General features: G+C 48.7%; 1 protein-coding gene across 1 annotated transcript; it reads right to left on the bottom strand.

The window, feature by feature from the left end:
- Positions 1-2176: 2176 nt before the first annotated feature.
- Positions 2177-43024, bottom strand: LOC144480337 (S-adenosylmethionine synthase-like). The gene is made up of 9 exons (XM_078199709.1): positions 42762-43024; positions 35694-35771; positions 31470-31592; positions 28363-28475; positions 23120-23263; positions 22506-22724; positions 18066-18248; positions 9615-9748; positions 2177-5348 (listed from the first exon to the last, which is right to left on the bottom strand). Exons 1-9 carry the CDS (start codon positions 42853-42855, stop codon positions 5246-5248), a joined length of 1191 nt encoding a protein of 396 aa, XP_078055835.1. The 5' UTR covers positions 42856-43024; the 3' UTR covers positions 2177-5245.
- Positions 43025-72089: the final 29065 nt, after the last annotated feature.

Genomic DNA, 72089 nt, shown 5'->3' on the forward strand with positions numbered 1-72089 from the left:
GGAATCTCATAGAGACTTATAAAATTCTAACAGGACTACACAGGGTAGATGCAGGGAGGATGTTCCCGATGGTGGGGGGAGTCCAGAACCAGTGGTCACAGTCTGAGGATTCGGGGTAGACCATTTAGGACGGAGGTGAGGAGACATTTCTTCACCCAAAGAGTGGTGAGTCTGTGGAATTCATTACCACAGGAAGTAGTTGATGCCAAAACATTGAATGCATTCAAGAGGTGGCTGGATATAGCACTTGGGGCGAATGGGATCAAAGATTATGGAGAAAAAGGTTATGGTGGATTTGAGGAAAAACCTTTTACCCAGAGGGTGGTGAGGGTCTGGAATGCACTGCCTGGGAGGGTGGTGGAGGCAGGATACCTCACATCCTTTAAAAAGGACCTGGATGAGTACTTGGCACTTTATAACATTCAAGGCTATGGGCCAAGTTCTGGTAAGTGGGATTAGGTAGGCAGGTCAGGGCATTTCATGCATTGGTGCAGACTCGATGGGCCGAAAGGCCTCTTCTGCATTGTAGTGACTCTGTGATTCTGAGAAAGCAGGATTAGGCTAATGAGTTGGATGATTAGCAATGATCGTGATGAATGGCGGAGCAGGCTCGAAGGGTCGAATGGCCTCCTCCTGCTCCTATCTTCTATGTTTTTATGTTTCTGTGATGCCCTACGCAGTGGAATTTCTGATTCCATGCTCTTGATGTGGAATCGGGGCAAGGTTTCCTTTCCGGGGAATTTGAAGTTAGATAACTGCCTCTAGACCATCTCAAAAGAAAAACTGGCCCATGTTTCGAAGGAAGCATTCTGAAATTTGTTTGATTCCCAGAATCCTATAATGGCTCATTTTGATGCCCGTGTTCTGTGCCAGGGTGCTGGTGGTCTTGCCCAATGATGTGCTGCTTCAGTTGTCCCCTTCCTTGAGCTAGAGTAGCAAGTGCCAGGGGTCTCCAAGATTCCCACGCTTATGTGGGACAAGGCCATTCCCTGGGGTGACAGGAGACAGGGTTCGCACATACAGGAGATGGAGATAAAGTTTAAAGTTTTAAAAGTTCATTTATGAGTGCCACAAGTAAGCTTACATTAACACTGCAACGAAGTTACTGTGAAAATCCCCTAGTCGCCGAACTCCGGCACCTGTTCGGGTACACTGAGGGAGAAGTTAGCACCTAACCAGCACATCTTTTGGACTGTGGGAGGAAATCGGAGCACCCCTGGAGGAAACCCATGCAGACACGGGGAGGACGTGTAAACTCCACACAGACAGTGGCCCAACCCAGGTCCCTGGCGCTGTGAGACAGCAGTGCTAACCACTGTGCCACCGTGCCGCCCCGTGGTTTGGTTTGTGAGGTTTACTTCTGCGCGGTAGCTCAGTGGAAGTGGAGCGACATTAAACTTGGAAGATTTAACTGGCAAGTTAAAAGTTAACTTTTGGAAAGTTTTGAGCGGGAAGTGTCGACGGGACCTCAGATTGTCACAAGTAGGAAACATCATTTAAATTCTGTTTGGCAGCACAGAACTTGAATAACTGGTGAAAAAAGAAGCTCTCTTACCAGGACAAATGCAAGAATACCAAATTTCAAACCACAATTTATACAGGAGAAGAGGGGTTTTGATTGGTTGGCAAGTGAACTCTGATTGGTCAGGGTGTTGACATGGAGAAAGCAACGGGTAACAAAAGGCTCCCCAGGCTCCTGGAAAATTAACAAAAGACGCGCACAAGCTTGGACATCTTCAGCAGAGTTTTCCGGCCACGTTCGTCCCGAGACTGGAAATTCTCGCCTGAGGTCAATGGACCTTTGTATGTTCTGCTGAATGTTCTGACCCGCCTGCTACAATCCCCCCGGTCGGCGGGACAGGAAAATTCCATCCATTGCCTTTGTTTGCAGCTGGTGGGATGCACGTAGATGTAGAGTTTGGAAGGTGTAGATTTTTGTACAAGAGTGCTCCTGCCACAGATCTTTTATTTTTATTCATTTGTGGGACACGGGCGTCGCTGGCTGGGCCAGCATTTATTGCCCATCCCTAGTTGCCTGAGGCCAGTTGAGAGTCAATGACATTGCTGTGACTTGGAGTCACACATAGGCCAGACCAGGTAAGGACAGCAGATTTCCTTCCCTGAAGGACATTAGATGGGTTTTTCCAACAATCGACAATGGTTTCATGGTCATCAGTAGATTCTTAATTCCAGATATTTTTATTAGAATTCAAATTTCACCATCTGCCGTGGCGGGATTCGAACCCCGGTCCCCAGAACGTTAGCTGAGTTGCTGGATTAATAGTCTAGTGATAATACCACTAGGCCAAGGCCTCCCCTCGCTCTTTGTGCGATGGGGATGCAGGTTGGGAGTGGGGGCAGATCAGGGTACCCAGTTTGATTTTTGGAAGCTTCTTTGGGATACTTGCCCTCCCCATCCCCCTCCCCCCCGCAACCCCCCCCGCAATCCCCCCCCCCCGCAACCCGCCCAGAGTCAAATCCCTGATACATGTCACATCACGACAAAATTGTGTGCTAGGTACACTCCTCCATGATGTTGCAATCTTCTAATCCTTTGAGCATTATTGAACCTTTGGACTGGCCCCGATGCCCTTGCAGTATAAAGAGGGACATCTTGACTCCTTTTAACGGAAAATGTCACTTTAGAGATTAAGTCAAGGTCCCGCAATATTGTTAATATTGTTAAAAAGCACCGCTGTCAAAAAGGAAAGAGGAGAAAGAAGAAAAGTCAAGAGATTTGAGGCATTGGGAGATCAATTAGATCCAGCCAGAATACAAATGAACATTAAATAAAGAACAAAATAGGGGAGAGATAAAGCAACAGTGGGAGTTTCTATAGATTCTATAGAATATATGTTTCTATAGATATAGATCTTGGGGCTAAAGGGATCAAGGGATATGTGCGGGAGGGAAGGGGAGATCAGGGTATTGAAATTGATGATCAGCCATGATCGTAATGAATGGCGGAGCAGGCTCGAAGGGCAGAATGGCCTCCTCCTGCTTCTAGTTTCTATGTTTCTAAGAGCAGAATTAATTTTGTATTTTTTTGTGGATTGGGATAACCAAGGAAGGACGTGTTTGTTTTCTCAGTGGCGCCTTTTATGCTCCCTGGGTGACCCAGAGGAGTTTCGCGGAGAATTTTGAAGGCGTGATGCAGGAAACGCGACGGCCGATTAGCACGCGGTGAACTCCCACAGACAGCAATGCGATGAGTAACAATGGGCCGAGTTCCCCAACCTTTCACCGCCCTGCCGTCGCCACCAGCGAGAAGGGAGAATTCGGCGCTCGGCCAAATCTCCATTCACTGCGGCGGGACCGCAGAATCCCAGCTGTGGGCGAGGCCGGAGAATCCGGCCCCTTGTTACTCGACGGATAAACATTGGCTGGAACATTGAAGGCCATTGGAATCCGCCTCCTGGGGTCCTTTCGCTCCAACTGAGGGAGTGGGTGGGCCTCACTCGAAAGGTCAAAGGGTACGGCACCTCTGTCAGTGTTGAAGTGTCAGTGGGAATGCGGGGGGCTCAAGCCTTTGACACACTCATACACCATTCCCTCCGTCTCTCACATTCATGGAGATACGGACCACTTCATTTTGAAACATGTTGGGTGAGAACCTCGTGGCCGCACGTTTCCCGCCAGCGGGAGGTGGCGTACTGTTTGCCAGCGACGGGATTCTCCAGTCCTGCCGCTGTCAATGGGAATTCCCAATGACATCACCCTACGCTGGCGGGAAACATGCGGGCGGGGCTGCACTGCCGGCGGGACAGATCCTTCGTGACGTCACAGGTGGAGAAGGTGGTGAAGAAGGCATATGGCATGCTTGCCTTTAAAGGACGGGGCATAGAGTATAAAAATTGGGGTCTGATGTTGCGGTTGTATAGAACGTTGGTTCGGCCGCATTTGGAATACTGCGCCCAGTTCTGGTCGCCACACTACCAGAAGGACGTGGAGGCTTTAGAGAGAGTGCAGAGGAGGTTTACCAGGATGTTGCCTGGTATGGAAGGGCTTAGTTATGAGGAGAGATTGGGTAAACTGGGGTTGTTCTCACTGGAAAGACGGAGGATGAGGGGTGACCTAATAGAGGTGTATAAAATTATGAAAGGCATAGATAGGGTGAACGGTGGGAAGCTTTTTCCCAGGTCGGTGGTGACATTCACGAGGGGTCATAGGTTCAAGGTGAGGAGGGGGGAGGTTTAACACGGATATCAGAAGGACGTATTTTACACAGAGGGTGGTGGGGGCCTGGAATGCGCTGCCGGGCAAGGTGGTGGAGGCGGACACACTGGGAACGTTTAAGACTTATCTAGACAGCCATATGAACGGAGTGGGAATGGAGGGATACAAAAGAATGGTCTAGTTTGGACCAGGGAGCGGCGCGGGCTTGGAGGGCCGAAGGGCCTGTTCCTGTGCTGTATTGTTTTTTGTTCTTTGGGACTGGAGAATCTCGCCGGAGTGAACGGCTGGAGGATTCCGGCTGTCATGTCTCTGCCTAAGGAGCAAAGTTGGGAACCGTGTAAATAAAGAGGAATTTGAAGTCACTGTTTTTGAATTTAAGTGGGGCAATATTTTTTCTCTATGCGGCGGGGGGAGGGGATTGGAGGGGGCATTGATCCCGTGGGTTATCTGTGCACTGAGTCACATAAGTGAGCCTGCAGACTTAATTTATAAATCTCCATGCGCACTGTTCCCACTCGAATGGTATGGGGAGGAGGAAGGGGCTGTAGGAGGGCGTTGGGGCGGGGGGAAGGACAGCAGAATTGAAATGGCAAAAACAGTCTGGTCCAAGTTCCCAACTTTAACCCTCAGCCAAACACAACGGCACCCAACATTTTGGTCATTTGTGACTCAATAACATTTTTCCGCCCCGTGTTTCGAAAGGTTGCAGAGCGAGGCTACCACAGTGGGATAGCGATGGGCGTCTTTCCCCCGTGACAGATAACCGAAAGGGGCTCTCACAGTCCCGGAAGTGAAAAAGTTGCAGTTCCACAGTCGAGAGTCAACCGCGCTTGCTGCGCTCAAGGTGGAAGGTCCCCGGGAAACCCAGTAGCAACGTGTCTCCAGAAGCCCATCGCGAAGGCTGGTTTTGGCTTCCCGCTAGTTGTGAATTGTATTCAGTGTTTTGGTCCCACCTGTCGGTTAGAATCTGGCAGTAGATGATTTGTTGTGGAATTTTAGGGTAAGGGTTTCCCCCTCCGCTAGTTCACTGCTGCAAACAGCAGCAGATTTGGGACCAGGCCGGGGTCTATTAGTAACTGAGCTTCTTCACCACTTCCCACGGGAACCCATCCCTTCCGAAGTGGCCGTAGCAAGCTGTTTTTTGGTAGATCGGTTTCTTCAAGTTTAACTCCCTGGAAAAGGAAAGATTTTTTTTTGACGGATACAGAATCTCAAATAAGAACACATAACATCCGGAGAGGGAGAGAGAGAGAGATGAGGATGATAAATCGATCCATCTTATACACGCTGGCACAGTGGTTAGCACTGCTGCCTCACAGTGCCAGGGACCCGGGTTCGATTCCTGGCTTGGGTCACTCTGTGCGGAGTCTGCACGTTCTCCCCGTGTCTGCGTGGGTTGCACAACTGATGGCGTGTACATTATTGCAAAATAACGTGTTTCCTATGACATTGCACTAATTTACGACTTTTCAGGACCTTTTAATGAACAATTTTGGGTCACTGTCTGTGTGGAGTCTGCACATTCTCCCCATGTCTGCGTGGGTTTCCTCCGGGTGCTCTGGTTTCCTCACAGTCCGAAAGACGTGCTGGTTAGGTGGATTGGCCATGCTAAATTCCCCCTCAGTGTACCCAAACAGGTGCCGGAGTGTGGCGACTAGGGGACTTTCACGGTAACTTAATTGCAGTGTTAATGTGAGCCTACTTGTGACACTAATAAATAAACTTTAAACTATTTCATCCAAGCTGAATGTATTCTCCCAAGTGGGGTGTTCAAACACTTGTTAATGATCCAAGGCTTTCCAGCCCTTATGACTCGATGGGCTGAATGGCCTCCTTCTGCACTGTCAGGATTCTACAGTTTTGTTTCGTGTAGTTTCCTGACATCAGCCTTTAGCTAGTTTGACCCTGTTTGATCCTTCTCCACTACCAGTGTTTGATGGAATTTCAAAATACTTCTGTTCCCTGATCTATGTTATCTTAGAAGATGACTCCTCAAGGAACCTGCCCTTCAGCAGCTCATAGAATCATAGAATCCCGACAGTACAGAAGGAGGCCATTCGGCCCATCGAGTCTGTACCAACCACAATCCCACCCAGGCCCTATCCCCATAACCCTCATTTACCCTGCTAATCCCCTGACACTAGAGGCAATTTATCATGGCCAACCAACCTAACCTGCACATCTTTGGACCTTGGAAGGAAACTGGAGCCCCCGGAGGAAACCCACGCAGACACGGGGAGGGAGCATGCAAACTCCACACAGACAGTGACCCAAGCCGGAATTGAACTGGGGTCCCTGGTGCTGTGAGGCAGCAGTGCTAACCACTGCGCCACCAAAAGAAGCCTTACTTTTCTTTCTTAATTCTTGTGCTGACATTTTAATTTTTAATTTATTATTTATTACTGTCACAAATAGGCTTACATTAACACTGCAATGAAGTTACTGTGAAAATCTCCTAATCGCCACATTCCGGTGCCTGTTCGGGTACACTGAGGGAGAATTTAGCAATGGCCAATGCGGCTAAACAGCACGCCTTTCGGACTGTGGGAGGAAACAGGAGCACCCGGAGGAAACCCACGCCGACACGGGGAGAATGTGCAAACTCTGCACAGATAGTGACCCAAGCCGGGAATCGAACATGGGTCCCCAGTGCCTTGAGGCAGCAGTGCTAACCACTGTGCCACCGTGCACCTTTGAAACTTGCCAGGTCCACTCTCTTCTTCCATTTCAACCCCCAAGTCTTAGAACCAGTCACATGTTTCCCCCTCCCTCCGAATTATACAAAAAGCTTGAATAACTCCTTTATGTTGGTGGCTAGAAGTGACACCAGGAATAGCCGGACATACGGTGAAGGAGGAGGCCACTCAGCCCCTCAAACCTGCTCCACCATGGCTGATCTGATTGTAATCTCAACCCCACATTCCTGCCTAACCCCCGATAACCTTTCACCCCCTTGTTAATCAAGAATCTATCCAGCTCTACCTTAAAGATATTCAAAGACTCTTCTTCCACTGTCTTTTGAGGAAGAATGTTCCAGAAACTCACCACCTTCCCAGAGAAAGAAATTCTCCTCATCTCTGTCTTCAGTGGGCGACCCCTTATTTTTAAACAGTGCCCCTAGTTCTAGATTCTCCCACAAGAGGAGACATCCTTTCTACATCCACCCTGTCAATACCTCTCAGGATCTTATATGTTTCAATCAAGTTGTCTCTTACTCTACGAACTCCAGTGGATACAAGCCTAGCCTGTCCAACCTTTCCTCAGAAGACAATCCACCCAATCCCGGGTATTAATCTAGAGAACCTTCCCCGAACTATTTCCAACATGTCTTCCCTTAAATAAGGAGATCGTATTTCAGATGTGCTCTCAACAATGTCTTGTACAACTGAATAATAAGCTCCCCACTTCAGTAATTAATTCCCCTCACTATAAATGTTGCTCAAACACGCCTTATCATAGAATCATAGAATCCCAACAGTGCAGAAGGAGGCCATTTGGCCCATCGAGTCTGCACCGACCACAATCCCACGCAGGCCCCATCCCCATATCCCCATGTATTTACCCCAGCTAGTCCCCCTGACACTAAGGGAGAATTTATCATGGCCAATCCACCTAACCCGCACACCTTTGGAGTGTGGGAGGAAACCGGAGCACCTGGAGGAAACCCACGCAGACACGGGGAGAATGTGCAAACTCCACACAGGCAGTGACCTGAGCCAGGAATCGAACTCGTGTCCCAGGCGCTGTGAGGCAGCAGTGCTAACCACTGTGCCACCCGTGCCGCTCATGACGCCTTGTGCTGACTTGTACTCCACCGTTTGACAACACGGCTGATTGTTCCATTCGCTTGTAGGGGGAATGAAGCCCAGAGGCCCCCTGTTCCAATGGGAAATATCGATCTGATTGGCTCCTGGGTCTCCATGTTCTAATTTCGTTGGTAAACTCATTAATCAATCTTGCGCTCCCTTATTCAGGTTTGCGAAGAGACCCTAAAATTATTACCACCAAGCCGGTGACTCTCTACTTCCCCTTTGGGAATGTGACAGGATTGGATACCAGATGTGGTTGTACGGTTTCCACCCACACTTCAAAGATGTGCAGGTTAGGGGGATTGGCCATGCTAAATTGCCCCTTAGTGTCCAAACATGTGCGGGTTAGGTGGATTGGCCATGCTAAATTGCCCCTTAGTGTCCAAAGATGTGCAGGTTAGGTGGATTGGCCATGCTAAATTGCCCCTTAGTGTCCAAAGATGTGCAGGTTAGGTGGATTGGCCATGCTAAATTGCCCCCTAGTGTCCAAAGATGTGCAGGTTAGGTGGATTGGCCATGCTAAATTGCCCCTTAGTGTCCAAAGATGTGCAGGTTAGGTGGATTGGCCATGCTAAATTGCCCCTTAGTGTCCAAAGATGTGCAGGTTAGGTGGATTGGCCATGCTAAATTGCCCCCTAGTGTCCAAAGATGTGCAGGTTAGGTGGATTGGCCATGCTAAATTGCCCCTTAGTGTCCAAAGATGTGCAGGTTAGGTGGATTGGCCATGCTAAATTGCCCCCTAGTGTCCAAAGATGTGCAGGTTAGGTGGATTGGCCATGCTAAATTGCCCCTTAGTGTCCAAAGATGTGCAGGTTAGGTGGATTGGCCATGGTAAATTGTCCCTTAGTGTCCAAAGATGTGTAGGTTAGGTGGATTGGCCATGGTAAATTGCCCCTTAGTGTCCCAAGATGTGCAGGTTAGGTGGGTTAGCAGGATAAATCGTTGGGTCACAAGGATAGGGCATGGGTAAGATGCTCTGTTGGAGAGTTGGTGCAGACTCGATGGGCCGAATGGCCTCCTCCTGCACTGTAGGGATTCTATGATGGGCTGTGGCGAGGGAGGGATATGATAACCTAGCTTCCTGTCGCCGTCAATTAATGTTTTGGCTGCCAGGCCTCCAGAATTGGACCTAAATCTCCAGGACACTGCTGTGAGCGACCCTGGAGAAAATTCATCTGGACACCAAAGGAATTGTATCCTTTTGACATTCCCTTGACTGATTTTGCTTTGCAAATGGAAAGGTTTTTGGAGACGGGGCAGAGGGAGGCTGCTGAACTGGGTGAGGTGGTTGGAGGTAAAGGCTCACGTGATGAAATCACCAGGAATGTGACCCACTAGCGTTGGCCATGCTTGTTTTGTCAATTATTGTGGATGGCAACACTGCCATCTCTAATAGGCTTCTCGAGGTCAATCCCCCTCTGAATTACAGGACTGGTTTTACCAGGACGGGCTGTCGAAGGGGGTCGTGCACACAGACCGGGCAGGCCTGGGGGTGTCCGGGAAAGCTCAGGTTTTATTGTACTGGCCCACCACAACGGTCCACCGCCTGTTGCACTGAATGTGTTGGCCTGGGTGAAAGGTCATCGATCCTCACCTCTCGCTCCCACAATGCAGCAGCTTAAATCTTACCTGACAATCATGCCCGGTCGAAGGTCAAAGTTCTTTCTCACAATTTCCATCAATGCCGTGTCGCCCATCTGTGAAGTTCCGTATGAGAAAATGGAGATGGAGAGGGGTTCGGCAACACCAATGGCATAGGCAACCTGGAAATAAGATTAAGTTTGTTCATTGATTATCACAAGTCAGCTTACATTAAGAATATAAGAACATAAGAACATAAGAAATAGGAGCAGGAGTAGGCCATCAAGCCCCTCGAGCCTGCCCCGCCATTCAATAAGATCATGGCTGATCTGACGTGGATCAGTACCACTTACCCGCCTGATCCCCATAACCCTTAATTCCCTTACCGCTCAGGAATCCATCCATCCGCGCTTTAAACATATTCAGCGAGGTAGCCTCCACCACCTCAGTGGGCAGAGAATTCCAGAGATTCACCACCCTCTGGGAGAAGAAGTTCCTCCTCAACTCTGTCTTAAACCGACCCCCCTTTATTTTGAGGCTGTGTCCTCTAGTTTTAACTTCCTTACTAAGTGGAAAGAATCTCTCCGCCTCCACCCTATCCAGCCCCCGCATTATCTTATAAGTCTCCATAAGATCCCCCCTCATCCTTCTAAACTCCAACGAGTACAAACCCAATCTCCTCAGCCTCTCCTCATAATCCAAACCCCTCATCTCCGGTATCAACCTGGTGAACCTTCTCTGCACTCCCTCCAATGCCAATATATCCTTCCTCATATAAGGGGACCAATACTGCACACAGTATTCCAGCTGCGGCCTCACCAATGCCCTGTACAGGTGCATCAAGACATCCCTGCTTTTACATTCTATCCCCCTCGCAATATAGGCCAACATCCCATTTGCCTTCTTGATCACCTGTTGTACCTGCAGACTGGGCTTTTGCGTCTCATGCACAATGACCCCCAGGTCCCTTTGCACGGTAGCATGTTTTAATTTGTTTCCATTGAGATAGTAATCCCATTTGTTATTATTTCCTCCAAAGTGTATAACCTCGCATTTATCAACGTTATACTCCATTTGCCATATCCTCGCCCACTCACTCAGCCTGTCCAAATCTCTCTGCAGATCTTCTCCGTCCTCCACACGATTCACTTTTCCACTTATCGTTGTGTCGTCTGCAAACTTCGTTACCCTACACTCCGTCCCCTCCTCCAGATCATCTATATAAATGGTAAACAGTTGCGGCCCGAGTACCGATCCCTGCGGCACGCCACTAGTTACCTTCCTCCAACCGGAAAAACACCCATTTATTCCGACTCTTTGCTTCCTGTCGGATAGCCAGTCCCCAATCCACTTTAACACACTACCCCCAACTCCGTGTGCCCTAATCTTCTTCAGCAGCCTTTTATGGGGCACCTTATCAAACGCCTTTTGGAAATCCAAAAACACCGCATCCACCGGTTCTCCTCCATCAACCGCCCTAGTCACATCTTCATAAAAATCCAACATGTTCGTCAAGCACGACTTTCCCCTCATGAATCCATGCTGCGTCTGATTGATCGAAACATTTCTATCCAGATGCCCTGCTATCTCCTCCTTAATAATGGATTCCAGCATTTTCCCTACTACAGACGTTAAGCTGACCGGCCTATAGTTACCCGCCTTTTGTCTCCTTCCTTTTTTAAACAGCGGCGTAACATTAGCCGTTTTCCAATCAACCGGCACTACCCCAGAATGCAACGAGTTTTGATAAATAATCACTAACGCATCCACTATTACCTCTGACATTTCTTTCAATACCCTGGGATGCATTCCATCCGGACCCGGGGACTTGTCCACCTTCAGTCCCATTAGTCTACCCAGCACTGCCTCTCTGGTAACATTAATCGTATTAAGTATTTCTCCTGCTGCCAACCCTCTATCGTTAATATTTGGCAAACTATTTGTGTCCTCCACCGTGAAGACCGACACAAAAAACTTATTTAAAGACTCAGCCATATCCTCATTTCCCACTATTAACTCCCCCCTCTCGTCCTCCAAGGGTCCAACATTCACTCTAGCCACTCTATTCCTTTTTATATATTTATAAAAACTTTTACTATCATTTTTTATATTAATTGCTAGCCTAGCTTCATAGTCTATCCTTCCTTTCTTTATCGCTTTCTTAGTCTCTCTTTGTTGTTTCTTAAATTTTTCCCAATCATTTGTTTCTCCACTATTTTTGGCCACTCTGTACGCAGCTGTTTTTATTTTAATACTCTCCTTTATTTCCTTCGTTATCCACGGCTGGTTCTCCCTTTTCTTACAATCCTTGTTTTTTGCTGGAATATATTTTTGCTGAGAACTGAAAAGGATCTCCTTAAAAATCCTCCACTGTTCCTCAGCTATCCTACCTGCCAGCCTGCTCTCCCAGTCTACCTTAGCCAATTCATCCCTCATCCTATCATATTTCCCTCTGTTCAAACAGAGGACACTGGTTTGAGACCAAACTTTCTCCTCTTCCATCTGAATCAGAAATTCGACCATATTGTGGTCACTAGACCCAAGAGGGTCCTTCACAATAAGATCCTTAATTCTACCTACCTCGTTACACAATACCAGATCCAAAATAGCTCGTTCCCTCGTCGGTTCCGTAACATGCTGTTCAAGGAAACTATCCCGACAGCATTCTAAGAACTCTTCCTCCATTCCACCCTTACCGACTTGAGTCTGCCAGTCAATGTGCATGTTGAAGTCCCCCATGATTATTGCCGTTCCGTTTTTACACGCATCCCTTATCTGCTTGTTTATAGCCCTCCCTACCTCAACATTATTATTCGGGGGCCTATATACCACACCTACTAGTGTCTTTCTCCCTCTACTATTCCTCATCTCTACCCATAACGATTCCACGTTTTGTTCCTCAGAGCCTATGTCATCCCTCAGTACTACCCTGATATTATCTCTTATTAATAGCGCGACCCCACCACCTTTTCCTTCCTGTCTATTCTTCCTAAACGCCTGATACCCCTGGATATTCATCTCCCAGTCCTGGTCACCTTTCAGCCACGTTTCTGTAATGGCCACTAGATCGTACCCACTTGTGCTGATTTGCACCATCAACTCATTCACCTTGTTCCGAATGCTTCGTGCATTCAGGCAAAGTGTCCTTATTCCAGCTTTTATCTGGACCCGCTTTGATGAGTCGCGAACACCGTCTCCCTCTACTCCCTTATCTAAATTACCGCCTTCATTCACTTGCACCCTCTCCTCTACCATTAATTTTGTAATTCCCCTTACCCCTGCATCCTCCCCCCCATCAATTAGTTCCTTGATCCTAGTCAACTCTTCTAGCTCCCCTCCCCCCAACCTATCTAGTTTAAATTCTCCCCAGTAGCCTTAGCCAACCTACCGGCCAGGATATTGGTCCCCGTGTGATTCAAGTTCCACCCGTTTTTTGTATACAGATCACCCCTGCCCCTAAAGAGGTCCCAATGGTCCAGGAACCTGAATCCCTGCCCCCTGCACCAGTCCCTCAGCCACACATTCATCCTCCACCTCACTCCATTCCTGCCCTCACCTTCCCGTGGCACAGGCAGTAATCCTGAGATTACTACCTTTGCTTTCCTCTTTCTCAGCTGTCTCCCTAATTCCCTGTACTCCCTTTTCATGACCCCTTCTCCCTTCCTACCCACATCAGCGGTACCAATATGTACCGCTACCTCAGGCTCCTCTCCCTCCCACCTCAGGATTTCTGGGACGCGACTAGCGACATCCTGGATCCCGGCCCCAGGGAGGCAGACCACCATGCGAGAATCCCGCCTACCTCCGCAGAAACGCCTGTCTGTCCCCTTCACCATCGAGTTCCCGATTAATACCGCCTTCCTCCTCTTTTCCTTAGCCCTCTGAGTTACAGGGCTGGACTCCACTGCGGAGACACGGCCACTGCTGCTTCCCCCAGGCGGGCTGTCCCCCCCAGCAGTACTCAAGCAGGAGTACTTGTTGTGCAGGGGCAAATCCACCGGGGTGCTCTCAACCACCCTAGCCTTACCCTTCCTGGCCGTCACCCACTTGGCCTCTTCCCGTGGCCCTGGTGTGACCACCTGATGATAGCTCTTGTCTATCACCTCCTCATTCTCCCTCATCAGCCTAAGATCCTCGAGCTGTAGTTCCAGCTCCCTAACACGGTCTCTCAGGAACCGCAGCTCGACACACCCCTCACAGATGTGGATGTCCGGGAGGCCAGATGCCTCCAGGACCTCCCACATCCTACACTGGGAACAACACATTGGTTTCACACTCATACTGGACACTTTATGTCAAGTAAGACAGTGAAAAGTTAATAAGAGTGTAAGGAAACAAAAACTCACCCCTGCTCGTCCAAGCCCTGTGAGCCAAAGCCCTGACAGCTCACTCAACTTCCCACTCACTCTGCTGCCCGCTACGATGCTGCCCGCTGTATACTTTGGTGCGCTTTTAAACCCTCCAAAAACTTCCCCAGGCCTCTCCTGGCCCGACTTCCGGTTTTGAAAAAAACCTCCGATTTTAAACCCAAAATTAACTGAAAAAATAAATAATTAATTACAGTCAGAAAACCCACTCTCTTACCCTCAGCCTGCTCCTGGGAACAGTGAAGCTGAACCTCCAAGGTAAGCCCTTTTTAAACCCTCCAAAAACTTCCCCTGGCCACTCCTGGCCTGACTTCCGGTTTTGAAAAAAACCTCAGATTTTAAACCCAAAATTAACACTGCAATGAAGTTACTGTGAAAATCCCCTAGTCGCCACACTCCGGTGCCTGTTCGGGTACACTGAGGGAGAATTTAGCATGACCAATGCACCTATCCAGCACGTCTTTCAGACTGTGGCAGGAAACCGGAGCACCCGGAGGAAACCCACGCAGACACGGGGAGAACATGCAGACTCCACACAGACACACACAAATGCACAGACTCCCTGCGAACACACACGGAGTCATGGTGTGGGAATACCATCACCTCCGGGTTCTCCCTCAACTCACGCTCCACCCTGATTTTGACGTACCTCACCATCCCTTCATCATCACTTGAACAAAATCCTGGAATTCCCTAGCTGACGCCACCCAGGAGTACGAGGCCAGCAACAATTCGGGAGAAGATACCCCATTCTCTTCTCAATGGCGACAATTGTCTGTGTGTCAGCTCTCAATGAACACTTCCTGACATGGGGGCCGGGGGGATCTTGAGCCCACTTTCTCTGTCCGTGAAGAAATTCCTCCTCATCTCAGTCCTAAATGGCTGGCTCCTTATTCTGAGACTGTGTCCCTGTTTCGACAGCCTTCCCAGCCAGGAAAAGAATCTGCATCTACCCTGCAGAGCCCAATAGATCACCTCATTTTTTTAAACTCCAGGGATGATGGGCTCAGACTGTTTATTTCTTCAACTTAGAACATAAGAACGTAAGAACATGGAGCAGGAGTAGGCATCTGGCCTCTCGAGCCTGCTCCGCCATTCAATAAGATCATGGCTGATCTTTTCGTGGATTCAGCTCCACTTACCCGCCCGCTCACCATAACCCTTAATTCCTTTACTGTTCAAAAATTTATCTATCCTTGCCTTAAAAACATTCAATGAGGTAGCCTCAACTGCTTCACTGGGCAGGGAATTCCACAGATTCACAACCCTTTGTGTGAAGAAGTTCCTCCTCAACTCAGTCCTAAATCTGCTTCCCCTTATTTTGAGGCCATGCCCCCTAGTTCTAGTTTCACCCGTCAGTGGAAACAACTTCCCTGCTTCTATCTTATCTATTCCCTTCATAATCTTATATGTTTCCATAAGATCTCCCCTCATTCTTCTGAATTCCAATGAGTATAGTCCCAGTCGACTCAGTCTCTCCTCATAAGCCAACCCTCTCAACTCCGGAATCAACCTAGTGAATCTCCTCTGCACCCCCTCCAGTGCCAGTATATCCTTTCTCAAGTAAGGAGATCAAAACTGTACACAGTACTCCAGGTGTGGCCTCACCAGCACCTTATACAGCTGCAACATAACCTCACTGTTTTTAAACTCCATCCCTCGAGCAAAGAAGGACGAAAGAAGGACAGGGCGGCACGGTAGCACAGTGGTTAGCACTGCTGCTTCATAGCTCCAGGGACCTGGGTTCGATTCCCGGCTTGGGTCACTGTCTATGTGGAGTTTGCACATTCTCCTCATGTCTGCGTGGGTTTCCTCCGGGTGCTCCGGTTTCCTCCCACAGTCCAAAGATGTGCGAGTTAGGTTGATTGGCCATGCTAAAAAATTGCCCCTTAGTGTCCTGGGATGCATAGATTAGAGGGATTAGCGGGTAAAATATGTAGGGATATGGGGGTAGGGCCTGGGTGGGATTGTGGTCGGTGCAGACTCGATGGGCCGAATGGCCTCTTTCTGTACTGTAGGGTTTCTATGATTGCTATGATTTCTAAAATTCCATTTGCCTTCTTAATTACCTGCTGCACCTGCAAACCAACTCCTTGAGATTCCTGCACAAGGACACCCAGGTCCCTCTGCACAGCAGCATGCTGCAATTTTTTACCATTTAAATAATAGTCAATTTTTCTGTTATTCCTACCAAAATGGATGACCTCACATTTACCAACATTGTACTCCATCTGCCAGACCCTCGCCCACTCACTGAGACTATCTATATCCCTTTGCAGACTTTCAGCGTCCTCTGCACACTTTGCTCTTCCACCCATCTTAGTGTCATCTGCGAATTTTGACAGGCTACACTTGGTCCCCAACTCCAAATCATCTATGTAAATCGTAAACAATTGCGGTCCCAACACTGATCCCTGAGGCACACCACTAGTCACTGATCGCCAACCAGAAAAACACCCACTTACCCCCACTCTTTGCTTTCTGTTCGTTAACCAATCCTCTTTCCATGCTAATACATTACCCGTAACACCGTGCACCTTTATCTTATGTTTAACTTGTTCATGGGATGTGGATATTTCTGGTTGGCCAGCATTTATTGCCCATCCCTAATTGCCCTTGAAGGAGCAGTTAAGAATCAACCACATTGCTGTGGCTCTGGAGTCACATAGAACATAGAAAAACTACAGCACAAACAGGCCCTTCAGCCCACAAGTTGCGCCGGTCATGTCCCTACCTACCTAGGCTTATATATAGGCTTACCTATAACCCTCAATCCTATTAAGTCCCATGTACTCATCCAGAAGTCTCTTAAAAGACCCTATCGAGTTTGCCTCCACCACCATTGACGGCAGCCGATTCCACTCACCCACCACCCTCTGAGTGAAAAACGTACCCCTGACATCTCCCCTGTGCCTACCCCCCAGCACCTTAAACCTGTGTCCTCTCGTAGCAGCCATTTCAGCTCCTGGGAAAAAGCCTCTGAGAATCCACCCGATCTATACCTCTCAACATCTTGTACACCTCTATCAGGTCACCTCTCATCCTTCGTCTCTCCAAGGAGAAAAGACCGAGCTCCCTCAACCTATCCTCATAAGGCATGCCAACCAATCCAGGCAACATCCTTGTAAATCTTCTCTGCACCCTTTCAATAATTTCTACATCCTTCCTGTAGTGAGGCGACCAGAACTGAGCACAGTACTCTAAGTGGGGTCTGACATGTAGGCCAGACTGGGTAAGGACAGCAGATTTCCTTCCCTAAAGGACATTAGTGAACCGGATGGGTTTTTATGACAATCGCCAATGGTTTCATGGTCACCAGTAGGCTTATTAAATTCAAATTTCATGATCTGCAGTTGTGGGATTCGAACCTAGCTCTCTGGATTACTAGCGCAGTGACAATACCACTACACCATCCCTACCTCCCCTTGTTCCTCACAGGACAACCCCTCCTTTCACAGGAGTTGATTTTGTGAGCCTTTGTCGCATTGTTGCATTTCTGCATTGGTGCAGTGCAAGTTTTCATTCAGTCAGAGTAAAACGAACAACGTCCTTGGTTAAGCGCGCAGACAAGTAAAACTGTACAAATGCAGCAAACACCCAAAATTACACTCCCCAATCCCTACTTGTCTGGATGGGTGCAGCTCCGACAACACTCAAGAAGCTCGACACCATCCAGGACAAAGCAGCCCCACTTGATTGGCACCACATCCACAAACATTCACTCCCTCCACCACCGACGCTCAGTAGCAGCAGTGTGTACCATCTACAAGATGCACTGCAGCAATTCACCAAAGATCCTTAGACAGCACCTTCCAAACCCACCTAGAAGGACAAGGGCAGCAGGTACATGGGAACACGACCGCAAGTTCCCCTCCAAGCCACTCACCATCCTGACTTGGAAACGTATCGCCGTTCCTTCGCAGTCGCTGGGTCAAAATCCTGGAATTCCCTCCCTAACGGCATTGTGGGTCAACCCACAGCACATGGACTGCAGCGATTCAAGATGGCGGCTCACCACCACCTTCTCAAGGGATGGGCAATAAAATGCTGGCCCAGCCAGCGACGCCCATGTCCCGCGAATGAATTTTTAAAGAACCCGTCACTGTGAGACTGTTGTCTCCTGAGTCCTCACCTGCACCAAGACACGTCTGCACAGTCCCGCCTTCACCAGGGACTTGGCAACCCAGCGAGCCGCATACGCCGCTGAGCGGTCAACCTTTGTGTAGTCCTTGCCTGAGAAAGCACCACCGCCGTGAGCTCCCCATCCCCCGTACGTGTCCACGATGATCTTCCGTCCGGTCACGCCAGCATCACCCTGCATGACGCAAATGCAAGACACCAGGTGATTCCTCCCTCCCATATCGTAAAGAGAGTTCATCCCGCTAATGGGAAGGGGGTGGCACTGGGGCAAGTCTTTAAGATTCAGCAAGGAATAGGCAGGATCCACTTATCAGGGAGATCCAAATCCAGGGGCCCCCGAATATTAGATTGTCGCCAACAAACCCAGTTGGGAATTCTGGAGAAACCAGTTGATCCAGAGAGTGCTGAGAATGTGGGACTCGCAAGGAGTCAAATTCCAATTCTCTTGGAGCTCCGACTAATGCACTATCAATTACGACACGAAGACTCCAGTGAGTGAGGGAAACTAATAGGCTTTTATTCACAGAGAACAGGAGCACACCCTTGTAGCTGACCTGGTCTAGACTGAGGCGAGGAGGAGGGACCATCACCTTTATACCCCACTATGGGTGGAAAGGGAGGAGTCTCAGGTGGAAAGGGAGGAGTCTCGGGCCAGGTGCAGCATGGATGTGTCCAGGCATATACATGTAGTAACAGTAGTTCACCACACCGACAAAGGGTCATTTAGATTCGAAACCTTGGCTCTGTTCTCTCTCCACAGATGCTGTCAGACCTGCTGAGATTTTCCAGCATTTTCTGTTTCTGTTTCAGATTCCAACATCCACAGTATTTTGCCTTTATCCAATTCTCCCCCTGCACCAAGTGATGCACTAAGGCAGACTTTCATCTGTTTCCATAGCCAGTAATTCCCGGAACAGGTCACTAGTCTGTCACCACAGAGCTTATAGCTTGAGAGGGCGCCACTCCACATCAAACGTGGCTGACCAGGAGTCTCTCCCACTCTTACCGCCTGCGATTGGTGTGTTTGGAAGGATTTTGCACATTGACACTCAACCTGTTTGGCCATGTTATGGCTTCATTGGCCATCAAGTCCTGGGGTGGGACTCAAACCTGGAGCTACCGGTTCAGAGGCAGGGACACTAGCCCACTGCGCCACAAGGCCAGTATAAGGAATAGTGGAGGTGAACAACACAGATATGTTGATGGGAGGCTTGATGAGCACATGAGGGAGAAAGAAATAGTCAGAGATGTTGATTGTGGGAGATAGAATAGAGCGGGAGGAGATTGTGTGGAGCATGAACACCAGCATAGACCAATTGGGCTGAATAGCCTTGTGGAAGGGGATTCGTAACCAGCTAATTAGATTTATAGGCGGAACGCAGTCTTTCAGAGGACAAGAAATCAGTGAGGAGTTAAATAATTCTTGGACCAGCTAACAACCAGTTTTACACAAATGTGAATGAAGTAAGACAATCAAACAAGTAGCTATGATTTGAAAACATATATATTGATATTTTAAATGTATTTTAAAGGTAATGTTCACTTTGGCCAAGCAAAGATACCGAAAGGCATGGTGGTAAAAGTTATTAGTTTAAAGCCAAAGGCCTGGGAACCAGTTAGTCAGTAGTAGCCTTATCGGGAATTCCTATGAAGCTACGTATGTTGCAACTTTAATGAATAGATGCATTCACTGTCTGGACACAAGGATAGATATGCCCCTGGATACAGGAACACATGTCTATTCAACTTGGCAGTGAGCCGGTGGGAACGTCCACTTTGATCTGACGGTAGTGTCTGCCGTTACCAGGGAGCAGGGATGAGTTAGTGCCAAGAGGGGAAATTACATCCGAACTTAGAAGGACGAATAGAATATCACCTTGCTATTAAGTATCATATGGTTGGCTGAGGTGCTTGACAGAGATTAGTATTGATGTATCACTGTTGAATGATACGGGTGGCACGGTGACACAAGAGCAGCATGGTGGCACAGTGGTTAGCACTGCTGCCTCACAGCTCCAGGGACCTGGGTTTGATTCCCGACTCGGGTCACTGTCTGTGTGGAGTTTGCACATTTTCCCCGTGTCTGCATGGGTTTCCTCCGGGTGCTCCGGTTTCCTCCCACAGTCCAAAGATGTGCGGGTTAGGTTGATTGGCCATGCTAAAAATTGCCCTTAGTGTCCTGAGATGCGTAGGTTAGAGAGCTTAGAACATAGAACATAGAACAGTACAGCACAGAACAGGCCCTTCGGCCCACGATGTTGTGCCGAGCTTTATCTGAAACCAAGATCAAGCTATCCCACTCCCTATCATCCTGGTGTGCTCCATGTGCCTATCCAATAACCGCTTAAATGTTCCTAAAGTGTCTGACTCCACTATCACTGCAGGCAGTCCATTCCACACCCCAACCACTCTCTGCATAAAGAACCTACCTCTGATATACTTCCTGTATCTCCCACCATGAACCCTATAGTTATGCCCCCTTGTAATAGCTCCATCCACCCGAGGAAATAGTCTTTGAACGTTCACTCTATCTATCCCCTTCATCATTCTATTAAGTCTCCCCTCAGCCTCCTCCGCTTAACGGGTAAATATGTAGGGATATGGGGGTAGGATCTGGGTGGGATTGTGGTCGGTGCAGACTCGATGGGCCAAATGGCCTGTTTCTGCACTGTAGGGTTTCTATGATTCTATGATCTTTGCGCAGAGATATTTGCTTTGTGAGTTGAATTGTCTAAGTTTAAGACACAACTGGCCACCTTTAAAATGTCAGAGTTGAGGGATTTTCAATGATTTACATTATGATGGGCTTCATGTGCACTTTAGGGTTAAATCTGTGCTCCCAGTGAGAAGTGACACTTTGATTGGGCTCCTTGCAGTTTGAAATCTCCAACCCACAGGCCTGGTCACCATGGCTGACTCTTGGCACCTCAGTACCGAGACATCATCCCCTTCCCTCACACAGCCACATGTACAATTTCAATTGGTCAAGTCACCAGCTGAAGATTTAACAGATTGGATTCTACCCACGTAACCGTACTGCACAGAAAGAGGCCATCTTTATTCTTTCATGGGACAAGGGCGTGGCCGGTTGGGCCAACAATAATTGCCCATCCCTAATTGCCCCTTGAACTGAGTGGCTCGCTGAGGCCATTTCGGAGGATGTTTAAGAGTCAACCTCATTGCTGTGGTTCTGGAGTCACATGTAGGCCAGACCAGATAAGGACAGCAGATTTCCTTCCCTAAAGGACATTAGTGAACCAGATGGGTTTTTCCAACAATGGTTTCATGGTCATCAGTAGATTCTTAATTCCAGATTTTTAATCAGATTTCACCACCTGCCTTGGTGGGATTCGAATCCGGGTCCCCAAACTGTGACCCTGGGTCTCTGGATTACTCAGCCAGTGACAAAGTGAAGTTAAAGTTTACTTATTAGTCACAAGTAAGGCTTACATTAACACTCCAATTAAGTTACTGTGAAAATCCCCATGTTGCCACACTCCGGCGCCTGTTTGAGGGAGAATTTAGCACGGCCAAAGCACCTAACCCGCACGTCTTTCAGAATGTGGGAGGAAACCGGAGCATCTGGAGGAAACCCACGCAGACACGGGGAGAACGTGCAAACTCCGCACAGACAGTGACCCAAGCCGGGAATCGAACCCGGGTCCCTGGCGCTGTGAGGTAGCAGTGCTAACCACTGTGCCACCGTGCCGTCTAGCGGACAATACCACTACGTGATAGTTGCCCTCATTATGTTCTTGAAAGCACTATCTAATTGGTCAATTATCCCAAATCCTTCCTCATTGACTTCAAACGTTTCCTCATCTAATATTTATCCAATTCCTGTTTGAACTTTACAAGTGTGTTGTAGATCAAACAAAGGGTGGCACGATGGCACAGTGGTTAGCACTGCTGCCTCACAGCGCCAGGGATCCGGGTTCGATTCCGGCTTGGGTCACTGTCTGTGTGGAGTTTGCACGTTCTCCCCATTTCCTCCGGGTGTTCCGGTTTCCTCCCACTCTCCAAAGATGTGTGGGTTAGGTGGATTATCCCTTGATCTGCTTAGTCCCAAGAGCTATATCTAATTTCTTATTGAAATTGGCTAAATTGACCCTTAGTGTCAGTGGGACTAGCTAGGGTAAATGTATGGGGGGGGGGGGGGTCACGAGAATAGGGCCTGGGTGGGATTGTGGTTGGTACAGACTCAATGGGCCGAATGGCCTCCTTCTGCACTGTAGGGATTCTATGATTCCAAGCTAAGTTGAAATCAGTGTATAACTAATTCTCTTCATCTTCCCCCGCCCTCATTCTTTTGTCAATCATCTTCAATCTGTATCCTCTTCTTACCCGACCCGCACTTTCTTCCTTTCTACTCTGACAAAACCCTTTCTGAGTTTGAGCCCCGATCGCCCCGCGTTCCGATCTTCCGACTAACCTGGGGTCCTCCGATCACAAAGCGCCCGCTGGGCTGGAGGTGGTACACGGTGTTATCGTCCAGGTACTTGTTTGGCACCACGGCGTGAATCACCATCTCCTTCAGGGCCGTGCGCATCTCATCCACCGTGACATCCTCCTCGTGCTGCACCGAGATGACGATGGTGTGCACTCGGGTAGGGACCACCATTCCGTTCTCCTGGTCGTACTGCACCGTCACCTGCCGGGGGAACGCAAGTGCCGGGTCAACCCGTCGCAGCGATGGGGAGGACTGAGAACCCTGGCTCCCAAAAACCCCGCCAACCTCAATCACAGAAACATAGGAGCAGGAGGAGGCCATTGGGCCCTTCGAGCCTGCTCCACCATTCATTATGATCATGGCTAATCATCGAATTCAATAGCCTGATCCCCCTCTTCTCCCCATATCCCATGATCCCCTTAGCCCCAAGAGCTATATCTAATTTCTTCTTGAAATCAGACAACGTTTTGACCTCAACTACTTTCTGAGGTAATGAATTCCACACATTCACCGATTCTGCCAAGCCTCTGTGCAGCCCGTGCCATCTCGGTGCCCAGGAGCCCCGCATTGATGGGTCGCTCAGTAATCTCACCCACCTGGGTCTTGGAGTCAGGTCTGAGCCAGGGGAGTGTCCGATCACGTCGCAGCTGAGCCATCTTGGCGTTGAGTCGGTGCGCGAGGATGATGGTCAGCGGCATGCACTCCTCCGTCTCATCTGTGGCGTAACCGAACATCAGGCCCTGAAAGCAAGACATAAACGGGTTGAGTGAATGAAGGGGTTGGTTTTCCTTTCCTCATCTAGACTGGATCAGTGCCAAACATCACCCCTCACCCGCTCCTCCACCCACCATCCTCCTCACCCCACCCTGACTTCTAAGATTAATATCAATCGCCTATTTGGTGTGGGTATCATGGGATATCAATGTATACACATGATGGGCTGAATGGTCTCCTTCTGTAGTGCGCCATTGCACAATCCTCAGGGAATCCTCACTTAAAGTTGTGACTCCACAACATTAAGTGAATCATTGTTCCTCACTGGAATCCATGTTAAAGTCAAGTTAGGTTCCTTGGGGACAGCACGGTGGCACAGTGGTTAGCACTGCTGTCTCACAGTGCCAGGGGCCTGGGTTCAATTCCCGGTTGGGTCGCTGTCTGTGCGGAGTCTGCACGTTCTCCCCGTGTCTGCGTGGGTTTCCTCCGGTTTCCTCCCGCAGTCCAAAAGACATATTGGTTAGGTGCTAAATTCTCCCTCAGTGAAACCGAACAGGCGTCGGAGTGTGGCGACCAGGAGATTTTCACAGTAACTTCATTGCAGTGTTAATGTAAGCCTACTTGTGACACTAGTAAATAAACTTGGGATATTTTGCATCCAGAAAACAATAATGGGCAAGTATTTTTTTATCTATTTGTGGGACATGGGCGTCGCTGGCTGGCAGGCATTTATTGCCCATCCCGAGTTGCCCGAGGGCAGTTGAGAGTCAACCACATTGCTGTGGCCCTGATTGTAACAGTAAAACCCGATCATAGAATCCCTACAGTACAGACAAAGGCCATTTGGCCCATCGGGTCAGCACCAAAACTCTGAAAGAGCATATTACCCAGGCTCTCCCCCCTGCACTATCCCCATAACCACTCACATATACCATGGCTAATCCGCCCAACCTCCACATCTTTGGACACAAAGGAGGCAATTTAGCATGGCCAATCCACCTAACCTTCGTATCTTTGAACACTAAGGGGCAATTTAGCATGGCCAATCCACCTAACCAGCACATCTTTGGACACTAAGGGGCAACTTAGCATGGCCAATCCACCTAACCCGCACATCTTTGGACACTAAAGAGCAACTTAGCATGGCCAATCTGCCTAACCTGCACATCTTTGGACACTAAGGAGCAACTTAGCATGGCCAATCCACCTAACCAGCACATCTTTGGACACTAAGGGGCAACTTAGCATGGCCAATCCACCTAACCAGCACATCTTTGGACACTAAGGAGCAATTTAGCATGGCCAATCCACCTAAACAGCACATCTTTGGACACTAAGGGGCAACTTAGCATGGCCAATCCACCTAACCTGCACATCTTTGAACACTAAGGGGCAATTTAGCATGGCCAATCCACCTAACCAGCACATCTTTGGACACTAAGGGGCAACTTAGCATGGCCAATCCACCTAACCCGCACATCTTTGGACACTAAAGAGCAACTTAGCATGGCCAATCTGCCTAACCTGCACATCTTTGGACACTAAAGAGCAACTTAGCATGGCCAATCCACCTAACCAGCACATCTTTGGACACTAAGGGGCAACTTAGCATGGCCAATCCACCTAACCAGCACATCTTTGGACACTAAGGAGCAATTTAGCATGGCCAATCCACCTAAACAGCACATCTTTGGACACTAAGGGGCAACTTAGCATGGCCAATCCACCTAACCAGCTCATCTTTGGACACTAAGGGGCAATTTACCATGGCCAATCCGCCTTACCAGCACATCTTTGGACACTAAGGGGCAATTTAGCATGGCCAATCCACCTAACCAGCACATCTTTGGACACTAAGGGGCAACTTAGCATGGCCAATCCACCTAACCCGCACATCTTTGAACACTAAAGAGCAACTTAGCATGGCCAATCTGCCTAACCTGCACATCTTTGGACACTAAGGAGCAACTTAGCATGGCCAATCCACCTAACCAGCACATCTTTGGACACTAAGGGGCAACTTAGCATGGCCAATCCACCTAACCAGCACATCTTTGGACACTAAGGAGCAATTTAGCATGGCCAATCCACCTAAACAGCACATCTTTGGACACTAAGGGGCAACTTAGCATGGCCAATCCACCTAACCAGCTCATCTTTGGACACTAAGGGGCAATTTACCATGGCCAATCCGCCTTACCAGCACATCTTTGGACACTAAGGGGCAATTTAGCATGGCCAATCCATCTAACCAGCACATCTTTGGACACTAAGGGGCAATTTAGCATGGCCAATCCACCTAACCTGTACATCTTTGGGCTTCTTTAATCCCTTTTCTGACTGAAGAAATTGTGGCAAAATCATCCTGAGAGGCGGTGGAAAGTATTCCCTTGTGGGGCCCTCCTCAGCCCAGCCCTCTGGAACAAGATCGGGTAGCAGTGCTGGGATTGCAGTCTGGCCTGACGCAAAGGTTAATCCTGTGCAGTGGCTGTGAATAACCCGGGAGACAGCTGCTACCCTGAGGCAGTCAAGTTCACAGAGCGCAGCACAGCCTCAGAATCTATCAGCTGTCAGGATCTCCTTACCAACTGAAGTGTGGGATCTCGAACTGAGATCCACGTTAAATCCATGGGGTCGAGCCCCCCAAACTATTTCTAAGCTGCCAAATTTATATTCTTCAGGGTGACTGAATGGACACCTGTGCAGCTTATCAGTAGCTAACAGATTGTGGGCCCCAATGATCCTTTGGAATGTTCTACGCCACATTGTTTGAAGTTTATTTATTAGTGTCTCACGTAGCCTTACATTAACAGTGCATGAAGTTACTGTGGAAATCCCCTAGTCACCACACTCTGGCATCTTACCCAGGCCCAATCGCCCCCTATACTCGCAATCCCATTTATTTACCCCGCTCAGGTATTTACCCCGTTAATCCCCCTAACCCACACATGTTTGGACACTAAGGGGCAATTTAGCATGGCCATTCCACCTAACCTGCACATGTTTGGACACTAAGGGGCAATTTAGCATGGCCAATCCACCTAACCTGCATATGTTTGGACACTAAGGGGCAATTTAGCATGGCCATTCCACCTAACCCGCATATCTTCAGACTCCGGGAGGAAACCGGAGCACCCGGAGGAAACCCACGCAGACACGAGGAGAATGTGCAGACTCCACACATTCATCCAAGGCTGTAATCGAACCCGGGTCCCTGACGCTGTGAGGCAGCAGTGGCAACCACTGTGCCAGCGTGCCACCCAAGTGTTGTCTTGCTGCAATTATACAGGGCCTTGGTGAGGCCACACCTGGAATATTGTGTGCAGTTTTGGTCTCCTTATCTGAAGAAGGATGCTCTTGCTATTGAGGGAGCGCAGAGGAGACTTACCAGGCAGATTCCTGGGATAGCGGGACTGATGTATGAAGGGAGATTAAGTCGGCTAGGATTATGCTCACTGATTTTGAAGAGTGAAGAGGGATCTCATAGAAACCTATAAAATTCCAACAGGACTAGACAGGGTAGATGCAAGAAGGATGTTCCCTGTGGTGGGGCGGTCCAGACCCAGGGGTCACAGTCTAAGGATACAGGGTACACCTGTTAGGACTGAGGTGAGGAGAAGTTTCTTCACCCAGAGAGTGGTGAATGTGTGGAACTCACTCCCACAGAAAGCAGTTGAGGCCAAAACGTTGTGGGCGGGATACTTCCTGACAGGCTGCATTTTGTTAAGCTCAGCAGTACACTGCTTGGAGCCTCAGAGTGCCCACTGGATTGTTAGTGCCCACTGGGTTATATCTATATTGGGTGGCACGGTGGTCACCTCCTCCTCTGGTAGCCCGTTCTAGGCACCCACCATTCTCTGTGTGAAAAACCTCCCCCGCACATCTCCCTTAAACTTTCCCCCTCTCACCTTGAACCTGTGCCCCCTTGTAATTGACATTTCCACTTTGGGAAGTGGTTAGCACTGCTGCCTCACAGCGCCCGGGACCCGGGTTCAATTCCCGGCTTGGGTCATTGTCTGTGGGTCAATTCCCGGCTTGGGTCATTGTCTGTGTGGAGTCTGCACTTTCTCCCCATGTCTGCGTGGGTTTCCTACGGGTGCTCCGGTTTCCTCCCACAGTCCAAAAGATGTACTGGTTAGGTGCATTGGCCATGCTAAATTCTCCCTCAATGGACTGGAATAGGCGCCAGAGTGTGGCGACTAGGGAATTTTCACAGTAACTTCATTGCAGTGTTAATGTCAGCCTACTTGTGACACTAATAAATAAACTTTTAAAATCTTGGTTAGGCCACATTTGGCATCCGGTTTCCTCCCACAGTCCAAAGATGTATAGGTTAGGTTGATTGGCTATACTAAAATTGCCCCTTAGTATCAGGGGGATTAGCAGAGTAACTAAGTGGGGTTACGGGGATAGGGCCTGGGTGAGATAGTTGTCGGTGCAGGCTCGATGGGCTGAATGGCCTCCTTCTGCACTGTAGGGATTCTATGATTCTATGATTGCGTGCAGTTCTGGTCGCCACAATACCAGAAGGACGTGGAAGCTTTGGAGAGAGTGCAAAGAAGGTTCCCCAGGATGTTGCCTGGTCTCGAGGGTGTTGGCAATGAGGAGAGGTTGACTAAACTAGAATTGTTTTCACTAGAAAGACGGAGGCTGAGGGGGAGACCTGATAGAGGTCTACAAAATTATGAGGGGCACAGACAGGGTGGATAGTCAGAGGCTTTTTCCCCAGGGTGGAAGTGTCAATTACAAGGGGGACACAGGTTTGGGGTGAGAGGGGGAAAGTTTAAGGGAGATGTGCGGGGGAAGTTTTTCACGCAGAGAGTGGTGGGTGCCTGGAACGCGCTGCCAGAGGAGGTGGTGGAAGCAGGCACATTAGCAACATTTAAGAGGCATCTGGATGGGTACACGAATAGGGAGGGAATAGAGGGATACGGACCGAGTAAGGGCAGAGGTTATTCTTTTGTAGTTTCATTGAGCATCATGCTCGGCACAGGCTTGAAGGGCTGAAAGGCCTGTTCCTGTGCTGTATTTTCTTTGTTCTTTGCTTGTGAAGGCCGCTGGATTGTGATGGACCTTGGCCCCCGGTAATCTAGGAGCCACTGAGCGGCTGTGGCTACCAACTCACCTGGTCTCCAGCGCCAATGTCGTCTTCATGTCTGTCTAGATGAACCCCCTGTGCAATGTCTGGTGACTGCTGCTCCAAGGCAACTAACACGTTGCAGGTCTTGTAGTCAAAGCCTGTACACAGCAAAGCGCAGTCAGAGCCCAGTACCGCAGACACACACTAAACAGTGAGGACAACGCAGCGAAGACAACAGTATTTGCAAAGTTACAGGAGGAAATGTCGGCTTTCCCACTCACTGGTCCAGTGACCAGAACTGTGCGCAGTGTCTAATGTTCCAGCAAACTATCGCAATGGAAACATCACCAATGGCTAAACTGCTGATGCCTTTTTGAGAATGATTCTATCTATGCCAATCTTAGAATGTTTATCAGCTGGAAATACAAATGAACAGACAAGGCTTTAACAAGTTCTTGTGAAATTCCAAAATTTTAACCATTGAAATTAAACCAACACCTCTTTTCTTGAACGGACAGAATAATGGGCACATATTCCATTCCAATGTAGCACAAATGTCAGATTATTTGGCACAGATTATTAAACCAGAAAGATTTTGGGAGTTATGTACCATTTGTATACTGGTGTCAGTGAATGAAAACAGTGGGTTAATTTTCTTTTGTGGGACATGGGTGTCGCTGGCTAGGCCAGCATTTATTGCCCATCCCTGGTTGCCCGAGGGCAGTTGAGAGTCAACCACATTGCTGTGGCTCTGGAGCCACATGTAGGCCAGACCGGGTAAGGACAGCAGATTTCCTTCCCTCAAGGACATTAGTGAACCAGATGGGTTTTTCCGATAATAGTTTTCATGGTCATCTGTCGATTCTTAATGAGAAACATAGAAAAACTACAGCACAAAACAGGCCCTTCGGCCCCGCAAGTTGTGCCGAACATATCCCTACCTTCTAGGCCTACCTATAACCCTGTATCCTAATAGAAATGTCATAATAGAAATTGCAGATATTTTTTATTGAATTCAAATTCCACCATCTGCTGTGGGGGGATTCGAACCCGGGTCCCCAGAACATTAACTGAGTTTCTGGATTAATAATCCAGTGATAATACCACTCGGCCACCGCCTTCCCTTTATTGCCCATCCCTAGTTCCCCTTGTCGGACAGTTGAGAGTCAACTACATTGCTGTGGGTCTGGAGTCACATGTAAGCCAGGCCAAGTAAGGATGACAGGTTTCTTTCCCTAGAGGATATTAGTGAACCAGATGGGTTTTAACAACAATTGACAATTAGTTTCATGGTCATCATTAAATTTTTAATTCCAGATTTTTATTGAATTCTACTTTTACCATCTGCCGTGGTGGGATTCGAAATCAGGTCCCCAGAGCATTACCCTGGGTCTCTGGATTACTAATACAGTGACAATACCATGATGAGTTTCTAGATGAAATAGCCTAGCGATGATACCTTTAGGACCTCCCCCGAACGTTGATGTGAGCAGGCTGTTGCAGGTTGTTGGGGGAAGTGATGTGATTGGGGTGAGCGTTTCCGCTGGCAACAGTGAGCGCTGGGATGGGCTGAGGTTCTGCGGTATGGAAGGGTGAGTTTCACAGTTGCATTATTGAAGTGGAACACTAACTCTGTGTCAGTGAGCTATGCAGACTCGAAGCTGTGTGATGACTTACTGGATCTCAACTGAGATGCCGCATTTGGTCAAAGTACCATCTGCAGATGTTAATCCCACCCAAGCACCATCAGCAAGATGGATGGAAAGTGCACTGAGTCAACACAAGGGCACACAGGCTATGGTACCTCACAAGGTTGGGCATCACAGTCTAGACTTGCTACAAAAGGTTGTGAACATAACCCAGTCCATCACGCAAACCAGCCTCCCATCCATTGACTCTGTCTACACTTCTCGCTGCCTCGGATAGGTAGCCAGCATAATTAAGGACCCCACGCATCCCAGACATTCTCTCTTCCACCTTCTTCCGTCGGGAAAAAGATACAAAAGTCTGAGGTCATGTACCGACCGACTCAAGAACAGCTTCTTCCCTGCTGCCATCAGACTTTTGAATGGACCTACCTCGCATTAAGTTGATCTTTCTTTACACCCTAGCTATGACTGTAACACTACATTCTGCACTCTCTCCTTTCCTTCTCTATGAACAGTATGCTTTGTATAGCGCACAAGAAACAATACCTTTCACTGTATGCTAACACATGTGACAATAATAAATCAAATCAAATCAAATCATTGTGAAGAATGATAACTTGCATGAGGTACTCAGGGATTCAAACTGCCCAGGTGACTATCCTTGCTCGAGTCTGTATCATCAGTAAGGGTAAACTGAAGTTCCCTTGAGGTAATCTCCAATGGGTTTAATTACAGAATAAATTCAGTGTGAAATTCTTTTGAAAAAATATGGCGCAGTGAGTCATGGGAATTGCAACAAAACTTTTAAATTAAGCTTCCGCCTTGGGACTGTTCAAGGTGTTGGTCTTTGAATCGAAATAAAGTTGACCTTGGGTGACCTTTCTGTTTTTTTATTCATTCATGGGACATGAGTGTTGCTGGCTGGCCAGCATTTATTGCCCATCCCTAGAGAAGGTGGTGGTGAGCTGCCATCTTGAATCGCTGCAGTCCACGTGCTGTGGGTTGACCCACAATGCCGTTAGGGAGGGAATTCCAGGATTTTGACCCAGCGACAGTGAAGGAACGGCGATATATTTCCAAGTCAGGATGGTGAGTGGCTTGGAGGGGAACTTGCAGGTGGTGGTGTTCCCATGTATCTGCTGCCCTTGTCCTTCTAGATGGAAGTGGTGGTGGGTTTGGAAGGTGCTGTCTAAGGATCTTTGGTGAATTGCTGCAGTGCATCTTGTAGATAGTACACACTGCTGCTACTGAGCGTCGGTGGTGGAGGGAGTGGTTGTTTGTGGATGGGGTCCCAATCAAGCGGGGCTGCTTTGTCCTGGATGGTGTTGAGCTTCTTGAGTGTTGTTGGAGCTGCACCCATCCAGGCAAGTGGGGAGTATTCCATCACACTCCTGACTTGTGCCTTGTAGATGGTGGACAGGCCCTGGGGAGTCAGGAGGTGAGTTACTTGCTGTAGTATTCCTAGCCTCTGACCTGCTCTTGTAGCCACTGTGTTTCACTGACCTTTTGCGGAATTATCGTATCCAATGTACTGGATTGTGTCCCTCACCACCTTCTGGTAATCAACGACCGCTCGAGAAGTTATTTCCCCACATAACAGCACCATCCCTGTTTTACACACGGTCTCTGTGGGTCACAGGAGGCAAACATCAGGTAGAATAGGGTTACATACAGGGTAAAGGTTATATATGAAGCCATAGTACAGCACAGGAATAGGCCCTTCGGCCCACAATGTTGTGCCAAACTTGATGCCAAATTAAACTAATCCCTTCAGCCTGTCCGTGGTCCATATCCCTCTATTCCTAGTATATTCATGTGCTTATCTAAAAGCCCCTGAAACACCCCTATTGTATCTGCCTCCACCGTCATCCCTGGCAGCGCCTTCCAGACACCCACCACTCTCTGTATAAAAAACTTTCCTCTCACATCTCCTTTGAACTTTCCCCTCTCACCATAAGTGCATGGTTATCATAGAAAATCATAGAAACCCTACAGTACAGAAAGAGGCCATTCGGCCCATCGAGTCTGCACCGACCACAATCCCACCCAGACCCTACCCCTGTTATATACAGTGTGAAGCTTATATATGGAGTTATATATAGTTATATACAATTTGAAGCTTATATATGGAGTTATATATGATTACGCACAGCGTGAAGCTCCCAAACTCCCAAAGTATGCTCCAAAACCTCTTGCTGCTTCGACCCATTGCCCAGAGCTCTCCGAGAACACTCAGTATTCTGCTCTGTCAGAGAGAGATGACCCAAATATAAGTGTGGAATTATGAGTTGTTTATGCTTGGTTCTCCGGGACTGGGCTAAGTTTGCCCAACTCATTGTGGAAAGCCTTGAGTTGGTAGAGAGAGGCAACTTGACACTTAAAAAGTCTTTCAATTGGCTGTAAGACCATAAGAAACAGGAACCGGAGTAGGCCATTCAGCCTTTCAAGCCTGCTCTGCCATTGGATAAGAATCATGGCTGATCACTAAGTCCACTTTCCTGTAACCCATTTCCCGACTGATTAATAACCTAACCATCTCAGGAGCCGGCCTCCACACCTTTCTGAGGTTCAGAATTCCAAACATTCACCACTCTCTGAGAGAAGAAATTAGAATCATTGAATCCATGAGTGGAAACATCCTCCCAGCAGCGGCCCTGTCTAACCCCCGGAGAATCTTCCATGTTTCAGTCATGCCCACCTCTCAGTCTTGGGGCATTCTGATCTTGTGCAAGGTGCCCATTTCGATGCCAGTGCAGGTTGGGCTGAAACATCAGACACACCAGAGGGCAGGATGTGGTTTGATGATCCGATGCCCAGTGCACGCACCCACACCCACACCCACACCCACACCTGCACCCACACCCACACCCGCACCCGCACCCGCACCCGCACCCACACCCACACCCACACCCGCACCCGCACCCCCACCCACACCCACACCCACACCCACACCCAGACCCAGACCCACACCTGCAGCATCTTCCTTTTATACAGAATGGCACAATGCTCAAAAAAAGAGGAAACTCTTTCCGAATCAAGTTGACGCCCAGTCACATTCAGGCACAGCGAGCAACTGATATTGAATCATAGAATCCCCACAGTGTAGTAAGAGGCCATTCAGACCATCAAGCCTGTACTGCCAATAACCCCACCCAGGCCCTATCCCCATAACCCCACGTATTTACCCAGCTAGTCCTCCTGACACTAAGGGGCAATTTACCACGGCCAATCCACCTAACCCACACACCTTTGGACACTAAGGGACAATTTAGCATGGCCAATCCACCTAACCTGCACATCTTTGGACACTAAGGGGCAATTTAGCATGGCCAATCCACCTAACCTGCGCATGTTTGTACACTAAGGGGCAATTTAGCATGGCCAATCCGCTTAACCTGCACATCTTTGGACACTAAGGGGCAATTTAGCATGGCCAATCCACCTAACCTGCACATCTTTGGACACGAAGGGGCAATTTAGCATGGCCAATCCACCTAACCTGTACATCTTGGGACACTAAGGAGCAATTTAGCATGGCCAATCCACCTAACCTGTACATCTTGGGACACTAAGTAGCAATTTAGCACGGCCAATCCCCTAACCTGAACATCTTATTGCGCAAGTAATTTTTCAAAAGAAACAAATAAGCTCATTTTTAAAAATTTTAAATCTGCTCAGACCCCCACTTGGCCTCAGTCATAAGAATAGAAGGGTGGGTCATGTGAGAATACGTCCATCCAATGAAATCATGGCCGTTCTATCTTAGCTCCACCTTCCTGTTCTATCCCCATTTCCCTTTGAATCCATTCGTGTGGAAAAATCTCCCTCTCTCAGTCATCTCCTCCAACCTTTAGGATGGCACAGTGGTTAGCACTGCTGCCTCACGGCACCTGGGACTTGGGTTCGATTCTGGCCTTGGATCACTGCCTGCGTGGAGTCTGCACATTCTCCCTGTGTCTGCGTGGGTTTCCTCCGGTTTCCTCCCACAGTCCAAAATTGTGCGGGTTAAGTGAATTGGCCATGCTAAAGTGACCCTAGCGTCAGGGGGATTAGCAGGGTAAATACTTGGGGATAGGGTCTGGGTGGGATTGTGGTCGGTGCAGACTTGATGGGCTGAATGGCCTCCTTCTGCACTATAGGAATTCTATGATTCTATGAACCCTCAAAGATGTTAGTGGCCCCTCTCATCCCGGCCGCTTCTTTATCCTGGATTTTAATTATTTCACCAATGGTCGCCTTGCCTTCAGTTGCTTGCAGACTCCAGGTTCTGGAATTGTGCCCGCTCTCTGCCTCTCTCCGTCACATCCTTCTCTGAGACACTCTAGTCTTTTGGTGTCATATGTTGTGGGAAGCTTTCAATGTTGTTCTCTAAGTGTTCTCTCTGGTGGGATACAAGCCAGCCCGCTAGCTGTCCTGCCAGGTTTTCCCGCTGTATTTTTAGAAACTCCAAGAGAGGGAAAAAAAGGAAGAGCTGGGTCCCATGGCATCGTGCTGTTGGGCTGGGCTCTGAATAAAGCACTGCAACCTCGGGAAACCTGCAAAATAAATTGAAAAGCAACCCCCCACCCCCTTCATGCAAACACTATAGTTAAGAAAGTCCAGCAACGCCTCAATTTTCACAGAAGACTAAGGAAATTTGGCATGTCAGCTACAACTCTCACCACCTTTTACATAGAAAGTATCCTTTCCGGATGTATCACAGCTTGGTATGGCTCCTGCTCTGCCCAAGACCGCAAGAAACTACAAGGGGTTGTGAATGTAGCCCAGTCCATCACTCAAACCAGCCTCCCATCCATTGACTCTGTCTACACTTCCCTCTGCCTTGGAAAAGCAGCCAGCATAATCAAGGACCCCACACACCCCGGACATTTTCTATTCCACCTTCTTCCATCGGGAAAAAGATACAAAAGTCTGAGGACACGTACCAACCGACTCCAAGAACAGCTTCTTCCCTGCTGACGTCAGACTTTTGAATGAAACCAATAGAGAAAATGCTGGAAAATCTCAGCAGCCCCTTTGTCAAAGCTTTGACAAAGGATCATCTGGACTCAAAACGTCTTTTCTCTCCTTACAGATGCTGCCAGACCTGCTGAGATTTTCCAGCATTTTCTCTTTTGGTTTCAGATTCCAGCATCCGCTGTAATTTGCTTTTATCCAGACTTTTGAATGGACCTACCTTGCATTAAGTTGATCTTTCCCCTCCAGCTATGACTGTAACACTACATTCTACACCCTCTCCTTTCCTTCTCTATGAACGGTATGCTTTGTCTATATAGCGTGCAAAAAGCAATACTTTTCACTGTATTCTAATACATGGGACAATAATAAATCAAATCAGATCAAATCAAATTCAAATCAAATGAGTTCCGCCTCCTCATTGTTCTCTAAGTAAAGCTTTTTCTCCAGAGTTCCTGTGTAGATTTATTGGTGACGATCTTACATTTACAGACCTAACATTTAGGTTCCCACAAAAGTGGTACATCTTTTCTCTGTTGACCCTAACAAAACCCTTCATGATTTGAAAGACCTCTGGCAGGTCACGCTCTGCCCTCCCAAACCCATCCCACCCCTCCCCACCCCTCAGCGTCACCTTCCCTTGAGAGTCTGAGTGGGACTCTAATACCATCTCTCCAATTTGGTATTGATCCCAAATCCTTCCTGGGTCAAACAGTCAAATGTCTGCCAATGTGGCGCCGTGCTAGCCGGGTAATAAGATAATTCACTCACCACATGCAACCTTGGCATTCGGGTCCTGCTTGAGGTGGGCATCCAGCACAGCGTCGCTGATCTGGTCACAGATTTTATCTGGGGGGGTGGCAAGAGGATGGCATTAACATCAGCAACAACCTGAATTTGTCTAAGTGGCTTCAACAATGGAATATTCTCAGGGTATGAAACACAGAGGGACACTGAGGCAGGGAGAGGGAGACTTGGGAGAGCTGACAAGGTAGCCCGCGATAGGAGATTTAAAAAAATCTTTATTCTTTCATGGGATGTGGGCATCACGGGCAAGGCCAACATTTGTTGCCCATCCCTCATTGCCCCTTGTGAACTGAGAGGCTCACTCAGCCATTTCAGAGGGCAGTTAAGAGTCAACTGTGGTTGGCATTGTTGTGGCTCTGGAGTCCCACGGAGGCCAGACCGGGTAAGGACAGCAGATTTCCTTCCCTAAAGGGCCATTAGTGAACCAGATGGGTTTTTACGGCAATCGACAATGGTTTCATCGTCACCATGAGAGTTTTAATTCCAGATTTCTGTTTTATTGAATTGAAATGTGGGGAGGGAGCGGCGCAGTGGTATTGTCACTGGGCTAGGAACCCAGAGGTCCAGGGTAATGATCTGGGGGCTTGGCTTCAAATATCGAAATTTGAATTCAGTAGAAACCTGGAATTAAAAGTCGACAGCGGACCAGGAATTCGCCTGAATGAGTTAACTAATGCAGCGCGGATGGAAAGTTACACTCTTCACCACTCGAAGCATTGGGACAGCTGGAATTTCCTGGGGTTCAACTGTGGGAAACTGTTGCAATGACATAACTCCCCGTGTTCAGTGACATAACTCCCCGTGTTCAGTGACATAACTCCCCGTGTTCAGTGACATAACTCCCCGTGTTCAGTGACATAACTCCCCGTGTTCAGTGACATAACTCCCCGTGTTCAATGACATAATTCCCCGTGTTCAATGACATAACTCTTCATGTTGCAATGATATAAGTCCCCGTGTTGCAATGACATCACTCCCCATGTTCAATGATATAACTTGCCGTGTTCAGTGACATAACTCCCCGTGTTCAGTGACGTAACTCCCCGTGTTCAGTGACATAACTCCCCGTGTTCAGTGACATAACTCCCCGTGTTGCAATGACATAACTCCCTGTGTTCATGACATAACTCCCCATGTTGCAATGATATAACTCCCCTTGTTGGCAATGAGATACCTCCCCCTTTTCAATAACATAACTCCCCCTGTTCAATGACATAACCCCCCTTGTTGGCAATGAGATATATCCCCTTGTTGCAATGACGTAACTCCCCCGTTGCAATGGCATAACACCCTCTGTTGCGATAACATAGCTCCCTCTGTGTGGAGTTTGCACGTTCTCCCCGTGTCTGCTTGGGCTTCTTCCGGGTGCTCCGGTTTCCTCCCACAGTCTGAAAGACACGCGGGTTAGGTGCATTGGCCGTGCTAAATTCTCCCTCAGTGTACCTGAACAGACGCCGGAGTGTGGCGGCTAGGGGATTTTCACAGTAACTTCATTGCAGTGTTAATGTAAGGCTACTTGCGACATTAATAATAAATAAACCTATGGTGACACTAGGATCCATAGCTAGTACAGGGCACAGCTTTCCCCATTGTGAAACCCTGCACAACCTTCGAACGTCATCCAATGCCCGGTGGCACCATTGGCAGCTGGCATGTAGAAAGTAACCCCACTCGTAGAAAGTTGCTGAATCTCACCGAGGAATTCTTGGAACAGCAGAACGCCCCTATTAATAGAGGCCAGCATTCCCAGATGGGATCCTATTTCAGAATTCCACACAGCCAGAAAGCAAGACACTTTCAAGACACATTTACAGCAACAACAGAAAAAAACCCCGAATAAACCATGTTACAGGGTCGGTGAGGGGGGCAGCGACTGAGATTTCACTCCAGTTTGGAGACAGACTCCCAGCGAACTGCACAGGGCAGCACGGTGGCACAGTGGTTAGCAGTGCTGCCTCACAGCGCAAGGGATCCGGGTTCGATTCCCGGCTTGGGTCACTGCCTGTGTAGAACAATATACAATACAGCACAGGAACAGGCCCTTCGGCCCTCCAAGCCCGTGTAGTTTTCACGTTCTCCCCGTGTCTGCGTGGGTTTCCTCTGGGTGCTCCGGTTTCCTCCTCCAGTCCAAAGATGTGCAGGGTTAGGCGGATTGGCCATGCTAAATTGCCCCTTAGTGTCAGGGGGACTTGCTAGGGTAAATGCATGGAGTTATGTGGATAGGGCCTGGGTGGGATTGTGGTCGGTGCAGACTCGATGGGCCGAATGGCCTCCTTCTGCACTGTAGGGATTCTATGATTCCATGAACGTGAACTCCCTCTCGACTGTCTGTTATACATTTATACTGTGTGTAATACCCCAGCACTGTGAGTGAGTTGTGTGGTGTGTACCCCCAAGTATCAGGGCCAATGCCCACATACCCGGTTCCTGCTGTGCATCTGGAAGGGGGTTAACCCCCTAGCAGCTGTTTACAGACAGGAGGCCGGTCAAAATCTCTCCCAGCCTCTTCTGAAATAATCCGAGTGAATTGGGCCAGTTTTAGATTCCGCGCTCCCCCATACATTTGTACGGTTGCTCCTTTTGTGAAAGGGTTAATGATCACACAAGTTTAAAAATCACGCAAGCTGCGAGCTGTATCTCAGTCACAAAGGGAAAGTTATGTGAAAACCACAGGTCTTGATTAAAGCAGACCCAGATAAGAGTCAAGGACTCTGTGCAGCTGCAGCTCCCGCTTGCCATTGGAACAAGAAACAATGGAAAGAGAGGTTGATGTATCATTGGTTAGAGATATAACCATCATTGCTTGATGATATAACAAGTACAACTTTTAATTGGACACTATACCCTTATGTATGCATGATGCAACCTTAATCAATAACTGTGAGTGGATAGAGATAACTCCTATACTTTGATTGGTATATGTTAATTATTGTCAATTGAATTTGAAACTATAATTGCTTGTGTATGTCTGAATTTGGCACACTGGCTGGTATAAAGATTTGGTCTGAGTCCTGCAGCTACCGCAAAAAGTCATCTTAAACCACTCTGTGACTTTGTCTGGCTACTTGACGGGGACGATAGTTTTAACTGCAACAGGAAAAACATGGCGACAGCCCCGTAAAAAGCCGGATGAAGATTGATAGGGCCCCCTCCCCTCTCAACACCATCCCCCTGCGAGTTCCCCACCCGAGGCTGTTCTCTAAGATGAGGGGTGGGCGTCTGATGGTTCTCGGACCCCTGTTACACTGGCGTTAGAGTGGAATCCTCACTGGAGAGCCTTCCAGGAGCATGCTAGGCTGCATAGACCAGGGTATGGTGTGGATCTGAAAGGATCCTTTCACTGGAGTCCACCACCCGCCATTGTTTACCTCATGTGCACACTCTTCCTCACTCCTTTCCTGCAGGGAGCACGTTCCTTCCTGCTCCGAACAGTGTATTCGGTTCCAGGCACCGCACCTCAGTAAAGCAAAGAGTAACCTTGGATGGAGTGAAGTGGAGAACCCCAGTGTGACAAAAGGGTTGAATAATGAGAGCAGCTTGCATAGATTAGGGCGGCACGGTGGCGCAGTGGTCATCACTGCTGCCTCACAGTGCCAGTGACCAGGCTTGGGTCACCGTCTGTGTGGAGTTCGCACGTTCTCCCCGTGTCTGCGTGGGTTTCCTCCGGGTGCTCCGGTTTCCTCCCACACTCCAAAGATATGCGGGTTAGGTGGATTGGCCAGGCTAAATTGCCCCTTAGTGTCAGGGGATTAACAGGATAAATAAGTGGGGTTATGGGGATAGGGCCTGGGTGGGATTGTGGTCGGGTGCAGACTCGATGGGCCGAATGGCCTCCTTCTGAACTGTAGGGTTTCTATGATCCATGAGATTAGGCTTGTGTATTGCAAAGGAGATGGGTACATACTTGAGTGCCTCCTTCTGTGCTGTCCTAGGCTATAAACCGATAGGCTGAATGGCCTCCTTCTGCACTGTAGGGATTCTATGATTCCATGATTCCTAGGGCAAATAGAGATGCCCAAGGATGCTAACCTTGCCAGTGACCTCACTGCCTGAGATGTAATCTCAGATGTTTGGGGAGCTAAGTTCCTCCACTGTCTGTTGGAGTCTGTTGACTGCGAAAGAGCTGGATAAGGTGTTGATGGTAGTCAAAGGTTACTATATGTGATGATGCACTTAAAGTTTAAAAGTTTATTTATTAGTGTCACAAGTAGGCCTACATTAACACTGCAATGAAGTTACTGTGAAAATCCCCTAGTCGCCACACTCCTGTTCGGGATTCCCCCGCCCACTCAGCCTGGGAGATCAAGTTTAACTTCTCCTGCATCCAGCTGGATAATGTCACCACCCTATGGAGGCTGCTGGGAGTGTTACTGGGGAGTTTGGGATTGGCAGGAGATGGGGGTCGGGGGTAGGTTCTCGGCCATTGGGGGAATCGCAGCCATCTGGGGCGTTTGGACAATTGGAGGAGGTTTCGGCAATCAGTGGGGTATCTCAGCGATCGGAGGGGCTCTCAGTAATTAGAAGGCCTCACATGTTCCTCTTCACCTTCGCACTTGTGGCCTCCTGAATCTTAGAACTTCTCACACAGCCACTGTGGTTTTGAATGTCACATGCTCAGTGGGATACGTGCTTAAGCCTCCAGGAATGTTTCCAACCGGAATTGGCATGGAGTCTCCGCAATGCTGTTGGGACCGCTTGCCTGCGGATGATGGGCTGGAGGTTCGCCTGTTCATTCAGGCGAGAACAATGCGATGTGAGGAAGTGTTCTCTTCAAACATCCTGAGATATTCACCCCTCAACCTACACCCTCAACATGGGCTAATTACTTCAATCACTTGATCCACAGCTTGTCAACTCCCTGCATTGTATGAACTGATAGTCACATTTTCTTACGCTGTCCATTAAACTGATTAAACACAGTCTGCTAAGGAATTCTTGCCTTCATTAGCCGGGGAACAGCATATATGAGCAGGGAGGTCTTGGTACAACTTTATAAAATATTTTTACAGCTCTGGTCACCCTATTATAGAAAGGAAATTATTAAACTAGAAAGAGTGCAGAAAAGATTTACTAAGATGCTACTGGGACTTGATGGTTTGAGTTATCAGGAGAGGCTGGATAGACTGGGACTTCTTTCTCTGGAGCGTAGGAGACTTAGAGGTGATCTAGTAGAGGTCTATAAAATAATGAGGGGCATAGATCAGCTAGATAGTCAATATCTTTTCCCAAAGGTAGGGGAGTCTAAAACTAGGGGGCATAGGTTTAAGGTGAGAGGGGAGAGATACAAAAGGGTCCAGAGGGGCAATTCTTTCACATAGAGGGTGGCGAGTGTCTGGAACGAGTTGCCAGAGGTAGTAGTAGAGGCGGGTACAATTTTGTCTTTTTAAAAGCATTTAGACAGTTACATGGGTAAGATGGGTATAGAGGGACATGGGCCAACTAGTTTCGTGGTAACAAAAATCGGGACTAGTTTAGTGGTTAAAAACTGGGTGGCATGAACAACTTGGGTTGAAGGGCCTGTTTCCATGCTGTAAACCTCTATGACCCTATGACTCATTGGTTAGCCCACAGATGGAGCACTGTGTGCAGTCCCAGTCATCACATTATGGGAAGGATGTGATTGCACTGGAGAGGGTGCAGAGGAGGTTCACCAGGATGCTGCCTGGGATGGGAAGTTTCAGCCATGAGGAGAGACTGGAAAGGCTGGGTTTGTTTTCCCTGCAGCAGCGGAAGCTGACGGGGGATCTGATCGAGGTGTACAAAATTACGAGAGGCATAGACAGGGTAGATCGTAAGAATCTTTTCCCCGTGGCACAGGTGTCTAAGACCAGAGGGCAGAGGTTTAAGGTGAAGAATGAATGGTTTTGAGGGGACCTGAGGAAAGTTTCTTTCACCCAGAGAGTGGTGGGAATGTGGAATGTTCTGCCTGAGAGGCTGGTGGAGACAGTACTCCCACAGCGTTTAAGAAGCATTTGGAAGAACATTTTACTCATCAAGACATGGTAGGCTATGGAGAAAGTGCTGGTAAATGGGATTAGTATAGATTGGTATTTGATGGTCACCATAGACATGATGGGCCGAAGGGCCTGTTTCTGCTCTGTATGGCAGCAACTCTAATTGTTTGAATACTGTTCCTGAGAAGAGGCATATCAGACTCGAAACGTTAGCTCTGTTTCTCTCTCCACAGACACTGCCAGACCTGCTGAGTTTATCCCGCATTTTCTGTTTGGATGGGAGGAATTTTCCCGTCCCACCGGCCACGGGAATCGTAGCGGACGGGATAGGAGCATGCAAAGATCCGTTGACCTCAGGCAGGATGTTCCGGGTCTTGTGGCGAGCGCGGATGGACAATCCCATCCATTGTGTTTGAATACTCCATCAGCAATGCCCCTCCCTCCCCCCACCACCCCCCCCCCCCCCCCTCCGCCCCCCCCTCCCCCCCCCACATCCCCTTCTTCAATATTTGGAGCAAAAATACCATTGCCTGTGGGTGAGGTTTTCCAGCCCTTTCCACCGCCATCGTCTTCCAGCCCCGCCGAAATCGAGCCTCATCGCGGATTCCCTGGCAGTGGGATGGGCTAGCCATGCCAATCTTTGGTGGGACCAGAAGATCCCACCAGTGGCCAATAGGGAGTTGCCTCTGCGCAGGGAAACCTGCCATGTTTTGGGGTGGGGGGAAGGGGAAGGAGGGTCTGGAAAATTAATTCTGGGCCAGGTTTGCACAGCTGTCCAGTAATGGTATTATGATTTTCACCAGAGATTTGCAGGTTCAAGTCCCAGGGCTTCAACACAAAAGGACACCCGGGGACTCTGACCGTGCCGTTCCCGAGTGCTTTTATCCCACAACCAACCCTCACAAAACAAAAGCGCCGATGATTTGGTCGTTGTTGTTTAGTGGGATCTTGCTGTGCACAAATCGGCCGCCACCTTTGCCACCTGGCGACGGAGGGTGCTCTTCGAACGGCCTTGGGACGTCCCGAAGTCACGGAGGGCGCGACAGAAAGGCAAATCTTTGCTCTCCCCCTGACTTACCCGGATGCCCCTCGCCCACCGACTCGGAAGTGAACATGAAGGTCCCTTCGTCATAGGCGGTGTTGCCGCGGACACCGTTCACCGGACGACTCATAGTCAGGATTGGGAGAGCGTAGCGGGTGTTCCGAGTTCAGCGGGGTTCCCTGTTAACTTGTTCCTTCGATCGGGAGGTGCCGGCGGGGGCAGGGGGGAAGGGGTGACGGGGACAGGGAACTGGCAGGAGAGTCCCTGGTGCCCTGAGACCAGTATTATAGCAGGATGGACTCCCGGGTATCCTATATAAGGCTGAGAGAACGCTAGTAAGGTCATGTGGGATTCTAAGTGAGCGGGGAGGTAATGTCGAGGGAGGGGGCGGTGCAGAGGCAAATTTACTACACACCTGGGCAGTCTATTACTGTAGCCCACACAGGTGGCACATGTCTGTGCCCTACCCAACACCACTTAATTGGCAGTGCGTGTTTCTTAATTATTGCTAATTGTTTGCGATACCTTGGCCTGGACCTCCCCCCCTCACTATTTTGCTTTTGGAATGTCCGGTCGGAGAATTGAATCTGATTGATGGACGCAGAGGGGAGTGTCCAGCCATGGGGGTGGGGGGGGGGGGGTGGTAGCTTTTTTTTTGGACACAGACTTGGCAAGATGATGCAATGGGCAAATAGTGATTGCGCAAAGCTTGTTTGGACTGCACTAGCACTTTTCCACACGGTGGTTCTTTAGAAGCTTTTCCGTCTTGTAGTCACAGGAGGGTCGGAGAAAGTTGCCCTAGTTTGCTTTGTCGGGACTTTCCTTTGAGGTCGGTGACCTCCTCCGAATTTCACTGTACACCTGTCACACCCTTTAACAATTTCTTCTCCCCCGCCCCCCCCCCACCCCGGCCCCCCACCCCCAGCTCCCCCCAGGGCATGAGCTTAGGAATCTAATGAGAGGACCTGTAGCTCTTTCTGTCTCTTTCTCCCTGAGCTGTTCCCGTCACTCAGCTAGGTTTCAGCTTGTGAGAAATATCTATTTCTTCAGCTCCCGATTTAAGACAGGTGACTTTATTCCGGCTTCCAGCGTCCAAAAAGAAAGGAGAAATCAGGAGAGAAAATAATGTTTAGAAAAAAACAAGGTTAATTTTGGAGGGTATCAGAAAAATCTGCTTTAATTTGAGTCACGATTTCAAATTAAAATCAAAATGTACAGGAAAACAAAAGTTAAAATCGTAACTAGGAAAAGGATGCATCGTCTTATTTCAAAAGAACCATCAGACCACAAGACATACGAGCAGAAGCAGGCCATTTGGCCCATCGAGTCTGCTCCGCCATTCAATGAGATAGTATCCGATCTAATGTGACGATCCTCAGCTCCACTTTCCCGCCTTAATCCTTGAATCCCTTACTGATTAAAAATCTGTCTGTCTCAGCTTTGAACATACTTATCGACCCAGCCTCTACACCCCTCTGTGGTATGGGTGGCACAGTGGTTAGCACTGCTGCCTCACAGTGCCAGGGTCCAGGTTTGATTGCCAGCCTGGGTCACTGTGCGGAGTCTGCGCGTTCTCCCCGTGTCTGCGTGGGTTTCCTCCGGGTGCTCCGGTTTCCTCCCACAGTCTGAAAGACGTGCTGGTTAGGGTGCATTGGCCACGCTAAATTCTCCCTCAGTGTACCCGAACAGGAGTTTAGCGACTAGGGGATTTTCACAGTAACTTCATTGCAGTGTCAATGTGACCCTACTTGTGACACTAATAAATAAACTTTGATAGCCAATGCAAAGAACATAGAAACAGGGAGAGGCCGCAAGTGCAGTAAAATGGGATTAGCGCCACTTTAGTGGTAGTTAGTGCTACAGTGGCACAGTGGTTAGCACTGCTGCCTCACAGCGCCAGGGACCCGGGTTCGATTCCCGGCCTTGGGTCACTGTCTGTGTGGAGTTTGCACATTTCCCCGTGTCTGCGTGGGTTTCCTGCGGGTGCTCCGGTTTCCTCCCACAGTCCGAAAGATGTGCTGGTTAGGTGCATTGGCCATGCTAAATTTTCCCTCAGTGTACCCGAACAGGCCCCGGAGTGTGGTGACTAGGGCATTTTCATAGTCACTTCATTGCAGTGTTAATGTAAGCTTGTACTTTTGACACGAACAAATAAACTTTAAATTTTAAAACTTTAAAGTATTCCACAGATTCACTATCCTCTGAGAGAAGAAATTCCTCCTCATCTCTGTCTGAAAGGGCGACCCTCTTACTCTGAGATTATGCCCTCTGGTCCCAGACTCTCCCACAAGGGGAAACAACCTCTCAGCATCTATCCTGTCAAGCCCCCCAACAATCCTATAAGTGTGCTCCTCATGCTCTATGTGGGAAGCCGGGAATGTTTCCAGTGCCTGGGGCCAGCAGGTGTGCAGAAAGTGTGTCCAGCTGCAGGTCCTGGAAGCCCGGATTTCAGAGCAGGAGTGGCATCTGGGGACTCTTTGGAGCATCCGAGAGGGGGAGAGTATCGTGGGTGGCACAGAAAGAGAGATGGTCACACCATAGACTAAAATTCCCCAGGCAGACAGGGAATGGGTGACCACCAGGCAGAGCCAGAGGGCGAGGCAGGCAGTGCAAGAATCTCCTGTGGCTATTCCCCTGAAAAACAGATATATGCGTTGGATACTGTTGAGGGGAATGGCCACTCAGGTGGGGGAGTGAGAGGGGAAAGCAGCAGTAGCCAAACCCATTGCACCACAGTTGGTTCTGTTGTAGAGGAAAGGAATAATAAGTGTGGGAATGCAATAGAGGGGATTCAATTGTAAGGGGGATAGATAGGCATTTCTGTGACCACAAATGAGCCTCCATGGTGGTATGCTGCCTCCCTAGTGTTAGGGACAAGGATATCTCGGAGTGGTTACAGGACGTTCAAAGAGAACTGAGGGACTGCTGAGTACTCTGTTTCACGGAGACATGGCTCATTCCTGCTTCCCTCGACTGTACCCTACAACCAGAGGTTTTCTCAATCCACTGAATGGACCGTGCAGCAGCCTCAGGCGAGGCTCGGGGAGGTAGGATCTGCTTCCTAATCAACACCTCTTGGTGCCTAGATGTAGCAACACTGGCGAGTTTCTGTTCCCCGGAGCAAGAACACCTGATGCTAAAATGCCGCCCTACTGCCTTCCACGGGAGTTCACCTGCGCTATCCTGACAGCACCCAATGGGGCGGCACGGTGGCACAGTGGTTAGCACTGCTGCCTCACAGCGCCAGGGACCTGGGTTCAATTCCTGGCTCGGGTCACTGTGGAGATTGCACATTCTCCCCGTGTCTGCGTGGGTTTCCTCCGGGTGCTCCAGTTTCCTCCCACAGTCCAAAGATGTGCGGGTTAGGTTGGTTGGCCGTGCTAAATTGCCCCTAGTGTCAGGGGATTAGCAGGGTAAATATGTGGGGTTATGGGAATAGGGCCTGGGTGGGATTGTGGTCAGTGCTGACTCGATGGGCCAAATGGCCTCCTTCTGCGCTGTAGAGATTCTATGATTCCATGCGGACGTGAAGACTGCGCTGGATGAAATATACACCACCACAAATAGCCTTGAAACATCGTGGTCATCGTGGTCGGGGACTTCAATCAGGCCAAGCTCAAAAGCGTTCTACAAAGTTACCACCAACCCGTCTCCTGTTCCACCAGAGGCCCAAACATCTTAGACCACTGCTACACAAATATCAAACATGCCGACCGCTCTATCGCCCGCCCACACTTTGGCAAATCAGACCACAAGGCTGTGCTCCTGCTCCCGGCTTACAAGCAAAAACTGAAGCGGGAGAATCCGTCAAAGAAAGTCGTGCAATGTTGGTCTGAGGAATCGGATGATCTCCTACGGGGCTGCTTGGAGTCAGTGGACTGGTCAGTATTTAAAAACTCTGACCAGCCTGAATGAGTACGCCACTACAGTAACTGACTTCATCAGTAAGTGTGTAGAAGACTGTGCCAAAGAAACAAACCTGTGTGTTCCCCAACCGGAAACCATGGATGAACAGGGATATCCACTGCTTGCTGAAGTCCAGGTCTGAGGCGTTCAAGTCAGGTGACACTGACCTATACAAGAAAGCCAGATATGATCTAAGGAGATCCATCAAAGATGCCAAAAGACAATATCGGACCAAGCTCGAGTCCCAGGCTAGCCACACCGACCCCCGCCGACTATGGCAAGGTCTGCAAGACATAGCAGGCTACAAGATGAAGGCATGTCAACTCGCCGGCTCCAACGCACCCCTCCCTGATGCACTCAATGCGTTCTCTGCCCGTTTTGAGCAGGAGGCCAGCGAGACCATATCCTCCATACCTCAGATGAACCTGTCTCCGAGGTCACCATTGCAAACATGGAGTAGCCTTCTCGAAAATCAACCCACGGAAAGCGACTGGCCCGGATGGGATACCCGGACGAGCACTCAGATCCTGTTTGGATCAGCTGGCAGGGGGTATTCGCAGACATCTCTCTTTACACCAATCTGAGGTCCCTATCCGCTTCAAGAAGATGACCATCATCCCGATACCAAAGGAAAGCCAGGCAGTGTGTCTTAATGACTATCGTCCGGTGACTCTGACATCCATCATTATCAGAGAATCATAGAATCCCTACAATGCAGAAGGAGGCCATTTTAAACCTGTAACCCTATTTATCTACCCTGCTAATCCCCCTGACACTAGGATCCATTTAGCATGGCCAATCAAACGAATCTACACATCTTGAGATACTAAGGGGCAATTTAACATGGCCAATCCACCTAACCTGCACATCTTTGGAATGTCGGAGGAAATTGGAGCACCCGGAGGAAACCCACACAGACACGGGGAGAACGCGCCAACTCCACACAGACAGTTACCCAAGCTGGGAATTGAACCCGGGTCCCTGGCGCTGTGAGGCAGCAGTGCTAACCCACTGTGCCACCGTGCTGTGGGTATGAAGTGCTTTGAAAGGTTAGCCATGGCACAAATCAATTCCGGCCAACCAGATTGCCTGGATCCACTACAGTTTGCCTATTGCCGCAACAGGTCCACAGCAGATGCTATCTCCCTGACCCTGCACTCAACCCTGGAACACCTAGATAACAAGGATACCTATGTCAGACTCCTATTCATAGACTACAGCTCGGCCTTCAACACCATTATTCCTACAAAATCCATCTCCAAACTTCATGGCCTGGGGCTCGGCTCCTCCCTCTGCGGCTGGATCCAAAACTTCCTAACCCACCGACCACAATCAGTAAGGATAGGCAACAACACCTCCTCCACGATCATCCTCAACACCAGTGCCCCACAAGGCTGTGTCCTCAGCCCCCTACTATACTCCTTATACACCTATGACTGTGTGGCCAAATTCCCCTCCAATTCGATTTTCAAGTTTGCTGATGGCACCACCGTAGTGGGTTGGATCTCAAACACTGACGAGACGGAATACAGGAAAGAGAATCTGGTGAAACCAAAAGAGGAAATGCTGGAAAATCTCAGCAGGTCTGGCAGCATCAGTCAGGAGAGAAAAGGGCTGACGTTTCGAGTCCAGATGAACCTTTGTCAAAACTGACTGGGATTTATTTTTATTCATTTTGTCTATCTTATTTATCCATTTTTATCTAATTTATTGATCTAACTAACAGTGAACAGGTTGATTAAACTATTAACAAACGGAATAGAACACCAATCTAATGGAATGCAGGGAAATACAATTCCCACTTATTAACTCAATAGGATTTAGTCACTCTCAAAATTACAACCAAGTTTGGCGCCTTCCAGGATATTCTGGGTATTCTCTGTTGATTCTTCTGGCTGGAATTTCTGCCTTCTTTTCTGGTACCTTTGCTATCGAGATGGTGCTTTGAACTGAGAGGTGTGAGCACCAAAGGCTCCACCTTTTTAACAGAACTGTGCCATGCTTTCTGCTTTTAGCTTTTTACAATCTTACAAATATCAATCTACAATTACTCAACTTCTCAACACCCGCCATGCGTTGACTTCCATCCAAACCGGCGCTATCCCCATTTGGACATATGTCACCAAACCTTCATCGTTGAGTCCATATTCTGCAATTCCCTTCCTAATTGGGATCATAGAATCCCTATAGTGTAGAAGGAGGCCATTCAGCCCATGGAGTCTGCACTGACCATAATCCCACCCTATCCCCATAACCCCATGCATTTACCCTAGCTAGTCCCCCTGACACTAAGGTGCAATTTAGCATGGCCAATCCACCTAACCTGCACATCTTTGGGCTGTGGGAGGAAACTGGAGCACGTGGAGGAAACCCACGCAGACACAGGGAGAATGTGCAAACTCCACATGGGCAGTGACCTGAGGTCGTAATCGAACCCGGGTCCCTGGCGCTGTGACGCAGCAGTGCTAACCACTGTGCCACCGTGCCGCCCTCATTCTACTGCACTAGCTACACCACCATATAAGGACCGAAATGGTTCAGGAAGAGGGTCTCCCATCAAGTTTTGCAGCCATAGGAACCGGGTAATAAATACAACCAAGTTGGCATTGCCCATGTCCCCAGAGGAACTAAAATAGTCAGATTCCAGCTTCAGTACAAGTGAAGCAAGATGGAGATGGGAACAGCCATCTTATTTTGTTTCACTGTTTTACAGGCTGTGCGTGTCACTGGCTGGCCACCATTTATTGATGTGGAGATGTCGGCGTTGGACTGGGGTAAACACAGTAAGAAGTTTAACAACACCAGGTTAAAGTCCAACAGGTTTATTTGGTAGCAAAAGCCACACAAGCTTTCGGAGCCTTCAGCCCCTTCTTCAGGTGAGTGGGAATTCTGTTCCCAAACAGGGCATCTCAAGACACAAACTCAATTTGCAGAATAATGGTTGGAATGCGAATACTTACAGCTAATCAAGTCTTAAAGGTACAAACAATGTGAGTGGAGAGAGCATCAAGACAGGTTAAAGAGATGTGTATTGTCTCCAGACAGGACAGCCAGTGAGACTCTGCAAATCCAGGCAAGCTGTGGGGATTACAGATATATGCCCTGTTTGTGAACAGAATTCCCACTCACCTGAGGAAGGAGCTTAAGGCTCCAAAAGCTTGTGGCTTTTGCTACCAAATAAACCTGTTGGACTTTAACCTGGTGTTGTTAAATTTCTTACACCATTTATTGCCCAGCCCCAGTTGCCCCTTGAGAAGGTGATGGTGAGCTGCCTTCTTTGAACCACTGCAGTGCCTGAGGTGTAGGCACACCCACAGTGTTCCAGGATTTTGCCCCAGCGACTGTGAAGGAATGGCCGATTTATTTCCAATGGCGTGTTGCTTGGAGGGGAACTTGCAGGTGATGCTCTTCCCAGACCCCTGCTGCCCTTGACCTCCTTGTCCAGTGGCACGGTGGCACAGTGGTTAGCACTGCTGCCTCACAATGCCAGGGACCCGAGTTCAATTCCAGCCTCGGGTCACTGTCTGTGCAGTGTCTGCACATTCTCCCCGTGTCTGCGTGGGTTTCCTCCGGGTGCTCCAGTTTCCTTCCACAGTCCAAAGATGTGCAGGTTAGGTGGATTGGCTATGCTAAATTGCCCCTTAGTGTCAGGGTATAGCAGGGTAAATATGTTGGACTGCAGGGATAGGGTCTGGGTGGGATTGTGGTCGGTGCAGACTCGATGGGCCGAGTGGCCTCCTTCTGCACGTTGGGATTCTATGGTTCTGGATAGTAGAGGTCGGGGGTTTGGAAGTTGCTGTCTAAGGAGCCTTGGTGAGTTGTTGCAGTGACTCTTGTAGAGGGTACACACGGCTGCCACTGCGTGTCGGTGGTGGTGGGAGTGAATATTTAAGGTGATGGGTGGGGTGCCAATTAAGAGGAATTGTGGTTGTGAAATCAAGGGAATTGTGATAATTCCATATCCTTTTGGTAAGAGATTTGACAAATTAGAGACAGTAATATTTCTGCCGCGTTATTTATTGTTGTTTTATCATATGCATCTTAAGAGCAATGCACACATCCAGAAACGTGCGTGTAAAGGATTTACTGGGAATTGAGAACAGTTCTATCAATTCCAACACCTCACCCTAAAGGCAGCTCATTTATCCTAAGTGAGGATTTGTGTATGTTCTTATCCAATGATCCCAGCCCCCTCCACCCCACGGTGAGCGAGTACTGACCTTTCACCCCCTCGCTTATCAAGAATCTATTTAGATCTGCCTTACAAATATCTCAAAACTGCTTCCACTGCCTTTTCAGGAACAGAGTCCCAGTGGTTCACAACCCTCTGAGGGACGTAGGTTTAAGGTGCGTGGGGAGAAGTTTAGAGGAGATGTGCGAGGCAGGTTTTTTTACACAGAGGGTGGTGAATGTCTGGAACGCGCTGCCCGGGGAGGGGGTGGGAGCAGGTACGATAGCGGCATTTAGGGGGCATCTAGATGAATACATGAATAGGATGGGAATGGAAGGATACGGACTCTGTAAGTGCATACGGTTTTAGTTTAGGCAGGCATCATGATCGGCGCAGGCCTGGAGGGCCGAAGGGCCTGTTCCTGTCCTGTACTGTTCTTTACTCTTTGGAATAATTTCTCCTCACCACTGTCTTAAATGGGCGACCCTTAATTTTTAAACAGTGACCCCCTAGTTCTAGATTCTCCCACAATAGGTCACCCTGTCTAGACCCCTCAGAATCTTATTTGTCTCAATCAAGTCGCTTCCTACACCTCCAGCACTTACAAGCCGAGCCTCTCCAGCCTTTCCTCATAGGACAACCCCCCTATTCCTGTTATTAGTCTGGTAAACATTCCCTGAATGTCTTCCAATGCATTTACATCCTCCCTTAAATAAGGAGACCAGTACTGTACACAATACTCCAGATGTGGTTTCACCAATGCCCTGTACAACTGAAGCATAACCTCCCCACCTTTGTATTCAACTCCCCTCGCAACAGATAACATTCTATTCGCTTTCCTAACTACTTGCTGTACCTGCACACTAACCTTTTGTGATTCATGCACTCAGACACCCAGATCCCTCTGCACCCGAAATCTCCGCAATCTCTCGCCATTTAAATAATAAGCTTCTTTTCTATTCTTCCGGATGAAATGGACAATGTCGCTCTTTCCCACATTATACACCAGATGCCAGAATTTTTTCCACTCACTTAATCAATTTCGTAGCCTCCTGTTATCCTCTTCACATCTTGCTCTCCTGCCTATCTTTGTGTCATCAGTAAATTTAGTGGCCATTCCTTCAGTCCCTTCATCCAAATCATTCACATTAATTGTAAAGAATTGAGGTCCAGCAGTCATACCTGGGCACTGTCAGCACACAGGTGCGGACTCGATGGGCCAAGTGGCCTACTCCTGCTCCTATTTTCAATGTTTCGATGTTTCTCCCTGCTCTTTAGAATTCAGCCATTGGCAGGGTTCATTGGCGGAGGTACTCGATTTGTAAGGCAAATCCCGTTAGCCTGTTCTTCCAGAGTCAGAAAGTCATTGGAGACACTGAGGGAGCGCTGCACAGTCTGAGGTGCCATCATTCGGATGAAGCATTAATCTTCTCTATCCCGTTGGATGGGAAGGATACCCGGATTCTGGTCTGGAGGAGGATCAGGCAGTTCTGTCAGTCTCGTGACGGATAGTTTTTTCAAACGACACTGCAAAATACTCATAGGATCGTAGAATCTCTACAGTGCAGAAGGAGGCCATTCGGCCCATCGAGTCTGCACCGACCACAATCCCACCCAGGCCCTACCCCCATAACCTCACGTATTTACCCTGCTAATCCCCTGACATTAAGGGGCAATTTAGCATGGCCAATCCACCTAACCTGCACATCTTTGGACTGTGGGAGGAAACCGGATGACCCGGAGGAAACACATGAAGACACGGGGAGAATGTGCAGACTCTGCACAGACAGTGACCCAAGCCGGGAATTGAACCCGGGTCCCTGGCACTGTGAGGCAGCAGTGCTAACCACTGTGCCACCGTGCTGAGATGGGGACCAGGGGATGGGGGGTTGAAACAAATTAATTATGGTGTAAGGGCCCATCCGATTGGTCTGGGTTTACATTCACCATGTGTGAAATTGCTTCCATGTCTACCTCCACAGGTGTAACACAGAGTTACTCGTTGTGCAGGCAGTGTTTTGAGAACTTTCCAATGCTACGACACTTCATATCTACAGCTTGTTCCTTTTTGTTTCCCTAAGGTGCCAGCATGTGCTGAGCACAATGTTGTGTAGATTTCTCTTATCTGTAATTAGCCCTGCATGATGTACTGACCTTGAATATTCCATTAAGGAACACAGGTCATACACTCTCGAGGGATGACTGCTCAATGCTTCTGAACTTCTCTCCCACAACATGCAATGAATAGAGCGACACGGTGGCACAGTGGTTAGCACTGCTGCCTCACAACGCCAGGGACACGGGTTCGATTCCCAGATTGGGTCACTGTCCGTGTGGAGTTTGCACGTTCTCCCCGTGTCTGCGTGGGTTTCCTCCGGGTGCTCCAGTTTCCTCCCACAGTCTGAAAGGCCTGCTGGTTAGATGCATTGGCCATGTTAAGTGCTCCCTCAGTGTACCCCAACAGGTGCCAGAGTGTGGCGACTAGGGAATTTTCACAGTAACTTCATTGCAGTGTTAATGTGAGCTGACTTGTGACACAAATAAATAAACTTGAAAAAAAAATGTAAAGGGCACAGCATTTCATATTCAAAAGATTCAAAGACTTTGACGTTAATCAGTTAGAAATCATTCCCAAATAAGTTATTTTTCCTCATCGGTGAAACAGATCTGTCTCATTATTGGAAATGGCGATTTGATTTGATTTGATTTGATTTATTATTGTCACATGTATTAGTATACAGTGAAAAGTATTGTTTCTTGCGTGCTATACAGACAGAGCATACCGTTCATAGAGAAGGAAATGAGAGAGTGCAGAATGTGGTGTTACAGTCATAGCTAGGGTGTAGAGAAAGATCAACTTAATGTGAGGTAGGTCCATTCAAAAGTCTGATGGCAGCAGGGAAGAAGCTGTTCTTGAGTCAGTTGGTACGTGCCTATATTATAGTTTACATTACTAATCTGTACAAAATGTTGCAAGACAGAAGGCTTTTTTTATTCATTCGTGGGACATGGGCGTTGCTGGCTAACCAGCATTTATTGCCCATCCCTAGTTGCCCTCAGAGGGCAGTTGAGAGTCAACCACATTGCTGTGGCTCTGGAGTCACATGTAGGCCAGACTGGGTAAGGACGGCAGATTTCCTTCCCTAAAGGACATGAGTGAATCAGATGGGGTTTTCCGACAATGGTTTCATGGTCATCAGTAGATTCTTAATTCCAGATTATTTTTATTGAATTCAAATTCCACCAACTGCCGTGGCGGGATTCGAACCCGGGTCCCCAGAGCATTAGCTGAGTTTCTGGATTAACCGAGCGATAATACCACTAGGCCCTTGCCTAAATGAAAAGATGTGTTAAGGTTTCTGGCCGGGAATTGCGAATGGGCCCAGGCACCTGTTCTCCCATGATACCTGCACGGATTGTTTTCCACTGGGAGTGAGGGGCTACATACTCACTCCAATCAGGCATCAAATATCCCTCAATTCCCGAATCCCAATTTTCTGACCCCATCCCCGATCTGCGTACCCTGGCGACCACGTCTGTTGCCAAGGAGGGGACCATCCCAGAATGCATCCTGGCAGGGCAAGCGATTTTGTATGGGCTGCGGGTTTTCCACATTAGATAATGGTAGATAACGGCCAAGGTCTCACTGAGGCCCTATCGGAAGGCGCAGAAATGAAGCCCCCCTGAACAACCCCCTCCTCTGATATTTGATAGGGTACCATGTGATGAAACAACTCCAAAGCCTGGAAGAACAGATAATCACTCTCCCCATTATCCCCACAAGGATCGCCCTGAAAACCACCACTGGACATGGAAAACATGAAGGACTTAAGCCTATCAGATATAGGAGCAGAAATAGGCCATTCGGCCCATCGAGTCTGCACTGCCATTCAATGAGATCATGACTTGATCTGATATGATAATCTCCAACTCCACTTTCCCACCTTAACCCAATAACTCTGGAATCTCATCAACGTTGGGAAAAGGGTGGGGGGACAGAAATAGTAGATGGAGCAGTGGCTCCCTTGTTTGCAGTCTCTGTCCTCTTGGCCATGTTTCAGACTGGGCCGCACGGTGGCACAGTGGTTAGTGCTGCTGCCTCACAGTGCCAGGGACCCCGGTTCGATTCCAGCCTCGGGTCACTGTCTGTGTGGAGTCTGCACGTTCTCCCCATGTCAGCGTGTGTTTCCTCCGGGTGCTCCTGTTTCCTCCCAGAGTCTTAAAGATGTGCAGGTTAGGTGTATTGGCCATGGTAAATTGCCCATTAGTGTCCCAATGTGTGTAGGTTAGATGGATGAGCCATGGTAAATGCGGGAGTTTACAGGGCGTAGGGCAGGGGATGGCTCTCAATAAGATGCTCTTTTGGAGAGTCAGGATTTGATCTTAATACCCTGTTTGTCATTAGAGTGACGTAAATCCAATGATTAACCGATTCTGCACGTTCTCCCCGTGGCTGCATGTATTTCCTCCGGGTGCTCTGGTTTCCCCCCACAGTCCGAAAGACGTGCGGGTTAGGGTGCATTGGCCATGCTAAATTCTCCCTCAGTGTACCCGAACAGGCGCCGGAGTGTGGCGACTAGGGGATTTTCGCAGTAACTTCATTGCAGTGTTAATGTAAGCCTGCTTGTGACACTAATAAATAAACTTTAACTTTAAAACTTTAGACTTTAAAACTTTAACCCTTGATTCCCTTACTGATTAAAAATTTGTCTATCTCAGCCTTGAACATACTTAATGACCCAGCCTCTACAGCCCTCTGCGGGAAAGAATTCCACAGATTCACTCCCCTCTGAGAGAAGAAATTCCTCCTCATCTGTCTGGCTTGACCAAAGGTGTTTAGTTTTTTCATAGAAATCATAGAAATCATAGAAACCCTACAGTGCAGAAGGAGGCCATTCGGCCCATCGAGTCTGCACCGACCACAATCCCACCCAGGCCCTACCCCCACATATTTTTTACCCGCTAATCCCTCTAACCTACACATCCCAGGACACTAAGGGCAATTTTTTTAACATGGCCAATCAACCTAACCCGCACATCTTTGGACTGTGGGAGGAAACCGGAGCACCCGGAGGAAACCCACGCAGACACGAGGAGAAGGTAATGAGGAGGATAGACGATGGTAATGGAGTAGATGTGATTTATCTGGATTTTCGAAAGGCTTTTGATAAGGTGCCCCATAATAGGCTGATGAAAAAGGTCAATAATATGGAGTTTGGGGACAAGAGGCAGAGTGGATTGTTAGCTGCTTTTAAGGCAGTAAATATTATGTTTGTTGTCTGATATTGAGAGTAATAATAGGCTATGAGGTAAGTGGGAGTAAATTAACTGGAACAGTTTATTAACACTTCTTAACCCTGTGGAGATGCCGGCGTTGGACTGGGGTGAAATCCTGGCACAGTCAGCACAAGACTGGACAGGCAAGCTCCACTCAGAGTGGAGTGTGACTCCTGGGTCACCTGACCCATTCTCTTAAAGGGGCATGTCCCAACATACAGAAAGTAGGGAATGGGCATAAAGGGTAATTATTCGGAGTAGTTGAAGGTGGGAACTGGCATTCCACAAGCTGGGACCGCTTGTCTTTCCAATTTATATTATTGGTATTGGAATCAAAACACAATGTCTAAATTTGCAAATGACATTTTATTTGGGGGGGGGTCAATACTGAGGAGGAATGCAACCAATCACAGGAGGACATCATAGGAACACAGGAATTAGGAGCAGAAGTCGGCAAACTCGGCTCTTCGAGCCTGCTCCGCCATTCAGTCAGATCATGGCTGATCTCTCCCTGGTCACAAATCCACCTCCCCACCCGTTCCCATATCCCCTTATCACTTTTTAAAATTAATAATATATCTATCTCCTTCTTGAAACCATTCAATGATTCAGACTCCCCCGCGCGATGGGGCAGCGAGTTCCACAAATTCACCGCCCTCTGCGAGAAGTAGTTCCTCCTCATCTCAGTTCTAAATTTACCGCTTCTCAATCTATACCTGTGACCTCTTGTTCTAGACTTCCCCACAAGAGGAAACATTTGGTCTACGTTTATCTTGTCGATCCCTTTTAGTATTTTATATACCTCAATCAGATCCCCTATCATCCTTCTAAACTCCAGCGAGTACAAACCCAAACTGTTTAATCTCTCCTCTTACGTCAACCCTTTCATCCCCGGAATCAATCTGGTGAATCTCCTTTGAACTGCCTCCAATGCCACCACATCCTTCCTCAAATAAGGAGACCAAAACTGTGCACAATCCTCCAGATGTGGTCTCACCAACACCCTGTACAATTGCAACAACACTTCTCTACTTTTATACTCCAGTCCCTTTGCAATAAATGTCAATGTTCCATTTGCCATTTTGATTACACGCTGCACCTGCATATCGACTTTCTGTGATTCATGAACACAGACACCCAGATCCCTCTGCCCAGACACATTTTGAATCTGCTTTCCATTTAGGTAATAATTTGCCTTTCTATTTTTTTCTGCCAAAATGGACAACCTCACACTTATCCACGTTAAACTCCATCTGACAAATGTTGGCCCATTCTCCTCGCCTATCTGTATCCGTCTGTAGAATCTTTATCTCCTCTTCACTGCCTGCTTTCCCGCCTATTTTAGGATCAATAAAGTTGCAGAATGGACAAATAATTGGCAAATGAATGTGGAGTAAAGACAAAATGACCTGATTGTCTGCGATATCTGGTAATCAGGTGGCAGTGTTGAGAGACCTTTCCATCCCACAACCCCCCAAAAACAGACACTGTTGTTCGATGCTTGTCCTTGGCGTTCGAAGCGCATCTCATTTTCAGGCAGAGATTTGTTCAGATGGAAGATTGAGGAGACTGGATGGATTGTATTTATGCGGGCAACTCAACTGCACCCCAAATTCTGCACTAATATAAGCCCCCGATTGGCCTGCGGCCAAATAGTGGGTGTCTCTGGGCGTCAAGATGACGAAAGATTTACAAGGATGTTGCCTGGATTGAGTGACATGCCTTATGAGGATAGGCTGAGGGAGCTCGGTCTTTTCTCCTTGGAGAGACGTAGGATGAGAGGAGACCTAATAGAGGTGTATAAGATGTTGAGAGGCATAGATCGGGTGGACTCTCAGAGGCTTTTTCCCAGGACACAGGTTTAAGGTGCTGGGGGGTAGGTACAGGGGAGATGTTAGGGGTAGGTTTTTCACACAGAGGGTGGTGGGCGAGTGGAATCGGCTGCCGTCAGTGGTGGTGGAGGCGAACTCAATAGGGTCTTTTAAGAGACTCCTGGATGAGTACATGGAGCGTAATAGGATGGAGGGTTATAGGTAGGTCTAGAAGGTAGGGATGTGTTGGGCACAACTTGTGGGGCCGAAGGGCCTGTTTGTGCTGTAGTTTTTCTCTGTTTCTATGAAACTCTGGCCCAGGTTTTTTTATACTGAACAATGGCTCGAAAAATCTTTAGAAATACTCCCACTCTGCCCCCCCTCTGGCTGGGGGGAGGTGGGGGGATCCAGAATGAGGGGTCCACACTCTCAGGATATGGGGTCAGCCATTTAGGACTGAGATGAGGAGAAACCTCTTCACTCAGAAGGTGCTGAACCTGTGGAATTCTCTCCCACAGAAAGCTGTGGAGGCCAAGTCACTGAATATATTTAAGAAGAAAACAAATTTCTAGGGCGGGATTTTCCAGCCGCGCTCGCCCCGAGGCAGGAAAATCCCTCCCGAGGTCAACGGACCTTTGCATGTTCTGCCCTCCCCTGCCCAGTACGATTCCCGTGGTGGGCGGGACGGGAAGATTCCACTACTAGACTCTAGAAGTAGTAAGAGTTTTAACAACACCAGGTTAAAGTCCAACAGGTTTATTTGGTAGCAAATGCCATTAGCTTTCGGAGCGCTGCTCCTTCATCAGATGGAGTGGATATCTATTCCATCTGACGGAGGAGCAGCGCTCCGAAAGCTAGTGGCATTTGCTACCAAATAAACCTGTTGGACTTTAACCTGGTGTTGTTAAAACTCTTACTGTGTTTACCCCAGTCCAACGCCGGCATCTCCACATCAAGACTCTAGAAGTGTCAAGGGATGAGGGAAGAACGTGTTGGCATATACAATCAGCCATGATTGTTGAAGGTGGCAGGACAGGTGGAGAGAGCAGCTAATTAAGCACAGAATATTCTGGGCTTTATTAATAGGAGCATTGAGTACAGGATCAAGGAGGTTACGCTGAACTTGTACAAGGCCCTAGTTAAACCACAGCTGGAATATTGTGTACAGTTCTGGGCTCCACACTATAGGAAGGATGTGAACGCATTGGAGAGAGTGCAGAAGAGGTTTACAAGAATGAACAAAGAACAAAGAACAAAGAACAGTACAGCACAGGAAACAGGCCCTTCGGCCCTCCAAGCCTGTGCCGCTCCTTGGTCCAACTAGACCAATCGTTTGTATCCCTCCATTCCCAGGCTGCTCATGTGACTATCCAGGTAAGTCTTAAACGATGTCAGCGTGCCTGCCTCCACCACCCTACTTGGCAGCGCATTCCAGGCCCCCACCACCCTCTGTGTAAAAAACGTCCCTCTGATGTCTGAGTTATACTTCGCCCCTCTCAGCTTGAGCCCGTGACCCCTCGTGATCGTCACCTCCGACCTGGGTAAAAGCTTCCCACTGTTCACCCTATCTATACCCTTCATAATCTTGTATACCTCTATTAGATCTCCCCTCATTCTCCGTCTTTCCAAGGAGAACAACCCCAGTCTACCCAATCTCTCCTCATAGCTAAGACCCTCCATACCAGGCAACATCCTGGTAAACCTTCTCTGCACTCTCTCCAATGCCTCCACGTCCTTCTGGTAGTGCGGCGACCAGAACTGGACGCAATACTCCAAATGTGGCCTAACCAGCGTTCTATACAGCTGCATCATCAGACTCCAGCTTTTATACTCTATACCCCGTCCTATAAAGGCAAGCATACCATATGCCTTCTTCACCACCTTCTCCACCTGTGTTGCCACCTTCAAGGATTTGTGGACTTGCACACCTAGGTCCCTCTGTGTTTCTATACTCCTGATGACTCTGCCATTTATTGTATAACTCCTCCCTACATTATTTCTTCCAAAATGCATCACTTCGCATTTATCCGGATTAAATTCCATCTGCCACCTCTCCGCCCAATTTTCCAGCCTATCTATATCCTGCTGTATTGCCCGACAATGCTCTTCGCTATCCGCAATTCCAGCCATCTTCGTGTCATCCGCAAACTTGCTGATTACACCAGTTACACCTTCTTCCAAATCATTTATATATATCACAAATAGCAGAGGTCCTAGTACAGAGCCCTGCGGAACACCACTGGTCACAGACCTCCAGCCGGAAAAAGACCCTTCGACCACTACCCTCTGTCTCCTATGGCCAAGCCAGTTCTTCACCCATCGAGCCACTTCTCCTTGTATCCCATGAGCCTTAACCTTCTTAACCAACCTGCCATGTGGGACTTTGTCAAATGCCTTACTGAAATCCATATAGACGACATCCACGGCCCTTCCTTCATCAACCGTTTTTGTCACTTCCTCAAAAAACTCCACCAAATTTGTAAGGCACGACCTCCCTCTTACAAAACCATGCTGTCTGTCACTAATGAGATTGTTCCGTTCTAAATGCGCATACATCCTGTCTCTAAGAATCCTCTCCAACAACTTCCCTACCACGGATGTCAAGCTCACCGTCCTATAATTTCCTGGGTTATCCCTGCTACCCTTCTTAAACAACGGGACCACATTCGCTATCCTCCAATCCTCAGGGACCTCACCCGTGTCCAAAGAAGCGACAAAGATTTCCGTCAGAGGCCCAGCAATTTCACCTCTCGTCTCCCTGAGCAGTCGAGGATAGATGCCATCAGGCCCTGGGGCTTTGTCAGTTTTAATGTTCCCTAAAAAACCTAACACTTCCTCTCTTGTAATGGAGATTTTCTCTAACAGGTCAACACCTCCCTCCGAGACACTCCCGGTTAACACGCCCCTCTCCTTCGTGAATACCGATGCAAAGTATTCATTTAGGATCTCCCCTATTCCCTTGGGTTCTAAGCATAATTCCCCTCCTTTGTCCCTGAGAGGTCCGATTTTCTCCCTGACAACTCTTTTGTTCCTAACGTATGAATAGAATGCCTTAGGATTCTCCTTAATCCTGCCTGCCAAGAACATCTCGTGACCTCTTTTTGCCCTTCTAACTCCCCGTTTGAGATCTTTCCTACTCTCTCTGTATTCCTCGAGAGCTCCATCTGTTTTTAGTTGCCTGGACTTAACGTATGCCTCCCTTTTCATTTTAATCAGATCCTCAATTTCCCTGGTTATCCACGGCTCTCGAATCCTACCTTTCCTATCTTTCCTTTTTACAGGCACATGCCTATCCTGCAGCCTTATCAATAGTTCCTTAAAAGACTCCCACATGCCAGACGCGGACTTGCCCTCGAACATCCTCTCCCAATCAACATCCACCAATTCCTGCCTAATCCGGCTATAGTCAGCCTTCCCCCAATTTAGCACCCTGCCCGTAGGACAGCACTCATCCTTGTCCATTACTATCCTAAAGTTAACAGAGTTGTGGTCACTATTTGCCACATGTTCCCCTACCGAAACTTTGACGACCTGACCGGGCTCATTTCCCAGAACTAGGTCCAGTATAGCCCCCTCTCTAGTCGGGCTATCTACATACTGTTCCAAAGAACCTTCCAGTACGCATTTTACAAATTCCTCCCCGTCCGGTCCCCCAGCTCTAAGCACTTTCCAGTCTGTGCCAGGGAAATTAAAGTCCCCCACTACAACAACCCTATGTTTTCTGCACCTATCCAGAATCTCCTGACATTTCTCATACCTGGAACAATGGTTCCAGGTATGAGAAACTTCAGTTATGAGGATAGATTGGTGAGGTTGGGGCTGTTCTCCTTGGAAAGAAGAAGGCTAAGAGAAGGTTTGATGGAGATAGAAACATAGAAACATAGAAAACTACAGCACAAAACAGGCCCTTCGGCCCCACAAGTTGTGCCGAACATATCCCTACCTTTTAGGCCTACCTATAACCCTCCATCCTATTAAGTCCCATGTACTCATCCAGGAGTCTCTTAAAAGACCCTATTGAGTTCGCCTCCACCACCACTGATGGCAGCCGATTCCACTCGCCCACCACCCTCTGTGTGAAAAACTTCCCCCTAACATTTCCCCTGTACCTACCCCCCAGCACCTTAAACCTGTGTCCTCTCGTAGCAGCCATTTCCACCCTGAGAAAAAGCCTCTGAGAGTCCACCCGATCTATGCCTCTCAACATCTTATACACCTCTATTAGGTCTCCTCTCATCCTACGCCTCTCCGAGGAGAAAAGACCGAGCTCCCTCAGCCTATCCTCATCAGGCATGCCACTCAATCCAGGCAACATCCTTGTAAATCTCCTCTGCACCCTTTCAACCTTTTCCAAGATGTTCAAAGTCAGGAAGGGGCTGGACAGAGTGGACAGGGAGAAGCTGCTCCTGCTCATAAAAGGAATGGGAGGGACACAGATTTAAGGTGATTTGCAAAAGGAGCAAACGTGATGGTGAGGAAAAATAGTGAGTGGTTGGGGTCTGGAATGCACTTGCTGGAAGTGTGGTGGAGGCAGGTTCAATGGAGGCATTCAAGAGGGCGTTCGATGATTATTTGAATAGAAACAATGTATAGGAGGTACGGGGGAAGAGGCAGGGGAATGACATTAAGTCATGATAACCGTTTGGAGAGCTAGTACAGGCACGATGGGCCGAATGGCCTCCTTCTGCGCTGAATGAATTCTGTGATTCTGTGAAGCAGGTTCAAAGAGCTTCTCTTGCTCCTATTTTCTGCGTTTGGAACTGGGAATTACGCCGCTCGTGAATCGAGACGCTGACTGACAAATGGCTGCTGTGGCAAAACCAGCCACCGACTCCTCAGACGCTGAACTCACAGGTGACATTCCGACAAGCCTGAAGTGGGATTAATGGCCCCAGCTTGACCTTGCCGTGGCTGAATCGGGGGAGGATCACACAGTAGTTGGTGTTTGCTTTGGCTTGGAAAGGCTGGAGACTTTCTGGGAAAGCAGCCATTAGTAACATCAGCTGCCGAAACGCCCAACAGGAAACTGTTCACCTGTTTGCCTCTTCCCCTCTCTCCAGCTGGTCAACACCGACTGGTAATCAAATGTTACTCCATGTGAGTGAAAATCCACAGACATGGGGGGAATGTTAGTAACTGCTTCTCGTTCTCCGGACTCGATAGAGGATGGAACTCCTGCCTCGGCACCTGGAGATTCAAGATCAAATTTCACTCGAGAGGTTTCAGCTCCAGGTCTAAGCTCACACTTGCAGAATCAGACTGAAGCAGGGCTGCACACTGGAGATGCCATTTTTCACACAGGACGTTAAACCGAGGCCCCATTGGCGATTGTCAAAGACCCCACAGCGCTGTTTCAAAGAGGGACAGGGGTGGAGTCCTGACCCATCATTTATCCTTCCACCAACACCAAAAAAAACATGCCATCCGATCGTTACCACCTTGCTGCTTGTGGGATCTTGCTGTGCACAAATTGGCACAACAGCGACTATTCTTCAAAAGGTAGGGTGGCACAGTTAGCACTGCTGCCTCACAGCGCCAGGGACCCGGGTTCAATTCCGGGCTCTGTGCAGAGTCTGCACGTTCTCCCCGTGTCGGTATGGGTTTCCTCCGGGTGCTCCGGTTTCCACCCACAGTCCAAAGGTGTTCAGGTTATGTGGATTGGCCATGCTGAATTGCCCCTTAGTGTCCAAAGATGCGTAGGTTAGGTGGATTGGCCATGCTAAATTGCTCCTTAGTGCCCAAACATATGTAGGTTAGATGGATTGGCCATGCTAAATTGCCCCTTCGTGTCCAAAGATGTGTAGGTTAGGTGGATTGGCCATGCTAAATTGTCCCTTAGTGTCCAAAGATGCGTAGGTTAGGTGGATTGGCCATGCTAAATTGCTCCTTAGTGCCCAAAGATATGTAGGTTAGATGGATTGGCCATGCTAAATTGTCCCTTAGTGTCCAAAGATGCGTAGGTTAGGTGGATTGGCCATGCTAAATTGCTCCTTAGTGCCCAAAGATATGTAGGTTAGATGGATTGGCCATGCTAAATTGCCCCTTAGCGTCCAAAGATGTGTAGTTCAGACGGATTAACCATGGTAAATGCATGGGGTAATAGGGATAGGGTGTGCTTAGGTAAGATGCTCTTTCGGAAAGCGGGTGCAGACTTGAAGGGCCAAATGGCCTCCTCCTGCACTGTAGAAATTCTCTGATTCTACAAAGCCTGAACTGTAAGAAGGTTATCAGTCAGGTGGTTTCTTTCTCTTACACAACGTGCAACAACTTTGCCTGTTGCCCAACTCTGTGGTGGGCAAACAGACCGCTGGCATACATTCAAATTCCAAGCTCAAGGCTAATGGCATCAGTCGATAACATGTACTTGTTTATTTTCACTTGAAGGGAATAAAAACATTGTTTTTGTCGCTCACGATACACCTTCAATCTGTTGGTGGCACACTGATACATTTCCTGACTTGGAGGACCCGGGGATAAAGAACAACATGGAAAGCAATTGTTCATAGGACCACAGTGTAGCTACACGTGAAGAAAGCTGTCAGACCCACGTTTGGTCATCTGTTGCTTCTTGTTTCTCAAATTGTCCCGATCCTTTCCATCTGATGTTTGGCCACGTGGCAGTATTCTTCTGAGGCTGCTCTCTGACTGGAGATAATCTTTTTAAAAATTCGTTCATGGGACATGGGCATCGCTGGCTGGCGGGCTGGCATTTATTTCCCATCTCTAGTTACCCTTAGAGGGCACAGTAAGAAGTCTCACAACACCAGGTTAAAGCCCAACAGCCTTATTTGGAATCACGAGCTTTCAGAGCGCTGCTCCTTCATCAGGTGAGTGTTCCTTCATCACTCACCTGATGAAGGAGCTCCGAAAGCTTTTGATACCAAATAAATCTGTTGGACTTTAACCTGGTGTTGTGAGACTTCTGACTGTGCCCACCCCAGTATCTCCACCCTTAGAGGGCAATTGAGGGTCAACCACATTGCTGTGGCTCTGGGGTCACATGTAGGCCAGACCGGGTAAGGACGGCAGACTTCCTTCCCTAAAGGACATTAGTGAATGAGATGGGTTTTTCCGACAATGGTTTCACGGTAGATTCTTAATTCCAGATACTTTAGTTTTATTGAATTCAAATTCCACCCGTGGCGGGATTCGAACCCGGATCCCCAGAAGATTAACTGAGTTTCTGGATTAATAGTCTAGCGATAATACCACTAGGCCGTTGCTTCCCCTGACTGTACCTGGCTTGCTATCAGTGCGGTTACAATGTTCCGGGACACAATGCAGGGGAGAAACATTGAAGGAAAATCCTCGCGTGAGCTCCAAGAAATACTCTTGCTGTTGGCTCACAGCTTGCCTGCAGAAGTTTTTAATGCAATTCCTCCACTTGCTGTATAACTGCTGACTCCTCAGAAGCTAATCCAGGAAACTCAGGGCAGGTTACACCCGTTTATTCAAGCATGTACGGGGAGAGCTGGCTCCACAATTAACCGATCTCAACTCTGACGTGTACAGAGAAACTGCACATAGTTACGTCATGTTTCGCACCTGCACAGACGGTAGCCTGAATTTTCCAGCTATTCACGCCGGGCGGGATTCTCCAGTCCCGCTGCAGTGAACGAAGCGCCAAATTCCCCATCCTCGCAGCGGCAGGGTGTAAACGGCCGGCGAATTACGGCCATTGTTTAAATTTCGCTCGAACGTTACATGCAGATGTTACCACAATGGGTTCATCTTGTGCTAGCCATGTCTCTCCCCTTACACCCACTGCAGAGGCTCCCATATCTTGGTATGGCTATCCCCCCCCTGTGGGCTGCATGGTGGCACAGTGGTTAGCACTGCTGTCTCACAGCGCCAGGAACCCGGGTTCAATTCCCAACTCGGGTCACTGTCTGTGCAGAGTCTGCACATTCTCCCCGTGTCTGCATGGGTTTCCTCCAGTTTCCTCCCACAGTCCAAAAGACGTGCTGGTTAGGGTGCATTGTGCGTGCTAAATTCTCCTTCAGTGTGCCTGAACAGGCGCCGTAGTGTGGCGACTAGGGGATTTTCCCAGTAACTTCATTGCAGTGTTAATGTGAGCCTTACTTGTGACTAATAAATAAATAAATAAACCTATCTCCAGCTGGTTCTAAGACAATTGTTCTTGCTCTCTGACTACAGGACTTGGTTATTGCTAAAAGAAGTCAGTTGAGCAGTCTTTGCCAGGTGTTAATCACAGCTGGAAACTGTTCTATCTTCTAAGTTGTTGGTCGATGATCTGCTGTTAGAATGTGTTCGGTACTGACCTTTGCCATAATGAGCTGTGCTGACTCTCTGTAGCAGAGACCTGTACGCTGGAATTCTGCTGCCCTGCCTGCCATGGGAATCGGAGCGGGCGTGGGGCGGACAATGGGAAGCTCCGTTAACCTCGGGTGGGATTTTCCGGTCTCAGGTTGAGTGGGCCATAAAATCCCACTCGTAATCTTTTTCGATTATTTTCTTAAAATAAATGGGGTGGCACGGTGGCACAGTGGTTAGCACCGCTGCCTCACAGCGCCAGGGACCTGGGTTCGATTCCCGGGCTTGGGTGACTGTCCATGTGGAGTCTGCACGTTCTCCCCGTGTCTGCGTGGGTTTCCTCCGGGTGCTCCTGTTTCCTCTCACAGTCCAAAGATGTGCAGTGTAAGTTGATTGGCCATGATAAATTGCCCCTTAGTGTCCAAAGATGTGTAGGTTCGCAGGATTAGCAGGATAAATGTGTGGGGATAGGGCCTGGGATGGGATTGTTGTCGGTGCAGACTCAATGGGCTGAATGGCCTCCTTCTGCACTGTCCGGATTCTATGACTCTAAACATCTGTATGGGTTTCCTCCGGGAGCTCCGGTTTCCTCCCACAGTCCGAAGGATGTGCTGGTTAGGTGCGTTGGCCATGCTAAATTCTCCCTCAGTGTACCCGAACAGGTGCCGGAGTGTGGCGACTGGGGGATTTTTGCAGTAACTTCATTGCGGTGTTAATGTAAGCCTACTTGTGACATTAATAAATAAACTTGAAACTTTTATTCATGATTAACTCTTAAACCTCACTACGTAATCATATTAAAACCTCAATTTTTATCATTTAATTTCCCCAAACAGGTCTTTGCGACTTTATAAGCATACCTCACCCTCACCCGTACCTTCACCCTCACTTCCATCCCCCCCTCCCCCATCCCCACCCCCAGCCCCACCTCTCCCATCACCACCCCTTCCTTGCCCACATCTTGCGGTTTATGATTCCAGTCTCTATCCATCGTCGTTCATTCTGTAACTGAGTGAGCGAGGTATGGGGATGAGTGAGGATGAAGCCTTCCGCCACCTCTCTGCAGGATGATAAATGGAGAATAAATGCAGGTCTCAAACAGGGACGTTCATCGAATCATAGAATCCCTACAGTGTAGCCCATCGAGTCTGCACTGACCACAATCCCACCCAGGCCCTCTCCCCATAACCCCATGCATTTACCCTAGCTAGTCCCCCTGACACTAAGAGGCAATTTAGCACGGCCAATCCCACCTCACCAGCACATCTTGCGGACTGTGGGAGGAAACCGGAGCACCCGGAGGAAACCCACGCAGACACGGGGAGAACGTGCAGACTCCACAGAGACAGTGACCCAAGCCGGGAATCGAACCCAGGTCCCTGGCGCTGTGAGGCAGCAGTGCTGACCACCGCGCCACTGTGATGCCCCACTCGGTGGGATTTTCCATCCATTCTCACCAGTGGGATCGTCCGATGCTGTTGGTGGCCATCCCATCAACCCCCCCCCCCCCCCCACCCCACCCCCCCTGCACATCCCACCCCCGTCACAAGATTCCCTGGCAGTGGAGGGCGCAAACAATGGGAGACCCCGTTGACAGAGATGGGACTGGAAGATCCAGCTGCCAGCCAATGGCAGGCCACCTCTGTTGCCGCAGAACATGGCAGGGGGTTGGCAGGGTTGGGGGGATAGGAAAGTTGCGGGGGGGAGGGTGTGGGGGGGGGGGTGTTTAGACTAGATTTACATATAGCCTGGAACAAATACCTTGATGGACACTAGTTGGTGCATCTTTGTGTCATATCTGACTGAAAAGTAGAGTTGATCATGTTTGAAGAACCGTTGTAATGAAAACCAGTTGCGATGAGTTGGCCAGAACATCATCAATATCAGTTTCTCTGGATTGTATGAGTGGGAGGAGGTCTTGTCCGGCGCAGTGGGTTAACATCTCTACCTCTGGGCCAGGAACTCTGGGTTCAAGCCCCACTTCAAGACCTGATGGGTGCAGGAAAACGGAACTGCAGTACTTTCATAGAATCATAGAATCCCTACAATGCCGAGAAAGCCATTCGGCCCATCGAGTCAGCATGGACACCAATCCAGGCCCTAACCCCATAAGCCCACCCTGTAACCCCACATATTTACCCTGCTAATCCCCTGACACGAAGGGTCAATTTAGCATGGCCAATCAACATTGACTAGAAAAACACTGTGTTCAGAGACAGTGTCCAGCATGGGTCTTGTTTGGAGGTCAGTGTTGTACGTCGGTTGAATGAGCAAGTGATCAGATTCCACACCACTCTTTGACTGGCTGTTATTGGCAGGGAGTCAAGCATCACAGGGTTAGCAGCCATGGGAATAAGCAAACATGTAGTAGTTTCTCAAAACTGGTGTCATCCTAACCGGTCACAGCCAGTTACATGCGATCCACACACAAGCATAGCTTGGGCCAAATTGGAATGCGCAGAATGAAAAATGGAGTTCGTCAGCAATTTCCTCACAGAAGTGCCCAGTCCAAAATAATTTCCCCTCACTGGTGACAACTCGTGCTGGTCTCCAAACTGGGAGACCCCAGCCAAGGGAGACAGAGCAGCGAACCAAAAACAGAAAATGCTGGAGAAACTCTGTCGTTCTGACAGCCTCTGTGGAGAGAGAATAAAGCCAACGTTTCGAGCCTGGATGACCCTTCGTCAGAGTTTTGTTTCAGGTTCCAGCATCCACGGTATTTTGCTGGATGGAACAGTGACATTGGTGATAATTATTGTGCATGTTTGAGAATAAAACGTCCGCCTTCATCTGAAGTTTGGGACAGAAATGTTATTTAGCCTTCATTCAGTCAGTTCAAAGTTGCTTTCTTTCTTTCCTGGACTCCATACCCACACTGCAACGATCGAATTGACAATGTTCGGAATGAGTTGCTCTGAGCTCCTTGCGTGGGCACAGAGGGTAAAGGGCCTCAGGGCATGGCAGCTCTGATATCAAGTACCCACAAGACCAAAGCACCATCTCAAGTTGCCCAGAGTTGGGGAGCACGATGACACAGTGGTAAGCGCTGCTGCCTCACAGCGCCAGGGACCCGGGTTCGATTCCCAGCTTGGGGTCACTGTCTGTGTGGAGTCTGCACGTTCTCCCCGTGTCTGCGTGGGTTTCCTCTGGTTTCCTCTCACAGTCCAAAAGACGTGCTGGTTAGGTGCATTGGCCATGCTAAATTCTCCCTCAGTGTACCCGAACAGGCGCTGGAGTGTGGCGACTTGGGGATTTTCACAGTAACTTCATTGCAGTGTTAATGTGACACTAATAAATAAACTTAACTGGTCTAGCGTTCGCTTTGGTTGTTCCTAACCATTTTCACTAAGGCTGTAACAGTTATCATCTTGCAGTTCAGGCGCCGGAGTGTGGCGACTAGGGGATTTTCACAGTAACTTCATTGCAGTGTTAATGTAAGCCTACTTGTGACACTAATAAATACACTTTAAAGAGGAAACAGGGAAACCTGGGAAATGATTGAGCGCTGGTCTGAACTGGTCTTGTGTACCTTAAAATGGAATTCCGGTTCGGACCAATAGCGGCTATATCCAGGTTTTACTGGGTTACCCAGGTGCTAGGACAGTGCGCATATCCTCTGCCTCTGTGGGGTGATCACAGCCCGGAATGTTCCATAGCTCCGGGATGTTCAGGGATCCCGGTGTGTTCTTCAACCCATTGGATTGAAGCACATTCTGATCAAGCTTTGTTTTCTACCTACAGGTCATTGATCTGACCTCCTCACATTGACGTCGCTTCTGGGGTTGGCAATATTTGTCTACTTGTTTGACTTGAAAGTTGGCCTGATGAAACCAAGGTTCCGTCCTCAGGCCAATGAACGTATCCTGGGCTCCAGCTGCTCACAACACTGCGTCAGTGCTGCCTGGACTGGAATTAACAGGTCCAGGAGATGTGCATTGAATGGGGTTAGAGTGGTTGCCTGGAAGCCAAGTGTGTGAGAAAGGGACCAACTTGGTTCAATCCCCTCCCTACTGCGCTCCTCAGTAAAACCCCCCCCCTCCAGCATACAACCAGTCCAAAGATGTGCGGGTTAGGTTGATTGGCCAGGTTAAAAATTGCCCCTTAGAGTCCTGAGATGCGTAGGTTAGAGGGATTAGCGGGTAAATATGTGGGGGTAGGGTCTGGGTGGGATTGTGGTCGGTGCAGACTCGATGGGCCGAATGGCCTCCTTCTGCACTGTAGGGTTTCTATGATTCTATGATTCTATGAACCCTCCAAGATCTCTCAACTCTTGCAGTCCATCACGCAAATCAACCTCCCATCCATTGACCCTGGGTGGGAATTTCAAGTCGCACTCGTCCCAAAACCGGAAAATTCCACCTGAGGTCAACGGACCTTTGCACTCCGATTCCCGTGGCGGGCAGGACGGGAAAAATCCCCCCTCTGTCTACACTTCCCGCTGCCTCAGAAAAGCAGCCAGCATAATCAAGGACCCCACGCACCCCGGACATTCTCTCTTCCACCTTCTTCCGTCAGGAGAAAGATACAAAAGTCCTGAGTGTGATGATTTTAATCAGGCAATTGAGGTTGACATGCTTGAATATGAACTCTTTGATTAAAGGCCAAATTGATGGTTCAATCAGGGAGCCCCATGCTCTGTACTTACGCAGGAGTGGCAGTTCCTCTGGCACTCCCTGCACTGCATTCCGAGAGCACTCTGTATAGTGTTTTGTAAATAAAGGAATGTTGGTGAAGGGACTTCTGCCTCTGAGGATTTATTACACTGATGTCACATACCAACCTACTCAAGAACAACTTCTTCCCTGCTGCCATCAGACTTCTGAATGGACTTACCTTGCATCAAGTTGACCCTAGCTATGACTGTAACACTACATTCTGCAGCCTCTCCTTTCCTTCTCCCCTATGTACTCTATGAATGGTATGTTTTGTCTGTATAACACGCAAGAAACAATACTTTTCACTGTATAGCAATACATTTAACAATAATAAATCAAATTAAATCAGATCTTTCCTGCATCCCTGGTTGGCATCTCTCCATCGTTGGTAGTTTTGCCAACAGTTGCCTGGTATCTGAGCTCCATCGCTCCTCCGCTAAATCTCACTGCCTCTCCACCTCCCATTTCTATTAAGACATTGGTTCCAACCTTCTTCTTTCACCAGGCTCTTGGTCACCTGATCTAATATTGCCCGATGTGGCTTTATGCCAATTATTACATTCTGCCATTGCGACTGTGAAATGCCTTGAGATGTTTTGATACAGGCGCTAAATCAATGCACATCGTTTCTGATGCCAATTTCTTTTGAAAAGGAATCAAGAGAAGACTGATAACCACTGTGCCACCGTGGAGCGACACGGTGGCACAGTGGTTAGCACTGCTGCTTCACAACACCAGGGTCCCAGGTTCAATTCCGGCCTCGGGTCACTGTGCGGAGTTTGCACGTTCTCCCCGTGTCTGCATGGGTTTCCTCCGAGTGCTCCGGTTTCCTCCCACAGTCCAAAGATCATAGAATCATAGAAACCCTACAGTACAGAAAGAGGGCCATTCGGCCCATCGAGTCTGCACCGACCACAATCCCACCCAGGCCCTACCCCCATATCCCTACACATTTACCCGCTAATCCCTCTAACCTACGCATCTCAGGACACTAAGGGCAATTTTTAGCACGGCCAATCAACCTAACCTGCACATCTTTGGACTGTGGGAGGAAACCGGAGCACCCGGAGGAAACCCACGCAGACACGAGGAGAATGTGCAAACTCCACACAGACAGTGACCCAAGCCGGGAATCGAACCCAGGTCCCTGGAGCTGTGGAGCATCAGTGCTAACCACTGTGCCACCATGCCGCCCTGAATCCGACTGCCCAACCAGACACTGAGTGCCTTTGGCGGAGAGATACTCCTCCCCCACTCCAGCTACCCCCCC

The sequence above is a fragment of the Mustelus asterias genome, chromosome 28 (assembly GCF_964213995.1).
Source record: "Mustelus asterias chromosome 28, sMusAst1.hap1.1, whole genome shotgun sequence".
Taxonomy (NCBI): domain Eukaryota; kingdom Metazoa; phylum Chordata; class Chondrichthyes; order Carcharhiniformes; family Triakidae; genus Mustelus; species Mustelus asterias.

Bases quoted from the DNA above. Each gene is read 5' to 3' on its own strand.
- LOC144480337 (XM_078199709.1), bottom strand. From the start codon at position 42,855: ATGAGTCGTCCGGTGAACGGTGTCCGCGGCAACACCGCCTATGACGAA. The intron at 22,725-23,119 runs GTGGGTGAGATT...TTCCCCCGGCAG, and splicing joins GACCTGACTCCAAGACCCAG to GTGACGGTGCAGTACGACCA. The intron at 18,249-22,505 runs GTTAGTCGGAAG...TGCGTCATGCAG, and splicing joins TTGTGATCGGAGGACCCCAG to GGTGATGCTGGCGTGACCGG.